This window comes from Nymphaea colorata, chromosome 6 (assembly GCF_008831285.2).
Source record: "Nymphaea colorata isolate Beijing-Zhang1983 chromosome 6, ASM883128v2, whole genome shotgun sequence".
In the NCBI taxonomy this organism is placed as follows: Eukaryota; Viridiplantae; Streptophyta; class Magnoliopsida; order Nymphaeales; family Nymphaeaceae; genus Nymphaea; species Nymphaea colorata.
The window spans coordinates 22705983-22778071 of record NC_045143.1 but is presented as its reverse complement, the minus strand read 5'-3'; the positions used below and the strand labels follow the sequence as shown (position 1 = coordinate 22778071).

Below are 72089 nucleotides of genomic sequence, written 5' to 3'. Positions count from 1 at the left end.
TTAGAAATGAGCCTCATTCTTTGAATGATCCTAGGGTTGCCTCGAATGAAACTCTAAAATGATGAAGATATCCACCCAAGAGATCTCACGTGCATGCTTGAAGAGTTTGAACTTGGAGAGGCCTGATCCTAAGGTTGGAGAAGAAGGAGAAGAGAAGAAGAGAGAAATAGAAAGAAAGAGCTAAGGAAAACTCTAGATTTTCAGGTGAGAAAACACTAGAGGTTCTCCAAGGTTAGCTCATGCCCAAAAGAGAAGATTGTGATGGTATATATAAAGAATTTTGGTGCCAAAACTCAAAATTTGATTTTTTTTGAATTTAAAAAGATTTTTCAGGCGAATTCCAAGTATTTTTGAATGATTTTAATTTTTTTAAAATAGGTTTTGGCCAAGTGGGATTGGCCATTAGCCCTGCAAATACCCTTTTTGGGTGTGGGCATGGCTAATGCCCACCCAACAGGGCCAAAACCACTCCCCAAGGGGCGGTTTTAAGCTGAAAATGGGGCCTGCACAGGTCGCAAGCCCATGTTCGGTGTAGTTGCATGCACGCGCAGCCATGGTTGGCCTAACGCATGCATAGCACGGTCACGCCTGTTGCATTAGCGTGCCGTGCGTACACGATCACACATGTTTGCGCGACGCGTGCTTTTCATTTAAAAGGGGTGCGAAATGCCACCTTATTGTTTGGACCAATCATGGGTGGATTTCAGCCCCTAGCCTCCAGGGGGTCTATTTATAAAAATAAAAAAACATAAAACCACTTTTTTAAATGTGTATAAAAATGGTTTTTGTTAGAAATGGGGGCTGACTCCATTTTGAATTATTCCAGACTTGTTTTAGATCCGGATTGGGTTCAATTGGTCGTCGACGGGTTCTACTGAGTGGTTTAAGCTCAAAAACACATTTTTGGCATGAGAACGAGACATAAAGCAAAGAGAAGGTTTGTGCACATGTGCGTGGTGCTCGACAACATCAAATTTTGTCATTTTGATCTCGGCTTTGGATTTTGAGTTTGAAATGCACGATTTGAATATAGACTTGCATTTTGGATCTAATTTGGACCCAACACATGGATTTTGGACTTGAATCTCATGTCTAAAGTTGGGTTTTGAATTAGAATTTTGTGTTTGGGTTCAAACATGGGTTTAGAGATTTATTTTGGATCGAATAGTCATGCATTTGTTTTGGGTTTAGGGTTTAAAAATTAAATCCAAATAACTGAGAATTTTTTTGGGTGAAAATAAAATATAAACTTTTGGAAAAATTTGGGGTGATAACATACATTACCAAGTTGAGAAGAGAATAGAGAGGATTGAGGACGTAGGTGGTTTCAGCATCGAACCTCGTTAAATTGTTTTCTTGTTCATTTTTTATTAAAGACAACCCAAACAAATGCATGAGAAGAAGGAGGCGGAAGATATTGCAGCAGTGGTGGAGGTGAAGGGCGACGGTGGCGCTGAGGTGAGTCGTCATGATCCCTCTTTCTCTCTTTTGTTTTCTTTTTATTTCTCACCCTCTATCACTGTCCTTCTCTCCCTCGCTGTTCTCTGTCGTCTCCCCCTTGTCTCGGCTCTTCTATGTTGAATCCCTTTCTCCCTCTTGTCTTCAGTCCCCCTCACCCTTGCTCTCCCTATTCCCCCAAATGTGTCGTCCCTCTCCCTCTAACCTGAGCTCTTTGTTTGTCTCCCATCTCTGTCTGCACTCTTTCTCCACTGCCAGCTTCTTTCACTCACAGCCTCTTCTCATTCTCACTGTCACTCTTGTTATTCCTCTGCATTCTCCCGTAAACGAGCACACTCTCTCTCACTGCACTCTCCTTCTCGCTTGTCTCTTTTTCCCTCGCTCAAACTCTCACCCTTTGCTTTCTTCATCGTCTCCCCATTGCTGTCTTTATGTCATGCGTATGTCTCCCCCAACGAACCACCACCTATCGCACAACTGAATGCCCTCTTCTAGTGACAGACCCTTCTTTCGATCTCTCTTTTGCTAAGTCTTTCTCTATTTAGTGTTGTGTGATCAGATTGCAGCTTGGGGATGCGTCTTTCCCCTCATAACAGATAATAGAAGGTGTTGGAGGCGACAACAACATATAATTTTAGCTGTTTGGAGATCAATCGATCATTTGAAGTGGTTGTCGGGAGCACTACAGTAGTTTGAACTCTAAGAGTGTGGTGAGCGAGGCCTAATTGAGCCAAAATTGTTTTACTATTTTCTACTAGTGCATGTATAATTATTATTTGAGCATGGTAGACTCTAGATTGGATGATTTAGAATGCATGTTACTGACGTTGCTATGTCAGGGAAGGTCTAAGAATATTTGGAGGGGCAATGATCTATGTCTATCATTATCTTTTTAGCAGGATGGGTTGATTATTGGAGCGGTTAGAAAGCATGATAAATATTTTGATGATGTTGAGAAAGTGTAGGGCCATTTTAGCGAACTCGTGACGTATGCCTTTGTTGATGTGCATATACGTTGTTTGTTGAGAAAGAGTGAGTATGTTGGGAAGACACCTCAACTAAGAAAGCAAGTGAGAAACATATTAGTGATTGGTTCAAAGGAAACCTCAGAGCTTAAATTGTTTGGTCACAACCTCAAAGAGTAGGGAAGAGACCTATTGGAGGGCTTTATGGGATGATACTACCTATCGGCACCCTCTTGAGGCGATGACCTATGCCTCAATCATTCCATTTCAAACTTGTATAGATTGTAAAGTGGAATGAGTAGAAATCTTATCGCTTGACTTTGTTTGCAAGTACACTGGGCACGTTATGTAGACCTTGAGCGACAAGAATCAAAGCTTGAGGCATTTTTGGTTTTTTAACAATCCGCGACAGGTATGGCAGCATTCCAAGCAAATCCCTACTAAGGACCAACTTTAGAATGTGTGCTCTTCAGGATCATTGGATCCTATACTTGTATTGTAATTGAATGAATGTATGCATGTGATTGAATGATGATGTGATTGATTTTGTTTTTAAAATTACTATGCAATTGCATGTGTATGCTAGCAATGATAACAATTTAGGACATGTGAGGTGAGGTATTGAGTTTATTATCTCCGCGACCTCGATTGTGCATTAGAAAGCATCCTAAAATGGTAATTGCGTAGAACAGTTATGAGCTAATCACGGATCGAGACTGCTCTCTATGGTTCAGCTAAGTTTAAAAGATGTAATTGATGTGTTTGATTGATGTGAATGTTGTAATAAGTTTCATATGCATTACCGTGGGCATAATGTAACGGAATGAATGTGAAGGGTAGTTGTACCCGTAAGGTTATGATGGCTAGCTAAAAATATTGACTATATGTGCAGCCTTCGTTTGGAGGCATTTGGAGGTATGGGTGCACTCGTGAAGTGAACCAACCTCATAAACTAGCCGGTCATTTTGTGAACGTGCTTTCATAATGATAAGTAAAAAAGAATAATAGATGTGAGGCGAGTGGGTTAGCAATGTGTTTAGGAGATGTCCCGCCTTCGCCATTGGTCTCGCCTGCTTGGAGCATAGGAGGTGCAAGACCTAGGATATCGTTGTGTGATGTGCTTGGAGCATTGGGCTCCCGCCTTCCCAACTTGGGTATCCTAAGGAAGGCTGAGCAACTCTCCTTGGAATTCACACATTCATGGACGAGTGCTAAACCATTGTAGCGTAAATGGATTCGTATTGTTTTGGGCCACCACGGGGGGGTTGTCTCCTGACTGTAGGTCACCCGTGGTGTGCACGTGTCTGTGTTTGTACCCACAGGAACTGTCAATTTACTAAAGTTAATGTGAATAAAGTGAATGTGAATGATGTGAATATGCATGAAGTGCATGTGATTATTGAATGTGTTAATTATGGCCATTGAGTGACTTTTACATGTCGTGGTATTTGTGAGGGGCTTCCATGACAAGTCATGCGACTGATGCCCTATCATGACATGATACTGATTTGCTTTCGTAATTGTTGTATTCCAGATTTGAGCCCTTACCTTAGAGGGTTAGGTATTTATCTAGTATGTTGTCATACTACAAAGACTAAGCCTTCTGTTGTTTACTTTTTCAGGTTGATTAGACGGCTCAACTCACATCCTATTGGAGAGGTTTTGGGTCTATTATAGTGCCGATATATCATGTTTAAGTCTCTTTGATGCCTTGTTGTGTTATGCATCAATGTTGCGGTTTTGAGGCATTTTTGTCATGTGTGTTATTGAGAAATGTAAAGTGATTTTATATTAACAGAATTTATTATATGATGAAAAGTTTGCCCCATTGTCCTTGATTTGCATAGATCTTTTCCTTTTGAATCGTTATGTCATCGCATTTCAATTTTTTTATATTTTAACAAAAAAAAAAGGTTATTTGAGGGTCAAAGTGTTGGGGTGTGACAATACCGGTTAAACTTTTGTGTAATACAGTTGTTAGAGTTAACACATTTATCTGCTAGTTAAATGTTGTCAAATATTCATGTCTTTATCTTGTTTTTGGAGCTAATTATGTAATGAGAATAGAGATATCATTTTTTAATCTCTATTTGTTTTCTGTTTAGATTGGTGTACTGTTCTTGGGAAGGATCTATTGCCTAGATAGTGCATAACGCTTTTGATGACATAGATCCAAGAACATGGCAGTCATAAACACATGGGAATGGGTACAATGTCCTTCAATTGCTAAAGTAGGACACCAGATTGACTGCTTTCTAAGTCATAGTTCATTGCTAGTACATTGTTTACCTACAAGAAGAAGGCACTCAAATACATTACATTGGTAAGCTCCACTTGCTTGTCAAGGAGGTGACAGAATTTCTAATAAAGGCGATCATAGAGCTACAAAAAATAAGGACTAAAGGAATTTCTAATAAAGACAATTACAAAGCTACAAAAAATAAAGTCCATTAAACTGGCATTTTTAGTCCAATTGCAAGTTATTTCTTGATTTTAACTCTCTTGAAGGCATATACGTATATACATGCTATATATGTATACATGCACATGACTATCTCTCTTTGTCTTTCTTTGATTCAATATATTCTTTTACGAATTTTCATATGCATACGAATGAATATATATACACGTATTTCATTTTCCCTCTCTAGAATCTTTTGTCTCTCATATATATATATATATATATACATACATACATACATACATACATTTATCTTTTCCTCTAAAACTTTTCTCTCTCTTTTTCTAAGTTATCTTCTTCTCCTTCCCCATTTGAGTTAATACTTTTTTTTCATAAGCTTATATATATATATATATATATATATATATATATATATATATATATATATATATACATATAAAGATATGTACCTCTTTCTCTTTTTAAATCTTTTATTTGGTGATCTTTACAATCTCTTTCTCCCTATTCCTCTCAAATTAAAGTATTTTCTTTTTTCTATTCTTTTAGATATTTTTCCCCCATGATCTAAGGCTAACTTTTCATTTGCCGCCTTTACCAAGACCAAAACTCAAATAATGACCCAATATTGGAATCATGCTTGATGTTTTACAATCCCATTCTATTTTCAAAACTTTTTATTTTCATAAAAATATTTACAACTATGTAAATAAAAGTGAAAAACTTAGATGTATGTGATAGTAGAAATGCTTTTGAGTGAATGTTCTTGTAAGAATGAATGATTTGCTTCTAATCATATGGGGTTAATGCATTCATACATCCACATTCATTTAAAATCACAAATGTTCACAAGCACCTCTTTAAAAGAACTTAACCTAGATGAAATGAAGCTTGAGATAGGTAGTAAAAAAATTAGAGCAAAGTCTCAAACTTATTTAATTTATTAAGAGAACACTAAATTGGCTTCGAAGGGTGATCTTCAAATGTTTTAAAACAATATTTATAAAAATTTTCTAATTCAAGATTTTTCAAATCAAAGCATTTTATACTCTTAAATGATTCTTCAAAAACTTTTTCAAAATTTTGAAACATCAAATCTTTAATATTTTCTCAAACATTACACTACATTTAGAATGAAAATATGTTTAAGCAAAAGAAAAATTGCATCAAGAATAAACATATCCCTCGGATTAGTTACCTCTGAAAAAGACATTAGGAACGGTCAATCCTTGTACCGATGGGTGAGTCCTTTCTTTCTCATTTCAAATAAAACTTTAGTTTTCTGGAGCATTCCAAAAACCAAATATTTTTAGGAATGCAAACAAATAGTAACCGTGGTGGGACCTGTCATCGTTTGGCTATGATTATCGTTGATGTATTTCCACTGACTTGAACATCACACATGTTACCGATGATGAAGCATGTCTCCCTCTTTTGGCCTTGACCCCATCAACATTTTATTACATTGTTTGGTGATTATATTTGTTTTCTTGCATATCAGACTAATTGTGGAGGATCAATCATGTTTATCTAGATCTAAGATCAAATACAACCCTTATCAATTTGACACTTGATTGAAAACAATGTTGGTTCCTCTACTCATTTTAATCATCATCTTATGAAACATTGAATTATAGACAACAAATTTTTCATGTTTGCTTATATTTCAAAAAACTTCTCATACCTATTTGTTTAAGTCATCACGTTGCCGGGCTTGGTCTTATGCGGTAGCACAAGACTAATCCTTACAACTGGACCATATCTTGGGCGAGAAAGCCCCCTCGTTAATACCATGAGTGGTAACTTATGGTATATTAACGGATAACCAAAGAAAAAATGAGAAACCTAACTTTTGGTTGCGTAGTGGAGGAGTCTATGCATATACTAATCCTCTTGGCTTAGGTTTATTGACATATTTTATATGGAATAATCATAATTGATCAAACCAAACTCAATTAGGGTCCTATGCTCCTTTTCTAAATATATGCATGATAAATGTGACTTTAGATAGTACTAAATGTCTATCATTGTATGATGAATGAATGTGTATCTTTCATACACTCTTTGATCAATTTAATAATTTTACATCTCATCTTACTCATTTAAATCAATGTCTTCTTTGATAATCTCTATGTAATCTTCAACATGACCATACCATAAATTCATGCTTTAACCCTACTACCTAAGTGACATTGATTTTTCAAATTCTATCATGCGATGAGTCCATTTTTTAGAATTGCTTCAAAGTCTATATTATCATACCTTGTCAATCCCTCATTTATTTGTTGGATCTCATATTCTTGAACATGATACTTACCTATTCGTTCAATTACCGACTTTGCTTAGCTTAGGTCATGCGTTCTTTTTATCCCCTTTATATTTAGCCAAATAGTTTTCTTGCTTCAATGGTGCGCCTTTCCTCTTATTTTACTACTTCCATGATTTTATTAGGTCATCAATTATTCCAAGTTGATTGTCAACATTTGCTTTACTTTAGTATATTTTGTTTTCAATCGTTGGACATGTGATTTCAACTTATTCATTCACCCATATTGAGTCTATATGAATCAAACATCATGTAGTTGTTCTACTTTGCTCAAGATTTAATCATTTCAAAATTAAGATTCTTCACAAATAACAGTTGGCTTATAATTTTCTTTGTTTTCCTATATTATGAACTTGATATCTCGTTATGAGAATTACTATCTATTGATCATATTCTTATAACAAATTTCTTTCCTACAAACTTTGTCCTAATTGTTTGTCAAATCAAAGATTTTTTATACCTAAGCTCATACACATGATATTACCTTGCACCCTTATTTTCCTATTATTGAAAAATATATCAATTTTATTTATATAATTTTGTCCACACCTTCTTTTTATTGGAGCATTTTCTATTATTTTCTTCGCCTTAATCCATGACATCAACCATCTATCTTTCCCCAGTACATTGGCAGATTTTGCTTTGAATGAGATCCTATTTCTTGTTAGTCAAGGAAATTGCTAACACAAGCATTTTTTTTTAATTATGAATATATTGAGGTATTTTCTAAATTGCTATTGCAAAATATATATTTTTTTCACAAAATCATCATTGTCCATCAAGAAAAAGGGTCATGTCCCAATCAAATCAACTCACTTGCAAAGCTAAAGATTTGATCAAGCATAATCAGGCCTCTAGGTTTGGAGCATTCTAAAGCTAGTTCAACCATGTCACTAGACAATGGAATCTTGTGGAGCAAGCAGAACTTGACTATTTGGCAAAGGGTTTTTCAAAGCAAGTTTGAAATCCAACATTCGGTGAAAATAAAAATTTCACCATAAGGCACTCAAGGTGATAGGAAGTCTTTTTGTCACAACCAAAGTAGAAGCAATAGGGTCTTATTCATAGCTTCAACAAAGACATTTGAGGTGATGAATGTTCTTTCTTGGCATTTCTACTTGTTATAAGCAACCCATTCAGAAAAGAGGTAAAACCTGAAGTTATGGACAAAAGAGCAACCCACGCAGGTAAGGGGTTCAAACCTGCAATGCAAGCCAAGGCAACCCATTCGAGGAAGTTAAACCTGAATTCAATTTCGGCAAATACTCATAGGTAAGAGCTTAAATTTACAACATAAGCTCAAACTACCCATTCAGGTAATGGGTTAAGCTTGAAATGCGCTTCCGACATTTCAATTATAGCCCAAATTTTCTTTGGTCAAAATTTGTGGTCCTTATTTTTGCCACTAAGTACGGATTACAATGGCTTAGCAGCAAAGAGGGGCATTTGTTATCAACCCACATTTTTCAGAAAAGACAGTATTCCATTTTCAACCAAACAAAATTCATTTTTCTTTTGGATCTAATTTTTAGACCTTAAACAAATGCACAACTATTTGATCCAAAACAAATATCTAGTCCAAGTCCAAACGTAAAATTCAAATTCAAAACCCAACTTTAGACTTGAGATTCAAATTCAAAATTCATCTCTCGGATCCAAATTGGATCCAAAACCCAAATTGAGAATTTCAAAATCAAAATCCAAAAATGAGATCAAAACAATAAAGTTTGATGTTGTAAGCACCATGCATGCATGCACAGACCTTTCTTTTATTATGTCTTGTTCTCGAGCAAAAAATAGTGTTTTTAAGCTTAAAACACTCACTAGAATGCGTTGGCAACCAATTGAACCCAATCTGAATTTAAAACAAGCTCTGAATCACTCAAGAATGGAGTTGGCCCCGTTTTTAACAAAAATCATTTTTATCCTTTTTAATACACATTTAAAAACGTGTCTTTTTATTTTTTATTATAATCACCCTCTTATTTTTGAGTGCACCGAGAACGTGAGAATGTGAAATAGGATTTCAGTTTAGGATTGAAGCATGCTTCTCTTTTCTCTTAAATGTTACTTTGTTTTGAGATATTATTCATGCATAGTGGTTCTATTTATATATGAATAAACGGTGAGAATGAGTGTTTGGGTTGGGATCTTTTCATTGTTATGTTGAGATTTGTTCAACCCGAAAAAAACCTTTCATAAATATGTAATGTTAAAATGCATATTCACATCATTATCCTGCTTAGTTTCTCTCTTAATCACTTGATTAAGAACATCAATGAGTGTTTTATTACGTTGCTTGATTTTCTTCCATACCTAATGGTGGAAGAAATATATTCTCTAGTAATAAACAAACTAATAATGTTTTATAATTACATATAAAAATACTTGGAATCATGTTTTTCAAAAGATTTTCTAAAGCAAGAATTCTCTTCAATGTCGTCTTGGAGACTTAGAGTAAGCTCTTGCATAAGCTTAAGTTCCTCCCTGGCCAACATAAAAAACTCGAAGTTGGATATTTTAAAGTTATTTCTTAATTTCAACTTTCACGAAGACATATATATATACATGTTATATACATATACATGCACATGACTATCTTTTTTTGCCTTTCTCTCTCTATGATTCAACATATTCTCTTACGAATTTTCATATGCGTATGAATGAAGATATATACTTGTGTTTGATTTTGCCTCTATAATCTTTTATCTCTCTCTTAAAGTTATATATATATATATATATATATATATATATATATATATATATATATATATATATTCAACTAATACTCTCTCTCTCTCTCTCTCATTTTCTAAGATCTTCTTTTTCTTTTCCATTTGAGTTAATACTTTCTTTTCATAAACTTTCATATACATACTTATACATATATGTATATATATATATATATAAATACGTATAAAGATATGTATCTCCATTCCTTTTTAAATCTTTTATTTGGTGATCTTTAAAATCTATTTCTCTTTCTCTATCTTTCTATTTCTCTCAGATTAAAGTATTTCCTCTTTTCCATTCTTTTGGATATTTTTCTCCCAAGATCAAAGGTTTTAACTTTTCAGTTATCAGCTTCAGCAAGACCAAAACTCAAGTAATGACCCAATATTAGAATCATGTTTGATGGTCTACAATCCAATTCTATTTTCAAAACTTTTCTCTTTTCATAAAAATATTTACGATTATATAAATAAAAATGATAAACTTAGATGTATATGATGGTATGAATGCTTTTAGATAAATATGAATGAATGATTTGTTTCTAATCATGTAAGGTCAATGTATTCATATATCCACATTCACTTAAAATCACAAATGATCACAAGCACATCTCTAAAAGAACTTATGCTAGATGAGATGAAGCTCTAGCTAGGTAGTAATCAAATTAGAGTGAAGTCTCAAACCTACTTGATTTCTTAAGAGAACACTAAAATGACTTTAAAAGATGATCTTCAAATATTTTCAAACAATATTCATAAAGATTTCTAAATTCAAGATTTTTTCAAATCAAAGCGTTTTATACTCTCAAATGGTTCTTTAAAAACTTTCTCAAAAATTTGAAACTTCAAATCTTCGATATTTTCTCAAACACCGCACCACATTTAGAATGAACAGATGTTTAAGCAAAAATATAATACATCAAGAATAAACATAACCATTGGATTGGTTATCCCTAGTAAAGGCACCGGGAATGGTCAATCTTCGTACTGATGGGCGAGTCCCTTTCTTTCTCATTTCAAAATAAAACCTCATTTTTCTATAGCACTCCAAAAACCAAATATTTTTGGGGATGCAAACAATGAAAAAGAGCTGCAAAACTATAGTTGATTTAGTAAACTTTGTTCTCATGCTACATCTTGCTAAAGTCTTTTAAGGCAATTTGTCCTTTACATCTCTTGCTTACACTCCTCGAATCCAACTCAACCTTCCGGGTGATGGGCTCCACGTAGTTCAAGAAATCATAATGCTTTTGCAAAATATATATTTTTTTCACAAAATCATCATTGTCCGTCAAGAAAAAGGGTCATGTCCCAATAAAATCAACTCACTTGCTAAGCTAAAGATTTGATCAAGCACAATCAAGCCTCTAGGTTCGGAGCATTCTAAAGCTAGCTCAACCATGTCACTAGACAAGGGAATCTTATGGAGCAAGCAGAACTTGACTATTTGGCAAAGGGTTTTTCAAAGCAAGCTCAACCCAAGCACTAGTTTGAGAAATTTTATTAAGCAAGTTCAAAATCCAGCATTCGGTGAAAATAAAAATTACATCATAAGGCACTCAAGGTGATAGGAAATCTTTTTGTCACAACCAATGTAGAAGCAATAGGGTCTTATTCATAGCTTCAACAAAGACATTCGAGGTGATGAATGTTCTTTCTTGGCATTTCCGCTTGTTATAAGCAACCCATTCAGAAAAGAGGTAAAACATGAAATTATGGACAAAAGAGCGGCCCACGCAGGTAAGGGGTTAAACCTACAACGCAAGCCAAGGCAACCCATTCAAGGAAGTTAAACCTGAATTCAATTTTGGCAAATACCCGTAGGTAAGGGCTTAAATCTACAACATAATCTCAAACCACCCATTCAAGTAATGGTTTAAGCTTGAAATGCGCTTCCGACATTTCAATTTTTAGCCAAATTTTCGTTGGTCAAAATTTGTGGTGCTTATCTTTGCCACTAAGTACGGATTACACTGGCTTAGCAGCAAAGAGGAGCATCTGTTATCAACCCAAATTTTTCAGAAAGGATGGTATTCCATTTTCACCCAAACAAAATTCATTTTTCTTTTGGATCTAATTTTTAGACCTTAAACAAATGCACAACTATTTGATCCAAAACAAATATCTAGTTCAAGTCCAAACGTAAAATTCAAATTCAAAACCCAACTTTAGACTTGAGATTCAAATTCAAAATCCATCTCTCAGATCCAAATTGGATCCAAAACCCAAATTGAGAATTTCAAATTCAAAATCCAAAAATGAGATCAAAACAACAAAGTTTGATGTTGTAAGCACCATGCACAGACCTTTCTTTTATTATGTCTTGTTCTCGAGCCAAAAATAGTGTTTTTGAGCTTAAAACACTCACTAGAATGTGTTGGCAACCAATTGAACCCAATCTGAATTTAAAACAAGCTCTGAATCACTCAAGAATGGAGTTGGCCCCGTTTTTAACAAAAATCATTTTTATCCTTTTTAATACACATTTAAAAATGTGTGTTTTTATTTTTTTACTATAATCACCCTCTTATTTTTTAGTGCACCGAGAACGTGAGAATGTGAAATAGGATTTCATTTTAGGATTGAAGCATGCTTCTCTTTTCTCTTAAATGTTACTTTGTTTTGAGATATTATTCATGGATAGTTGTTCTATTTATATATGAATAAACGGTGAGAATGAGTGTTTGGGTTGGAATCTTTTCATTGTTATGTTGGGATTTGTCAAACTCGAAAAAACCCTTCACAAATATGTATATGTTAAAATGCATATTCACATCATTATCCTGCTTAGTTTCTCTTTTAATCACTTGATTAAGAACATCAATGAGTGTTTTATTACGTTGCTTGATTTTCTTCCATACCTAATGGCGGAATAAATATATTCTCTAGTAACAAACAAACTAATAATGTTTTATTTTTACATATAAAAATACTTGGAATCATGTTTTTTAAAAGATTTTCTAAAGCAAGAATTCTCTTCAATGTCGTCTTGAAGACTTAGCGTAAGCCCTTGCATAAGCTTAAGTTCCTCCCTGGCCTACATAAAAAAATCGAGGTTGGATATTTTAAAGTTATTTCTTGATTTCAACTTTCACGAAGACATATGTATATACATGTTATATATATATACATGCAAATGACTATCTTTTTTTGTCTCTCTCTCTATGATTCAACATATTCTCTTACGAATTTTCATATGCATATGAATGAATATATATACTTGTGTTTCATTTTGCCTCTCTAGAATCTTTTCTCTCTCTCTTAAAGTTATATATATATCTTTTCAACTAAAACTCTCTCTCTCTCTCTCTCATTTTCTAAGATCTTTTTCTTTTCCATTTGAGTTAATACTTTCTTTTCATAAACTTTCATATACATACGTATACATATATGTATATATACATATATATATATATATATATATATATATATATATATATATATATATATATATATATATATATATATATATATATATATATATAAATACGTATAAAGATATGTACCTCCATCCTTTTTAAATCTTTTATTTGGTGATCTTTAAAATCATTTCTCTTTCTTTATCTTTTTATTCCTTTCATATTAAAGTATTTCCTCTTTTCCATTTTTTTGGATATTTTTCTCCCAAAATCAAAGGTTTTAATTTTTCAGTTGTCAGCTTCACCAAGACCAAAACTCAAGTAATGACCCAATATTAGAATCATGTTTGATGGTCTACAATCCAATTCTATTTTCAAAACTTTTTCTCTTTTCATAAAAATATTTACGATTATATAAATAAAAATGATAAACTTAGATGTATATGATGGTATGAATGCTTTTAGATAAATGTCATGGTATGAATGAATGATTTGTTTCTAATCATGTAAGGTCAATGTATTCATACATCCACATTCACTTAAAATCACAAATGATCACAAGCACATTTGTAAAAGAACTTATGCTAGATGAGATGAAGCTCTAGATAGGTAGTAATCAAATTAGAGTGAAGTTTTAAACCTACTTGATTTCTTAAGAAAACACTAAAATGACTTTAAAAGATGATCTTCAAATATTTTCAAACAATATTCGTAAAGATTTATAAATTCAAGATTTTTTCAAATCAAAGCGTTTTATACTCTCAAATGGTTCTTCAAAAGCTTTCTCAAAAATTTGAAACTTTGAAGTATGACAATTCCATTTAAATTTGAGAAAATTTTAAAAATTCTATCAAATTTAATTTGAAAAGGGTATTTTCATCCATACTTTGATTGAAAATAGATTTCAATTGAATCAAACTTTGTTTTGAAATATTGATTTTCAATTTAATATTTGGTTTGTGCATTTGACAAATTCAAATATATATTTACTTTTCATAGAATCCCAATTTGGGTTATCACACCAATTAATGCGCCCATATGAGTCGGATTGAGCCGAACACCCACTCCTCGTATTGAGTCACGGAGTCAATGCAGGACACATTCAGAAACAGGCCACATGAAGCTCAACTCGTTTTCTAAAACACCTGCGACTGCAGTGCTTCGCCTTAATTTTGATTTTTCTCCTCCCTTATTTCCCTTCCACCAAACTTTTGCATTATCCTCCTTTTTAATTTAATTTTGATTTTAATATATATATATATACCCTGTCGTCGCCCCTCTTGCCCACAATTTTGAGAAATGGTGTGACTACGCCCAGAGTGCTTACCCGTACTGCATCATAGCCACACCCATGTGACAGTCCATATTCCAATCTGCCCCCAAAAGGCCACAAATTCACAAGACCACCCATAAAACTCGTGTCGTTTTATAATCGTATTGGGTGTGTTGCTAGAGAGAGAGAGAGAGAGAACTGAAGGGATCGTACAGCACTAAAAACATACTAAAAGTCAGTTAAACTATATAAACCAACAGAAAATGTGACTTGAAAAGTAAATGAACAGGCAATAGAAAAGCAAAAGAAGGGCCAACCAAAAAAATTTCAGATTCTATTTAAACCAAAGGAATTGTAACCTGCAAATCTTTCATCCCTAACCATTAGCTTTTGGTGAAAGATCACCGTAATATATAATCTTACATCCACAAGCCCAACCCCACGAGAAGTATAACGTCCTCAACAAGATGCTGCAGCCATGATAAAACATTTGAAACTTCATCCATTGTGCACCTTTGCCCATTACCCTCTGCAACAGATCAACCGCGTCCACGTCCACCACCTATTTCAACAGAAGAGATGCATACGAATGGAATCATCGAGTCAGTAAAACTATTCAGTCTACTGAAAAGAATATCATGGGTGTTGCATGTCCTTAAACGGACCAACTAATAGGATGCCCATATTCAAACAAGATAATTTCATACAAGCACCAAAGTATTAGGTACTAAAAAACGCAACTGTGGCTATATTTTAAAAATGTTAAACCCAATGTTACAAATATAGATCTAAGGGTGGGCGTCGGGCAGGGTACCCATCGGGTACCCAATACCCGGCTCGGTCGGGCCCGGGCTTGGAAAACGAGCTGTCGGGCCGAGCCCGGTTGTGCGGCCTGGGTCGGCCCGGCCCGATCCAGCCCGTTAATAATTTATAAAAATTATTTTTTATTATTTTTTAAACTTAATAATGTGTATTTTATAATTAAAAATATATTTTATATTATTAAAAAATATTTTATAATTAAAATAATTTTTTATTATCAAACGGGCTGGGTCGGGCCCGGGCCGGCCGGCCCGAAATAGATCTCGAGTTTGTACACCCAAAGGCCAGTAGAGGTAAAGTACACCTTCACAGGAGTGCAGCGTTTACAAAATCAAGGGAAAAGGCTCACGCTAGTTAGCAGTTTGTTTTCGTTTAACATGAAAAAAGCTTACGTGGTTGACAATCACAAAAGTTGAGGTCGGCTTTTTCCAGTTGACCATTCATAAGACTTCTATTTATCAAGCACAAAAATGGAGTAACAGTACAGATTGGTACCTTTACTCCCAGTACCTTTGCCTCCAGATCCACCCCTACCACGACCACTGCCACCACCTTTACCAGATCCATCTTCTTGGCCCCGCCCAATGCTCTTTGCTGGTCGGCCACTGCTGTCATCTCTGCCTCTTCCCCTTCCACGCCCTACACCTGGAGGTTTTCTATCTGGACAGACAAAGCAGTAAATTAGCATCTGGGAGAACACCCGATGATGAAAAACCACAATTAGATTACATCAGGCAAAAAAAATAAATAAATAACTTTCTACACTAGGGTAGACCAATCTAGTAAACTGGCATCTCCTATGCCTCGTCATTTTTAGTTTCTACAACAATGGCAGGTGATTGCAATCAATCTATACAATAGCACATTTACAGAATATGCATTTGTTCAATTATTATAAAATGGCAATAACGGACCCCATGCACCAATAATTCCCATGCACGAAGCCGTTTGCGTGCAGGTGATGTCAAAACTAACCTTATGCTTTTGGACATAAACTCCAAAAGAACTATCAAATGTTGATCAAGTGGCGAACTGTGTAGAGGAGATGATCCAATCAGCAGGATGATAAATTGGTGGTTGATTACGACTATAGCAATCATGCATCAAATACTGTTTAGTGGCAGTCATTGTTACCATACTACAAAAGTCACGTTTTTAGCAAGGTCAAGACATGCTTCAAAAGATGCTTACTTGCAATGTTATTTGTATCTTACGATACGTATCGTATAGGTTTAGACTTTGTCACATAAGTACTACTGTAAAGGCAGCGTACCCGTACCGATCAGGTACGACACCGGTGCTGATATTGGTACTGTCCCGGGTACCTCTTGGGTACTGGTCAAACAGTACCGGATAGGATCAACGTACCCAGGACCATATCCGTCCGATTTAGGACTCGATCAAAGTTGACAGAGTCCTTTCCTATCCAAAATTTAGGATTTCAGATTTGTTATTTACACTCAGGAAACACACACTGAGCTGCGTTTTCATATTTTTTTCAATAGTTTCTTCTTTAGAAACTATAAAATTTGAATCATGAATGTGTTATTTTGTTTGAATTCTTATGTTATGTTCTATATCTATATATATATATATATATATATATATATATATATATATACAGCCGTACTCTCGTACCCAAGTTTTTTGAAAAAAATCCAAACCAGTACCCGTACCAGCATCCGTACCCGTACCTATGTGACATAGGGTTTAGAAAACCTATATAGTATGCTTACGATATACGATACGTGTGTGTATCATATGCGTATCGCCAGTATCGTACGAGTATCGTAAGCGTATCGCCTGTATCCTCCGTATCGTACGATACGAGAAAAAACACAAAATTCTTTATGTTTTAAAGTTTAAACACTCCTCCCTCTCTCTTCTTGTGTTTAAAGACTCCAAGAGACGTGAGAAAGAGAGAGATTTTGCCCATTTTCATAAAAAATAACAAAGGATTCATCGATTTGGGAGATATTATCGTTGAATCATAAAAGATGATAACTATATGTTTTGAACTTATGAAATTGTGATGTAATCTAAGTCCTAAGACTCTAGGTCCTAAATTTCTACAAAATTTTCAAGTTTAAAATTGTGATGGATGCTTATTATGTTATTTTGAATCTCTGATTTCTTATTTTTGAATGTGTTGTTGATACACATGAATGTTCCTCATGCATGATGATATTTTTTATATTTGAATACATTTTTCTTGATTTCTGATTTTTTGTTTATTTTATGGGACTTTTAATGATTTTTCTATATTTTTTTCTGATTTTTTAATATTTTTTAAATTAAAAATTTAATTTTACGATACGCTATGTTTGCGATACGTTACGATATGGCGTATAGGTCGGCCTGACCGATACGCGTTATGATACACCTTTTATAACATTGCTTATTTGGTAAATTTTCATACTATTGGTAAATTTTCATGCCCTGCTTTGCTATTCTTCGGGAAGAGCCATAGACGAAAAGACCAACAAAAAATTACAACACACCTGTTCGGCTTTTATTAGTTTCTTCTTGAACTTTGTCGATCACCTGAATGCAAAAAGAGAAAATCAATGTCTGCACACTGTTTTATAGAAAATAATAACCAATAGTAGATGATTGTATCTGAAAGACATGCAAAGAAAATGGCAAATATGCAAGTTTCGAAAGAACCACCAATATTTACATTCCAGAAATTGGAGGTGCTTATTTAATAAGGTTGTGTAAGGAAGGGTGTGATTACCAATGTCAAGTTCCATGAATTTGTGAACACAAGCTACCAGTGAGCAGCATTTATAAACAGTAGCAGAGGAAGAAAAGAAATGAACTCATTGGAAGTTTAACTAGAGATGAAGTTAGGAAGCTTACAATGTCTGGTAAGCTTTGCCCATTTTGAGGGAGGTTATGATAAACAAAATAAAAACAGTTGCGCCATAACATCACTATCAATCCAAAACCAAAGTAGAAATGCAAAATAATGTTGCCTTCAATTGGTGACACCCCGTTGCTTACATTATTGAGTAATTTTTTCCTATAAAATTAAAATAATAATAGTCAAGGGTGCTTTAGGAAAAGCATGAAGTCATGAACAAGGTGAAAGTGTAGACAAATGCACCTCATCCACTGTCATCTTTGAGAAACCAGGCAGAACATTTCAGGTACTGCACATTGCTAAATATAGTTTAACTTGGGACCTCAATCTGCAGAGTTGAAGTAGGTGCATATAACATCCTAGATATATGTAAATGTACTATTACCAAGCAGCTACAAATGAGAGAATGAAATGCAAGATGGCACTGAAGCAGGTGTGGATCTGGGAGCATGATGTCTATGCATCTGCAAGATACTCTGGGCAAATTCAAGGTTAATGTTTTGCATGCATGACACTTCAACCGTCAAGATACAATGACTGAATATGGATGAACAAACAATACTAAGACAACACACGTGCAGGAGGTGAGAGAATTTTTATATCAGACTTCATTAAGCAACTACAAGTTCAAGTTCAGCAGAAAATAGAGGAAAGGAGAGAGAACTGCAGAAAAGAGGGGACGAAAGCAATAATTCAGCCCTCACAATCCTAATTAATTAAGAAGGTATATATACACTTTACCTGGACAAACAATGTCCTCATGACATAACAATAACTACAAGAATGTATTTCAGCACATGCTCAATAAGGAGCAGAGGAAGTTGATGATGAAAATCCCATATACATCGAGATGTAGGAGGAGAATTTGAAGCAGACAATGGAAATGAAGATGAAAAGTGTTAAGACGTGTTTATATTCAGTATTAGGCTTGAGAGGACATTTGTGTAATAATGTTTGTTTTAATGACTTTCTTGTAACTTTTCCCTCTCCTCTAGTCTATATAAAGAGGAGTTAGGGTTTCTTTCGAGGTTAATCAAAGATTAGTTCTCTTGAAATTTATCATGGTATCAGAGCCACAGCCGTCTCCTCCTCAGCGAGTTGTCGCCGACTGAGCGGCGCCAGCCGCCGCCTGATCGGCGTCAGCTGCCGCCGCCCGACCCCGCCCTGCCCATTGCCGCCCGACCCATCCCTGCTGCCCCTCGTCGCCCTGCCCATCGCAGCCCTGCCCATTGCCGCCTGCCGCCGCCGTCCTGCCCATTGCCGCCTGCCGCCGCCGTCCTGCCCATCGCCGCCGTCCGATCGTTTGCTGCTGTCCGACCGTCGCCTCAGCCTGCCTGTCTGCTGTCCCTCAGCCCGCCAGCCGTCCCGCACCGTCGCCTCAGCCTGCGCTCGCCGCCGTCCCGCAAGCGTTGCCTCAACCTGCGCACTCTGCCTGCACCCGCCTGCGCCGCCGCTGAGTGTGCACTTTGCCGTTGCTCCGCTGTCTGTCGCTGCTCCGCCCAACAGACTGAACGCCTGCGCCCGTTGATGCTTCGCCTGTTCTGCCAGCGTCCTCTCTGGCCCCAGCCCTTCTGTTGTTTCTTTCGTTCAGTCTGCTCTCTTTTACACAACTGCCTTCTCGTCCAGGTCAACATGTCTCGTCTCATTGAGTATTGGTTGCTATCATCTTTATGATCTTTTCGTAGTTATATACATGTGATTGTATATTTCTGCGCTTCTTATTCCGTGGCTCGGTTTCCTCCTTTTTTTTTGAGTTAAAAGATGTCTGAAATTAGTAATGGAGCTAATACCTCTTCCTTTGTCTCGTCGGGAGAGATGAAGAGTTCCCCATTTTCCAGCATTATCACCAAAATGGATGGGGGTAATTACGAGATGTGGGCCATGCAAGTAAAAAGAACCTTGATCGCTCATGACAAGGAATATCTCATATTGGAGCCCGAGCCCGTACAGAAGGTTGGAAAATATACTACTTGGTTCAAAGATAATTCGTTGGTTATGGTCTGGATTGTTGGTACTCTCTCTCAAGAAATTGCAAATGAAGTCTTGCACAAGGAAAGTGCAAAGGATATGTGGGATTCCCTTGCTGCCACGTATTCACAGGCAAGAAATGAAACGCGCATTATGCAGCTTCATCATGATATTCATCAGATGCGACAAGATGGCCGACCTCTTCACACTTATTATTCTAGTCTCAAGTCCATGTTTGAGAGACTGAATAGCTACTTTCCCGCATGCAAGTGTGAACAACAAAGGCATACAGAGATATGCTTATGGTAGGGGTATTTCTTTCTGGTTTAGACTCTGTTTATGAATCAGCAAAGAACCAAATGCTTACTAGTCCCTCGATTCCTCCTATTGATGAGGCTTACAGTAGGCTAAGCAGAATTCCGATCTTTGCATCGACTGTTCCTGATACCACTTCTGCTATGCTTGCTACTCGTGGCAGAGGTGGACCCTTTTTTGCCAGAGGACTAGGGGGTCGTGGCCGTGGCAATACCCCTTCGCGCCCTGTATGTCAGTTTTGTCACCGCATTGGTCATACTGTGGATAAGTGTTGGCAGAAACATGGCCGTCTAGCTTTTGCAAATCAGACTGTATCTACTGATTCTCCCGAGCAGCCTAAGCCTCAGCACACTGCCTCCTCCAGTGAGCTGCATGTAGATGACATTCTCTCTCAGTTGAGGAACTTGATTGGCGAAAGAGCCCATCAAGCCCCTGGTCCGACCACTTCTACTGTTCCTACCGCTGCGAGTGCTTCTTCATTTGGTATGTATTCTGCCTGTACAGTCTGCTCTGCTACTAACACTACAGATTGGCTTATTGATTCTGGTGCATCGACACATCTCTGTGGGGATAAGGCGCAATTCACCTCTTACGTCCCTACTCCACCGGGTCGTTTGGTTATTCTAGCAGATGGAAAATATTCACCAGTTGTTGGACATGGAGAGGTCCAACTTCATCATTACCGCTGCAGCACGTTCTTCATGCACCAGAATTCCCCCATAGCCTACTTTCTATCAGTCAGATTACCAGAGAATTAAATTGTCGTGCTATATTTGACTCTTCCTCTCTTGTGTTTCAGGATATACTGACGGGCAGGGTGATTGGCAGTGGCCGTGAACAGGGGGGTCTCTACAGGCTAGTGCATTCCTTTCCCTTTGCTGGATCTACCTCGTCGGGGTCGTCCTCATCCTCGGCTTATACTTGGCATTTACGTTTTGGACATCTCCCGTTTCAGAAACTGCTGCATGTTCTCCCTCAGCTGTCTCATAAGTCTTCTTTTCAATGTGAGTCTTGTCAGTTAGGCAAACACCATCGGTCATCCTTTCCTCCGCGGTCCAGTAGAAGTAGCCACTCTGTGTTTGAGTTACTTCATTTTGATGTTTGGGGCCCGAGTCGTACTCCTGACCTTCAGGGTCATCGGTATTATCTTGTTGTTGTTGATGATTACAGTCGTGTTAGTTGGGTTTTTCTTATGAAACACAAATCTGAAGCGGGTCATGTAATCAAAAATTTTATCAATGAAATTCTGACTCAGTTTGATACTTGTGTCAAGATTGTGCGCTCTGACAATGCTCTTGAATTTTGTGCTTCCTCTTTAGAACAATTTTTCAGGGATAAGGGTATCATTCACCAAACGTCTTGTGCCTATACCTCTCAACAAAATGGGGTTGCTGAAAGAAAACACCGACATATTCTTGATGTCGCCAGAACCATTATCATACACAGCCATGTTCCCCATTCTTACTGGGGAGATGCTGTTCTTACAGCATGCTATCTTATTAATCGCATGCCGTCATCTGTGTTGGGAGCTCTTATTCCTTTCTCTGTCCTTTTTCCTGACAGAGAATTGTTTTTTGTTGCCCCTCGTATTTTTGGATGTGTTGCCTTTGTTCAGTTGCTTGGTACTGGGAGAGATAAGTTATCCCCTCGGGCTATCAAAACGATCTTTGTTGGTTATTCCCGCACTCAAAAGGGATATCGCTGTTATGATCCTTCTACTCGTCGATATTATGTGAGTGCTGATGTTACATTTTTTGAGTCAACCTCTTATTTCTCTCCAAATGGAACTCAATTAAGGGTGCCTGAATTTAGTGATGAAGTCCACCTTCCTTTACCTCTCATGAGTTGTCCACAACCAGTTGCTTCGCATTTTGGGGCTATCTACCACCGTCGCACTAAACTTGTTGAACCTACCCACTGTGCTCCTGTGCCTTCACCCAGCACGCCCACGGTAATTCCTGAACACAAATTCTGCTGACAATTCTTTATGTGATGATGACACAGGGGACTCTCCAGAGCATGCTCCTGGTCCTCATATTGATGAACTTGATATGCCCATTGCTCAAAGGAAAGGCAAACGCAGTTGCACTTTGCATCCTCTATCTGGTCATTTATCCATGGATAGACTCACTCCTACTTACCGACAGTTTGTCAAGGGACTGTCGGCTGTAGCTCTTCCACAGACTCCCATGGACGCTCTTTCTGATCCCAAATGGGCCGCAGCAATGCAAGAAGAGATGGATGCTCTTCAGTCTAGAGGCACCTGGACACTAGTTACTCCTTCATCTAATGCAGCTATTGTTGGTTGCAGATGGGTATTTACTGTTAAATACAGAGCAGATGGCAGCATTGAGAGATATAAGGCTCGCCTGGTTGCTAAAGGCTATACTCAGACTTATGGGGTAGATTATTATGATACCTTCTCTCCTGTGGCACGACATGCTTCTTTACGGGTTCTTCTCGCTGTTGCAGTCAGCAAGAATTGGTCTCTATCACAGCTTGATGTCAAAAATGCCTTTCTGTATGGTGACCTACATGAAGAAGTGTATATGCAGCAACCACCAGGGTTTGTTGCTGAGGGGGAGTGTCAGAAAGTGTGCAGATTGAGAAAGGCAATTTATGGTCTAAAACAAAGTCCTCGAGCTTGGTTCCAAAAATAGCCCAGCTTGGTTCCTTGAGAATGAGGGCTTCTGACGTTCTTCGGCCGATCATTCCCTTTTTGTCAAGAAAACTTCTACAGGTACAGTGATAGTTCTTGTCTATGTTGATGATATCATTGTTACAGGGGATGATATTCAGGGGATTTCCAACATCAAGGATGTCCTTGGACGACACTTTGTCACCAAGGATCTTGGTGAGCTACGCTATTTCCTAGGTATTGAGTTTGCCAGAAATCAGAAGGGTCTTATCATGTGTCAAAGGAAATACGTTACTGATGTTTTGCAAGAGACAAGTATGCTAGGATGTCGACCTGCCTCTACACCCATGGACATCAATACTCGCTTGTATGATGATGATACTGAAGATGTTGATGCTAGACAATATAGAGGAATTGTTGGGAAGCTCCTATATATCACTGTTACTCGACCTGATATTGCCTATGCTGTCAGCAGAGTGAGTCAATTTATGGATAAGCCCAAGAAAGTCCATTGGGATGCTGCTATGATGATTCTCAGGTATCTAAAAAATTCACCAGGAACGGGACTCTTCTTTCAAAATGGTACATCTCTCACCATATCTGTGTATGTTGATGATGATTATGCGGGATGTCACCTTGACAGAAAATCCACTACTGGATTTTGTGTGTTTATTGAATCCAACTTGGTCACATGGAAGAGTAAGAAGCAGACAGTGGTTGCCAGATCAAGTGCAGAATCTGAGTATAGAGCTATGGCTCAGGCTACTGCTGAAGTTATGTGGGTTAGATCTCTGATGTTGGATCTTACTGTGGAAGTGCCTCTTCCTATGCAATTGTTAGGTGACAACAAAGTTGCTCTGTTTATTGCTAATAATCCTGCTTTCCATGAGAGAACCAAGCATGTTGAAGTAGATTGTCACTATACTAGAGACATGATTCAAAAGGGGTTTGTAAGTACCTCCCATATTTCAACTACAGGGCAAACGGCTGATATTTTTACTAAAGCTCTTGCAAGAGGACCATTCCAAAGTTGTTGTTCCAAGTTGAGCTTGTTTGACATATACGCTCCAACTTGAGGGAGAGTGTTAAGACGTGTTTATATTCAGTATTAGGCTTGAGAGGACATTTGTGTAATAATGTTTGTTTTAATGACTTTCTTGTAACTTTTCCCTCTCCTCTAGTCTATATAAAGAGGAGTTAGGGTTTCTTTCGAGGTTAATCAAAGATTAGTTCTCTTGAAATTTATCAAAAAGGAAGATTAATCATATTTTTATTTGCCATTTTTGTACTGAATAAGTTCATTTTATGATACATAAGAATTTAAGTTTATTTCCAGATGATGCCTAGGGCTGCACCTAACTATGCCCCCTTGGTGCGTTCAAGCCAGGCCAACCTAGTTGTGTGGAGCCCACTTGCACGGTTTAGAGATAAAAATAGATCAAGTCCGGTTCACGCTGATGAAAGAAGCGGACCCGTATGGGCTTCTCTACAAGTACCAGACTAGTGAGTTTAACATACAGCAAGTGTGCAAATCAAGGTAGGAGAGTTGGCGGCAAAATAGAGCATGTTTCATAATGATATTTTTGCAAATCAAGGCGAAGTTTATTTTTAAAAGCTTATCATGTCACATGAAACCTCTGTTAAGCACATGAGAATAGTGGACATGAAGAAAAGAAGTCAAAAGCAACTCGCCACTGCATGTCATCCAAGGAGCGGAATGGACTCATGCCATGCATGATGCATGGCTATGGAGCTTATATGAGAACACTACTTCATATGGCAAAAAAAGGCCAAAAAGTCAAAATAGTGGGCTGCTGAAAAATCCACTATGGTGGGCTTGGGTGAAAAGATTTTCAAGCCCCTGTGATTTTGAGGAAAAGAAAATCGTGCCTAACTTCCTAACACAAGAGATTGGAGTCCAAATTTGTGACTGGCACTGCAATGGCTGAAAAAGAAGGTGGTGGCAGGATATGAAAATCTAGAGTATCCTTGTCATATTCAAAAGCAAAGTCTGAAAGGAATCGAAAGTGCTTAGTGGGAGAAATAAAGAAGACAACAAACATGAAAAGACAAAATGCAATGATGAGGGACACAATTTCAAAATGTTGCCATGTGAAGGCCTTAAAGTTATGAACAAACCAGCAACCAGAATTTCTTATCGAGATTTACAGTTAAAAACACTAAAGATGCAGTTAAAGCATCACAATTGGGAGAAGACCATTGCATTTTCACCTTAATGAGCAAAGGATCTCGGGATTGTTACTCCTGAAGCAAAATTTTAGGCTTAGGCACATGCCCCATTTGAAAAGTAGCAAGCAAGTTTTCAGTTTTCATTTGAATAGCTTATTTAAACTTTGTAGCCTATGAGGTAAGCACAAAAGTATTGAATAAAGAAATCCTTGAAATGACCGAGTCTTCATCCTCCTTCCTACTGTCCCTGTGTTTCCAATTTCAAAAGGTCTAAAGGTCGGTCCAGCTAAAGACCTCTTGTCGTTGGTGGCCTGTGCTTTCACGTGGAACTGCATCAAGCTCTCCCTACTCTTCATCCACCGGGCACTTTGAGGAGTCTACAAAATCCTTAGTGCAACCAGTGAGGATCATCTTGTTGAACCGGGGCATCTTCACTTCTTTCTAGAGAAAAGCTCTCCTCCGTGTTCAATTAGTTGGTCACCCAAAGCATTTTCTGGCAATTCGTTTTCTCAAATAAGCGACCATGAATCTTCTGCAAGGCTGCTAGAACTCGTATCTTCGGATGTTCCTCTTTGTCGCTAAAGCTCCTTCCAAGTGAAAGCATGACCCTTCTTCAAGGGTCGGCAATCTTGGCAGACGAGAACAAGCTAGGCTCGCACCACCTCATGAGTTATGACTTTATGTAAAGTATCAATGTAAATGCACGTTACAACCCTTTTTATGGAAAACATATTTTTCTTGATTTTTTCAGATTTTTTTAAGTTTTTCTTATTTTTTCCTTTTTCTTCTTTTTGATTTTTAAAATTAAAAAAAGAAATTTATGAATTTTTATGTTATGTTACATATCTAACTATTGGCTCCATGAATACAAATTATGTTATGCACTTTACAACATTGCCAAAACCTTCAAAATTCAGCCTACCAAGTTCGTTTTCAACGTCACACACAAGTGGAAACTAATTTCTCCATGACGATACATACCTCATCAGGAACTCTAAGATATTTGATGGTATTTCCACGAATATAACACTCTGGCATTCGCCAAAAACGATCTCCATCCTACGACAAAGAGTAGAATGGGTCGGAAATAAAAAAAAATAGCAAACAAATGCATAAAAAATACAAAAGGACATAAACAAAGAAGAAAATGTCTTCACGTTTCATCTAGAAGAAAGAAAACTACCTTAGATGTACAAATGACTTCACGTAAATGAATATTCATCCAGCTATCACAATTTACCAAGTGACCATTGTATGTCTCTCCATTCTTAAGCTCCACCAACTGTAAGGCCATGATTCAATGCAGATAACAAATTATGCACTTTCTTGCATTAAAATAGAAACAGCTAGGAAAACCCCCACATGCACAATGAAAATTTATACTTATCAAAAAGTTGTGACATTTTATTGAAGAGAAAGCAAACATGAGAAGAAAATTAAAGGGAGATATTTATATCATAGTCCAAATATTGCTTTCGAGCTATGTCACATAGGTACGGGTACGGGTGCTAGTGCGGGTACTGACCATTTTCAAAAAACTTGGGTGCGGGGGTACGGCCGTATATATATATAAACAATAAGAAATACTTAGAAAATACATATCAAAATAAAGAATATACATCAACATAAACAAATAAATAACATAGAAAATATATATCAGCGGCTCTTGCAACAGTGTGTTTTAGAAACCTATGAAAAACTTTAAACATATGGACAACCAAACAGCCCTTTGGTCAAATATAAACATCAATCGAATTTTCACATCCAAAGAATAGAATAAAAAGTAAGATGAAAAAAATTAAATCAAAGTAAAATTAAGCAGTTTTGATCTATAGGTACCCAAGTGTCAAAGTACCCATTTTGGGTATGGGTGCGGCAACACGGGTGTGTGGACCTTACTAAAGTACCCATGTGACTTAGCTTCCGAGTTTTAAATGGTGAAGTTTGTATTCGGTATAATACGGAGAGCTTGAAAAAATGGAAAAAAAATGGTAAATTTTTTAAAATTTTCAAAAAACTTAAAAATTAGGGAAAAGTAAAATAAATGAGAAACTAATAAGGCAACATCTAAAAGTAAGTAGATAAGCAACAAATAAAAATTAGAAATAGAATCAAGCAGTTTGGCGTTAAAAAAATGTTTAAAAAAAACCTAAAATAAAAAAATGTCTAAAAAGAAAAAAAAACATGAAAAAACGTGTTTTTTCATTTTTGGCATTTGTTTGTAGCTATAATTTATAGATCCTTGACATCAATCGAGCAACTATGTTGCATGGACACTTCAAAAAACATGAAGTGTTGGTGTCGGGCCATATCCAACACTGATACCAACACACCTTGACATGCCTTGGACACTTCCTTTTTAGAGCATGAAGTGTCGAACATGCATGTCAACTCTTTATTCTCCTTCCCTGCTCTTATCTCCCTCTTTTCTTGTCCTTGCTCTCGCCATCTTTTTCTGTCTCTCTCCCTCTTTTTTCTTTTTTTCCTCTCCCTTCCCTCCATCTTTTCCTTCTCATCTCTCTCTTTCTTTTTCCAACCAGAGTCACGCATGACTCTGCCTATCTACCTCGGTTTTGGGGATCACTTAAAGAGGGAGGAAAGAACAACTCCCTTTTTAAAGGACAACAAGGATTGTCCTTTTAAATGAAAAGGGTCTTTCGACTCTTTTGAAAGGACAACCTTGGTCCTCCTAAAAAGGGAAACACCCTGATCACCACTTAAAAAAGATGACCAGGGTGTCCTCCCTTCTAACTCTGACATTTTTTTAAAAGAAAAAGTTAAAGAACAGTTGATTAATTAATGATATAAAATTATAATGGTGTCCACGTGTCTAATGCTTTAGATAGTGGTGTCCAAGTGTCAACACTTTAGGGCTTGCTATGTCCGACACTCATGCCCCAGTCCAACGCTGATACTATGTTCGTATCCATGCAATATAGACTAGAAGAGTAAACCACTGGTTGTTCAGCTGCTTTCCGGGGCCACAGTTGAGATGCAAACAAGAAATAGGATAGGATTTAACGAACAAATTTTCATTACATAAGTTCAATACATCTCATCTCAGCTATCATCACCATTATTGTCACTCAAATCCTTGCTTACCGATAGCCAAATAAACAACAGTAGTTGATCTAGGTCCTCATTGAATCCTCATACCTATCTCCCAAACAGAATATCAAGTGAGCCACAGAACTTCATGTCAGTTTCCAGTCTGTAATAATGACATTTATTCTCTGTCGCAATTACAAAGCAATATAATTACATCGATAATTGTATCATTACATAAAATTTTACTACAGAAACATTTCAATTGCATCATTTGTATCCTTAAAGTGGCCCTTATGCCCAGAAAAAGAAAAAAATTAATTAGTTATGCATGAAAGCCCAAAGCTTTGCAGACATTCATGCTCCAAACAGCACCTAAGCAGTTCATTGTAAAAGCAAATGTTTGGAATCTTACCATGGGATGTCCCTGTGCCGTCTTCAGCAGGGACAAGGGAAGCTGAAAACATGCAAAGAAATGAAACCAAGTCAAGGCCCTTCAACCTGGTTAATCTGAAAACAGACCTCCCAACTGGACGTATTGCCAGAAACATAAACCACAAAATATTTAAAGCAAGACCTACTTCTTGTATACCCCCTTACACAAAAGTCTTGGATAATTTAAAATGTAGAATCTAGTTCCACAATAAAATAACCTTATTATCCTACTTCCTTGGACAAGTAAGGCTGCAACCGGATTCTTCCCTATGCACAAGTTTCACAAAAGGAGGAAACTACATACCATCTTGACAGAAAGATCACACCCAACACGAAGAAGCTGCTCACTAGTGCACCAAGAAAACCCTTGCTTTCACTCTAAGGAACTGCAGAATGTGATCAAATTAAGATAGTCCAGCATGTTTTAAATGCAAAGTTAAAAAAGGTTGAGTGTGCAGGTGTGAGGAATCTGTGGATCAACATATACATGTACATACACACAAAACTATCATATTCTTAAAGAACAAACGTAGAGATACCCGTGAGAATGTAGAATACACAGAATTCATTGATTAACTAAGATTGCAATTATCAACTTATCCATAAGTCGAGCTGCTTAGTCAAACAAGAATTGATTGAGATTGAACCAATTAGTTTGCTTGATGTGGGTCATGTGTTGCTTCAAGTTTCATCTACAAGAACCCACTAATTTTCATTACATTCCTTGGTCTGATATAGGCATATCATGCATATTATACAATTAAATGTTCATTCTCATTTTTCCACAGTTCCTGAACTTTTTTTGAAAAACAAAAAAAAAATGACACCTATTTATTAATGACTATGTCACCTAGGTGCGGTGGTGCGGCGATGGTAGTTTATTATAATTATACATATAACAGAATAAGAATGTATATATTATTTTTACAATTTAGTTATTAATGTATATAAGATACTTGCATAATGTATTGCATAGAAAATATCAGAACAACATATATTACATATAATATATTATATATAGTAATTTAGTAATATGACATACTAACAGTCTAACATAAAGCATAAAAAATTGATAGAATCATAGAAGTAGAAATTGAAAATTTGAAATTAAAACTTCAAAAGAACAACACTAACCACAGCTGGTCGGCTGCATAATGCATATATAAAAAAGCTTATATTATATATTATAAGTTTATAACATGACAATATATCACTATATCAGTTGCAAAGTATATATGCACGGCTGCATATGTACAAGACTGACAATATATATTTGTTAGTTGAACTTTGAAACTTTTATAGTAGATTCAAGAACAACTAAACAAGCATCTAAAATAAAATGCTAAAACGTATACAACAATAATACCAACAAATGGGACACATTTAGACCGAACGCGGTCAAGGGTTGACCGCACCTGACTCGAGGAGTTTGACGCGAGTCGGGTGCGTGTCAGAAATGGACAAACATAGTCTGGTGCGGGTGACCGCATCCAACTTGTGTTGACTGCGCTCGGGTGCGTGTCGGAGCCGCACCCATGTCCGGTGTGCACCCGACTCGACACAACTCGGGTGCGGCAGTAAAATAGAAGAGTTTGTGTGACTTAGATTAATGAATAGTGTGTCAGAGAAACCTTATAAAGTGGTCACATTGTTGTCAACCACTGCAGCCAGCTTATCTTTGTTAGTGTGAAATGTGCGTTTTTGTTTGTTTGTGTGTGAATTTGCATGTGATTCCAAGCTAGTGTCACAGGGGGAGATTCATTCTCAAACAATACAAGCAAGTCATGAAAGAACACTGGCAATTTCATTCTCAATGCAATTAAACTTCCTTAGAAAGAATAGCAAAAATTAGAACTTATGTGCTATTCATTCAATATTTACCATGTTAAAGGACAAACTATCAAATTCATCTTATGTTCTAACCCATCCATTTGGAACACAACAAAATGATTATCATTAGGCCCTAGGCATGAACTTAGCCGTCAAAATTAGACTAGTCAATCAACTTGTCCAAGTAGTCAGTGAATTCGTGACTGATCGACTTTCATTCCACTCCAGGCTAGTCAATTAGTCAGCCAATATTCTTGACCTCCAAATCTATTTGCAAAAAAATGAAACATGCATTTACTTTATGGTAAGTACTATTGGAACTGAATATCTCATTTTTTATGAAAAGAAAATCATATATACACCAACATTTATCCGTTAATTATTTTCAGCAAGTATATTGCATACATTTCCCAAATACTTGCACTAGACACATAGACACACACACAGAGAGAGAGAGAGAGAGAGATAGAGAGAGTAAAAGTGACAAAAAAATTGACATTAATGACGGCTGATGCTCACTTTTTAGTTGAAAAATTCTTATGCAGCATTCAGCATTCATATTAAGGATAGCTAGCCCATGCATATATGGCTCCTGCTACACCTTTGCATGCAGAAAGATAAGAAGAATACATGAACTCTTCAAAATGATTGAATGGGATACAAGTTCTCATCATCTAAGGGGTGTTTACAAAAACTGATGCAAATCATAGCACCATCCATTACAAAATCCTTGTTATATTACATTTATTGCTAAGAAAATCATTGTAGAACACTAGAAAAAAAATCAAAAGAAATTTTTCCATAATGGATAATCAACACAAGACAAACCCCTTTCCATTGTTTATCATATTCAGACAAGACATGCAAAAAAACAAGCTATAAAAAGCAATAAAACACCACTTAAACTAAATTGTATATAAAATTTACAAAATAAAGAAGTGCAAGAGGGAGAATTTCAAACAGAGAAAAAGAAAGGGGGAGAGAGAGAGAGAGATGCTGATGTTGATGGTTGCAACAGTTTATCTTGCTAAACACATATGCCGTTGATCAAGGATCTCCACTTGGGACGAGAAAGAGAGGGAGACAAGCAACGGGTTGCCAGTTGCTTTTTCCATTATTGTGTTCCATATAACATCCTTCATCAACACACTAACAAAGCCTTTAATATCAGATCATTAACTATCATCTCCATCGAATCAGATCACGATCTTCAAAGAGGTTGGTAAAGACAAACTTCACCAAAACCTGTAACTAAAGTCTGTGATAAGTTTCTGCAATTTTCGGGTGTCATTCTTCTGACACAAATTCCGCATAGGTACCTCACAATCACCGATTGAAATAAATTGGACCCCCAAGGTACAACTTATTTCATCTACACCACAGCAACTCACTCTGTTAAATTTGTCTGCGTTGAGTATGTAATATGCTTGATGGCATAGTAGGTGAACATACCCATCAAACACAAACTTAGCCTTTCCTCAATAAATGTTGTTAGAAGTACATTACAAATAACAAATAGAACACATAAGCCTGGGCGTCGGGCCGGGCCACCGCCGGGCCGGCCCGGCGGCGGCCCGGCCCAGCCCGACTCCCGCCCTCCGTCTCCCTCACTCCCTCTCCGCTCCCGCTCTCCCTCGCCCTTCTCGTCTCCCTCTCTGCTCCCGCACCCCCTCTCCCTCTCCCCCTCTCCCTCTCCCTCTCCCTCTCTGCTCCCGCACCCCCTCACTCTCCCCCTCTCTGCTCCCGCAACCCCTCTCCCCCTCTCCCTCTCCCTCTCTGCTTCCCCTCTCCCTCTCCCTCTCTGTTCCCCCTCTCCCTCTCCGCTTCCCCTCTTCCTCTCCCTCTCTGCTCCCGTTTCCCCTCTCCCTCCTCCTCCGTCTCCCTCGCCGCTCCCCCTCCCCCTCCTCCTCCATCGGAGGGCAACGGGAGGGCGGGGGGAAAGGGGGTCGGGAGGGCGGGTCGGGACGGGCCAGCCCGGCCCAATGCCCAGGCCTAAGAACACATAAAGTGTCTTGCAAATAGCAATCTGCAATGCAAATTGCAAATAACAATCATTGATATGAAGATAACACTTGCACACGAGACACTTGATTTAACACCACGGTAAGAGTCTAAAAAACGGAAATGAACATCGAGGAGAGAAAGAGAAAGAAAAGGAGAAAGGGAGAGTGAGGAGGAGGACTGCCGGCCAACAATTGGTGACGAGCAGCCTTCAAACGAGAGAGAGAGAGAGAGTCGACGGCTATCGGGCCTCGATTGAGAGAGAGAGAGAGAGAGAGAGAAAGAGAGATCAAACTTTAGGGAGGGGGAGAGAGAGAGGGGGGGACATGAGTGATCATCGCGGTCAATCTCCGGCATCGCCAAGATGGATCTCCAGTGGGGAAGGGCAAAATCAGAAGCCCAGAGGGAGATTGCAGTGCAAGAGAGGGTTACACGGGCTAAAGGCTTCGAAAAGAGGGGAAATGATTCATTTTTTATTTTTAGATTTAATTATAACATGTTGTACCATGATTCGTGGTAAGGCTTCCCACTTGCGCCTCTCAATTATGCCTGGAGGCGTTTTTAACAGAAAAACACTCGTAGGTGTACGCTTCGATAAGTGAGGGCCTTCTAACAACATCATTCTCTACTGGTTGGTCTTCAATTTGGTCTTCCCAAGGGTGGATCAATAACTTGATAGCCTTTGGAATAAATGGTATGTTCTTATTGGCAGGGTCCTTGTGAGCATTTGGAATGAGTGCTATGTTCTCGCTCCCAGGGTTCACTCTCGAGAAAGGGAATCAAAGGCTCATATTCCCACCTTCCTGTCGTTGCAGCGAGGCCGTCAAACATGAAGTTCAGGAGATGAAAGGTGGGATCCCTCAATTCCTCTCCTTTGTTCATGAAAGAATGGTCATGGCAAAATATTTCTATTAGTTAAGTAGAGCGTCAACTAATCGAATAGTGGGAGATGGAGAGTGGTGCCTGCTGCCAAAAGGAGGCAACGATAGACCAGGCTGATGAGGTGTTCTTTCCTACACCTTGAAGTCAAGGAGGTGTAGGGGCAACTCGCAATTGTGAAGGCCATAAATAGGAAAAGCAGTTGCTTGCTCATGGTTACAGAGGTGGGGCATCATGGGCTTCCTATGTTGCTGGCAGTTGTGGTTGAGGAGATGCACGTTGCAAGTGTGATTGTGTTGGAGCGACAGCAGTGGAACGACGCCCTTGATCCACTCTGTGTTTGTCTGCGCAACAGGTTCACTAAACGACGTCTCCAGTTTGCTCATGAAGAGGCAGCAGCAACACCGACTGAAAGAAAGGAGCAAAAGAAAGAAAAGGAAGAAAAGAAACAGAAGCAGAGATAAGTTATTCCCGGGTTTGCTTTTGGGAAACGCAGGCTAGGGTAATCGTTCGATTAAACCCTAAGTTTGAGTTTAGTTGGGCATTTATAGATCACCTCGATTTCTCGAAGCCCAGCAGTGGTTAGGGTCATAGAGATGTTTAGAGGTAAAGTAAATCATTTTAATTTTCTTTTGTAAATCTCTTGCTTTTATTCGATAAAATCTTCATTTGTAAAACAGTTTAGCAAGATTATCTCATAACTGCAAGTGGGCCCACTCGTAGTTACGAAATTTGGGATAGGGCTCAGGGCCACTATCCAACAAAATGCATGTTGAAGTCTCTCCAATAGTTAGTGAGAGGGTGCTTCATGGGCACCTCGAAGGATATTGTAACTGTTCCTCAACTTATTGATGGTTTAACAAGAACCTGGTTGGGAAAAAATTCTCATGCATACATCTTGTTAGATCGTGGAGATTTTCTTTTGTGCATGGTACTAGTGAAGAGGAAGTTGAACATGGTTATGAGGAAAAGAACCTCGATTGTGGCTGGTTGGTAAGAGGCTCGATGCATTTTGATGGCACAAGAGCCTACCTTTGAGGTTGGACCCACTAATTCCAACTCCTCTCTAGATTCTTCTACTGGGTTTTATCGCCAGAGCTTTGGCAAGGTTGTGGTTGTAACTCTTAAAGGGGATTTGTTGGAACGGGATACCCCTTCAAGTAGCATGACAGAAGTCGGTCTTACCAAATGCTGATGGATACTCCGTTAAAAGCTAAACTCCCTCCACAAGTGACGATTGCTCCAGGGCAGAACTGTCCAACCTCTCAACTAGTTGTTCATGAGGACCGACCACAATTTTGTCGAATGTGTGGGGTCAACTCGCAACCCTCAGAGACATGCCCCTAGCAAACCACTCTTGGTGTAAAAGCGAATAGTGGGCCGAGTGTGCTTCCCATAAGATAAATGGCTTGGTAACTACCCAGACAACTAAGAATGTTTCCCTCTCGAAAGACAAAGTCGGCAAAATCTCTCCAACATATTTTTTGTTCTCTCTCAAGTGCAGTGTGGGGAAATTACCCCAGTTGATCCTCGAAGCTAGAGATACCGTTAACACATGTTATGACAAATAGAAATTTATGAAGCAATCTAATTCTTGTGATAGTCCACTTTCTGCCCGTCATATATGTTTGAAAGTGGCAAAATGACTCATCAAGAGAAGCTTTATGAGGAGTAGAAACTGTTGTTTAGGAAGTTTTAGGGGTGGACTGGGAAAGAGTAGAAACTGGAATGGTATGCCATTTGCTGATCCAACATGACATTTCGACCAATTGTGGAAGCAGATGGAGCAACCAGAAAGAACTTCTAGAAAGTACACGTTTCAGCAAAAATGCATCAACACTGCATTAACTCTTCGAGCTGCACCATTGGAAGTTTCGTAAAATAGCCCATCTCACAACATAAATAGCAATGCACCCACCTATCAAACACTAGTATAAGATGGAAGTGATGAACATAAACATCTGCACTGTCTGCTCATTAGAATATTAAGCTAATCCAAAGTTCAGAATAAAAAATATGGCACTTAACACTCGAATCTCATCACTAAGCATTCTTTCACAGTCTCCTCTACCCTCGTTGAAGTAGCCCTGCGGAGGATCCCATGTTATCAACACACCAAACCTATCACAACTGAATGATGTGATGTCACATAAAGTGACAAGAGCCTAGTGCAGCAGTTATATTCTGGCCCAAGTATTGGCATGTGACGCAGATATGTAAAAAGCAGTAAAAATTAAAAATCTGTTGCAAATAATCCCAAAGGAAAACGAGAGATTAACAGCAAATTCTCAGTTCTTTCAGTAAACCTTCTACAATACTTTGTAGACCTGCAGAAATTTGAAAGGCTGATTGCGTGTAATGCACAATAAGCTTTCAGAATCACAATCAGGAAAGGGCATATGCAAAATAAGCCTTCAGAATCACAATAACAAAAGGACAGACTTATATTTAAGACCCCCAAAGGCTGACCGAACCTACTCATGACCCTCCTTGAAAGCAAAAGAGACATGTTTTATCCTAAGCATGCTGGAAATAACTTTTTTTTTTCTCCAACCATGCCTCATTCGGTATCCCCTTTCAAACAAATCTACATCCCTCTTCAAAGAAAACCCTTGAACCACAGAGGACAAAGAGGACGCCAAAGAGGAAAGGAAAAGAGGGAGAACATGCAACGCTTGTAGGAGATGCTGCGTCGGTTCACGAAGAAGAAGAACACCATAAAACCCCTCTGCCGCAGCTGGAAATGCGTGCTGAAAATGGGCCGAGGGAGAGACAGACGGCGGAAAAAACGAGCAGACAGAGAGAGAGGGAGATTGAGTTTACCTAACTCCACCGCAGCCACCGCCCAAGAGCCGCTGGAAGACGCCCTGAGGAGCTGCTCGAGGACGCCCGCTGATGAGCTGCAAGCGATGCTGCAAGAGGAAACGAATAGAATCCGTGTAGACGACGGAGGAGAAGAAGAGACAGGGGAGAGAAACAGAAAGGCTCGGGCGACGGAGAAGAAGAAGAGACGGGGGCGGAGACGGGTGTCGGGGGCTGGAGTTGGGGGCGGGAGAGAGTTCCGTTGTTCCGATGGTGTTTAGACAGAACACTCGTATTTGTTTCGTGCCATCAAACGACAAGGCATGGTATGGTTCGTCTTACCGTCTATTTGGTTGGAGGGAATTGGATGGAGGGAAAGCAGGGATTCCTCTGTGTTTGGTTGGGGAAAGAAAAGAAAAGGAAAGAAAATGGAGAAAGTCAGTTTGGATAAGAGAGGAGGAAAAAAAAAAAAAAAGAAGGGATTGGTTAGTATAAATCCAATCCCTCTCAAATCAATTGAATTGAAAAGGAAAAGAAAGATTATGAGCTATAGCCTGCCCACAATAGGGTATTTGATACCTTTTGATGAAAACCCATGCCTTGTTGAAAAAGAAACGGAAAAAGAACAAAAAAAAACAAAGAAGAAGAAACGGAAGAAAAAGGCAAAGGCAAAAGGCCTCAAGCAAGAAAGGCTTCGCATCCTGCTGCAAAGCAAGGTGCGTTTTCGTTTTTCTTCCATCGCCCTCTGCATCTCTCTCTCTTCTTCTTCTTTTCCTTCTTTTGTTTCGTCTTCTTCTTCTTCTTTGTTTGTTTTTGTTAACATCTGTATAACTTTCATTGACCTAGTTCTGAAGATTGGTGTAAAGGTAGAGTGGGTAGTTTCTGATCAACTGAATTGAGTACAGTTGCAATATTGTTGCCTCCTTCCCCTCCAGGAGAAACAGGGCAACGCCGCTGCGACACCTTGTTCCAATGTCTGTCTGAAACAAGGTGAGTTTTTCGCTACCTTTTTCTATTTTCAGTTGCTGTGTTTTTTCTGATTTTGGTTGCTGCTCTGTCGAATTTCAGTTTTCTGTAACTTTCTCGAATCAAATTCACGTGGTTCATACCATAAACAAGGGAAAAAATTAATTAAAAGCAAGTAGTCTGTACTAACCATATGGAAGACAACTGGACGATGTATAAACATGGGTCTGTAGCATCACAAATTTGAGATAGACAATCACAACTATCTAGAACAGCAATAATGCTTCCAACTAATGGCTGGATCATAGCATTTCTCAATTTTTTTGGTTGTAATAGGCAATAAATTTAGCATAAATTTTCTTTAAAATTCAAACCACCTCTTGACAAGAGAGAACAAACCCTCACTCTGACTTGCACCCATTCCCCTGGACAAGGGAAACTTGGAACCTGCATGTGAAAATTGCCCTTCAAAAATACTGAAACTATGTAAATAGCCACCACTCTCCCACCCTTTCAAGCAGAAACGTGCATACATGGATGTACATGTCAATCATGTTCCCCCATTGGAAAATCTAGTAGTGCCTGGGGCTCAAGTACTATTAACCTTTGTAGAATTATAAGACAAACATATTGAACATTGTTTTGCATTTCCTAACATACTAAAAAGAACTTGGAAAATGCCAAGTGAAAAAATGCACCGGTGCTCCTTTCTTAGCATGGTAATTGGCATTATAAGACAACCAAATTATGAAAACTAACGTTATATTTGCATAGAACATGCTAATAATTTGATGTGCAAGACTAAAAAGGTTGCCAAATCTCTCGATAGAATATTTTCTTAGTGCAAAAATAGGACATGATAGTGTTTGTTCTTGCCCAAGACAAGACATAACTACTCACTGCAAGGAATCTGGTAACATTGATTTGGGACAGTTAAATATCAGCAATTAAACGTTCCAATGATGAAATTAAATGAAGTATGCCTCAAGGATATCAGGAATGTGGGTGCCAGGAATGAGCGTTCTGGCAGACCTGCAAGGATATTTGGATGGGTCAGAAGTGGAGTGCAGCTGATACAAGAAACCTGTTATGCTTGGAGGTGACATGCATCATTGGGGGGATTGGCACTGGGATAAGAATAATCCCATTAGCATCCATATTTCCGCAAGTATAATTATACAAAGGAAAGGCGTGGCAGTGGCAGGAGTAGTCAAAACGAAAGCAGGCAGCTACTTCTATGGAATGGTGCAGTGGGGGGATGCTGGGCAGGACATTGAGTATTTAGTCCTCAAGGCGTGTTTGCAGGAGCTGAATACCCATGGAAATGGAATGGACACGAAGCTGGAACCAAACATCGAGGGATTCAAACTACAGGTGTTAGGAATGCATTTAGGAGTAGTTGAACATAGTTATCAAACATCCTACATTAGGTGGGATAAGAATAAACTGTTCTTGTCTTGCTAACTGTAGTACGCTTGCATGTTAGAGAGAGAGAGAGAGAGAGCTTTACATAGTAAACTAATTGCATGCAGTCATAGAGTGAAAACTAATTGCATGCAGTCATAGAGTGAATAACTAATTGCAATTTTTTTTTTTTTTTGAAAAAAATGTGCGTGACATTTCCTTCAGTAACAACACTTCAGATTATAATTGTCAAACAAAGGTTGAGGATATATCTATCACTGGTTAACTGTTAAACAGTTTCAGCAATGACATGCTTACTGTAATCAGCTAAGAAGCTTGACGATCTACTCTTCAGTACTAGTGCTTGACGATCGACAATGCTTCCCAATATAATCGCTAGTTAGATATTTAGCTTGCAGCTTGTCACATATGAGCATCATCTTCATAAAAAAGTTGCCTTTGGCTTTGCAGCTTGTCACATATTAAAGACATGAGACGACGCCAACAACAACAAGTCATTCTATCTTTATGTTATATGTTTTATTGTTTCATACGTCGTAGACAACGTGGACAACAACTTGTGCATCAATCAATTGGACTATCTTATGAAGAAAGATAAAAAATTAGAGATCAAATTATATATAAATTAGATGATGATGTACAATGCCGCAATTTAACACACATGGGAACATCAACTTTTAAAGAGTTATGTGATATTCTTCGACATGAGGGTGGACTATGCAGTACAAGACATTGTAAAGTAGAAGAGCAAGTTTCTCTTTTTCTCATGATGTTGTCGCACACGTATAAACAACACTCAGTTCAGTTTTGGTTCTATCGTTCAACGAAGACAATATCTCGATATTTTCACATAGTACTGAGTTCAATTATTCTATTAGAAGACAAATTCATTCAACAATCTGACAGATCAACTGTGCCAAATGAAATCTTATACAATAATAGATTTTATCCATACTTTCAGGTAATAAATCAATTAATTTAGTTTTTATGCTTCATAATATGTCAATATTGCATTAACACTGAATTCAGAGGATGCACCGAGGTACCATGGTAGAAAAGACTGGCCAACTCAAAATGTGTTGGTTGCATGTTCTTTTGATATGAAATTTATATATTTATTAGTAGGTTGGGAAGGAACTGGTTCTGATTCGAGAATCATAAAAAATGCATTAACAAGAAAAGACAAACTAAAAATTCCTGAATGTAATTGTAATTAAAAGCATGTATAATTTAATACTTTTTTGAAATATGAACTTAACATGTGATTGTGTTTATTTTTTAGGTAAATACTATCTTGTCGTTGTTGGTTTTCCATTAAAAGGTGGACTTATCACACCATTTAGGGGTGTGAGATATCACTTAAAAGAATACTCCAAGCGAGGCCCGCAGAATGAAAAAGAGTTATTTAATCTTCGACATGCTTCTTTGCGAAATGTCATTGGAAGATCATTTGGTATCTTGAAAAAAAGATTCCCAATTATAGCTAATTGAACAGAACCAGTCTATTTGTGCAATACACAATCAGAGATCATTTTAGCATGTTGTATATTGCATAACTTTCTCATGGGTGTCGATCTAAATGCTAGCATTATTGAAGATGTTGATGCAGAACTTCCGAATCAACCCAGTGAAAATTATTCTATTCAAGTTGATGAAGATGAAGAGTATAGGCTTGGAAAATTCACACGACAAATCATTTCTTTGTCCATGTGGCAGAACTGTCAACTTCAAACTTCAATAAATTGATCATTTGGTGTATATGAGACATGTTGACTTTTTTTTCTTATGTTATTTGTCATTGTAGACGTTCATTGAATTTAATTACTTGATCTTTTATTATTACACGTGATTTTTTCTTTTCATTATGAATGTCTTTCCTAAATTTGTTTTACTTTGCATTTAGCTAATAACAATGAAGAAGAATCAAATATATACAGACAGAGGAAAGGCTGATAAGATACAATGGAGTCAATCTATGGATGATGCGCTTATTGATGCGTTACTGCTTCAACAAATAATAGGTAATCAAGTGAATGACACCTTTACTACAACTGCACATGATAATGTTGTGACAGAGCTGAACAGTAAGTTGGGTAAAATGCTCACCAAGGATCACATAAAAAATCAAATGAAAACGTTGAAGTCTAATTTCAGTAGTTGTTATGACATCTTTAAAAGCGGTTTGAGTGGATTTTGCATTGATTCAAGGAGAAATATGTGGACTGCTGAACCCAAAGTATGGAAGCCACTAATAGAGGTACCTAATTTTCTTTTTAGCAATTTAATATTATTTTGTTTTAATTTACTTTTTATATTAAATATGAGTTGCTTTGATGTTGTTGTCTTCTTTTTTGTGATTTTTATAGGCAAATCCAATGCCAAAAAAGTGGATGATGACACCTGTTCCAAACTATGAGAAGTTAGTAAATTTATTTGGTAATGATAGAGCAACAGGGGAAGGATCGATGACAGCGAAAGGAAAGCACAACTGAATGACTTCAGCGTATGAGAGTGCTGGCGAGACAATCCAGCTTATTGATGAAATGGCTTCTTAAAATCAAACAGTATTAGAACCATTTATCAACATAGGAGACAAGTGTAAAGTCCAAGTTGAGCCCAACACAGGTTCATCGTTAAAGCGTAAAAGGGGAAGAAGTGCAAATGAAGATGATTTAAAGGAGATTGAAATAATGAAAGATGCATTTGAGAAAGTTGCTAATGCAATTGAAACAAGTAATGTCATATCCGAGCTGAGACAGCCAAATAAATATTCCAAAGAAGACATATTTCCAGCATTTGAAGTTATTGGTATTGAAGAAGAGTTACAAACTGATGCATATCATTATCTTACTGATGATAAAGATAGGATGGAAACATTTTTTGCTTGTCCTTCTTCTAAGCGAAAGAATGTTTTACTTAGGATGCTTAGCAGAGCTCGAATTATGTAAGACATGAATGCTATTTTTTATTTTTCTATGTCATTTTTTTGTCTTTAGACAACTATTTTGTTTACCAACATTGTTTGATTGATCTAGAGTTATTACTTAAGAGGATATTTCCCTATTGTTCTGATGTTTTCACTCTCTTTTTATGTAAGTTTTTGATGGCTATTGGTGACTATCTCATGCTAAAACCTCTCTCTCAAGTGTGTATATATATATATATATATATATATATATATATATATATATAGAGAGAGAGAGAGAGAGAGAGAGAGAGAGAATCCAAAGACCTCTCTCCCTCTCTCTCTCTCTATACCAGGGCTTTCATTTTGGGACAATAGAGGATCCAAGCATCATTGGGGTGGGAAACACACAAGCAAGGTGGGGTGGGCATTATGGTTTTGTTTTTTCGATTGTGTCTTTTCTGAAACCTCTTATTTTTTTAAACATTTTGGCTATTAGGGGTATTATTGTAAAGTATTATAAATTCTATCCTTTCATTTCCTTTATGTAGTACAAACAAACATGATTTTAGTCTTTCCTTTCATATCCTTTCCTTTATATCCAAACAGATTTTTTAATAACCTCTTTCTTTTCCTTTCCATTCCACTCCATTCCTTTACCTTCCCTTTCTCTTCCCTTCCCTTTCCCTGCAACCAAACAGGGCGTTAGGTTGAGAAAGCATGGAGTTGATGGGAGTAAGCAACTCTAAGTGCCAAGATTGGTATTGTTGCATGATGGCTTAGCCTTGCCCCTGCCCACTGCCAAGTACGTAACTTGCATAGCATGACATTGGTCAGGGTTAGCATAACACCTGTCGTTCAGTGCACTTCCAAGCATCAATTGCAGAGCACAAAAAAGTAGATTTTTGCATCATAGTTGCATATAAAAGATTATTCTTTATCATTATCTCCTAGTTGGAAGCAGACCATTTTTTTTTATGTTGTCATTGGTTCCATACTCATGCCCAATAACATGGCAAACAACATTCTTGTTGGAAATTTGGCTTCCATAATTTGCTTTCCTTTTATGAGATTTATTACCAAAGCTGCCTCCACTCGCTTTGTATTGGACTTTGCACCCTAACTTTGAGTATTGTGTTTCAGAGTCAAATTCGCCATTTGGACTTCCAACTTCTATATTTTTAGATTCCTGCATCTGCCCCTTATGGACCAGCAAGGACCCAAGAAGATCTTGATGGCAAATGGGATCAACTCGAGTGTCCAAAGCAGTTTTTGAGTAGCCTTACAATTATTCTGAGTTGGCACATCAGTAATCTCCCTGGGTCTTCTCCTGTTTACTAGGAACCTTTCTCTCAATGGCTGTGAGGACCTCCTCTCTAAGCTTCACAAAAAATTGCCAGGTGGAAAGCTTGTCTGCTTTCCCACTCAGGTTGACTATGCTTAATTAAACACGTTCTTACTTGTCTTATCAAGTACTGGTTAGTTGTCTTTAAGCTACCATCGGCAAGGGTGTCAATGGATCAAATTTGAATCAGATATACCTGTTACCATATCTGATTTTTTGGATATTCATATATTCGGATTCGGATTAGGATTCAAATTCGGATGAAAAAAATTTATACCATATCCAAATCTGACTTTAAAATCTACATCGGAATCCTATCTGAATCTGATTTTTAAGTTATACCTGAATCCGATCTGAATCTGAATTTTAAGTTATATCTGAATCCGATCCAAATCCAACTTTTAAGTTATATCCAAATCCGATCCGAATCGGACTTTTAAGTTATATTCGAATCCATCCAAATCTGATTTATGACTTTTAAGCCATATGTAAATATGATTTCCTTGAAATTGTGTGTGATGTCTGATTTCCTTGAAATTTGTTTCTTAGTTTGATGGATTGGAAACAAGTTTCTCAGTTTCTTATGTGTGTGAATGTGTCTACATTTTCACTCACTTTAAAGAGGACTGAATTTTTACTCGCTTCAAAGAGGACTGAAATTGATTAACCTATCATAAAATGTCGGATAACTTGCACGAATCAGGTCAATTTCAGGTCCCATTAGAATATAGTTTCACAATGAAAACCTATCAAAAGGTGTTTTTACGATCCACCGTTTGACATTTTGACAGAAGATTGGTGGGTGTAATAGAACTCTCTGTTCCAAAACAGAGTGCTCTGTTTCACAAGTTCCATGGATGCGGCTGGAACACTTGGAACATACAAAAAAAAAATTCCTCAAGAACCAAAAAATAAGAAAAAAATAATAACTCCAACATCTGGCCTTTGACGGAGCAAAAAGGTTCCTTGCCACTTAAATTCTATCGATTGAGCATTTTGGATGATACAATACTCTTTCTCTTCGTTCAACCTCTTCACCTTCCGAATCACGTAAAGGTGCCAATCTGCGTGTTATGGCTCATGTTCAACCTCGCAACGTTCATCCCCCTCAAGGCCAGCTTCTCTAGCGCATCAAATGAGCAAGAAGCCGGGCCGATTGTGCAGACGAGCTTGGTCCTCCTCACCCCGAGCACACCCTTCTCCTTCATCTCCCTCTCCACCACCACGTCCAATTCTAGGCCCGAACCCGCATCGGCAGACTTCACCTCCCTCTCCACCACCACGTCCAATTCCAGGCCCAAACTCACATCAGCGGACTTTACTACAGTCTCTGCCCTTATCCTAATCCCTATTCCAGCTTTCGCAACCAAATCCGATCGAGAAAAAGCACAAAAAACTTCAGATCTCCCAATAATTCTCTTGGGTAAGAACATGAATTCGCGGTATCCAGGCAGGTTTCTGGAGGAAGATCTGAGGACATTGACACACTACAGCCATCCCTGCTGCTGGTTTTCAGACCAGAGTTCTCTTGAAAGAAGACGACAAACGGAAGAGATGGCGTCCCCTCTTTCCCCCTCTTTCTTCCTCTCACACGAGAAGGAAAATGGTAGTTGCAGAAGACAGAAGAGATGGGGTCCCTTCTTCCCCCCTCTTTCTTCCTCTCGCACACCAGAATCTACAATTGGTAGCAAGAAAAGGAAGAAAAGGACGACGTCGCATAGAAAAACCTAACCATGAGATAAGAAATAGCACCGCCCATACGAATTCCGCAAAGCAAGCAAGAAAGAGCAAAAGTCGTCCATGTTCAAAAAGAAGAAACTGCAGTCAAAGAACACAACATACGTAGAGAGATAGAGAAAGAGGAAGTGTGGGAGTAGAGGTACAATAGCAGCCCCAATTTGAAGTTCACCAGGCAAACATTAAAGAAGAACAACAAAGGTACCCTCGATGTGAACGTGATCTTGAAAACAACGGTCATTGCATTGTATTCCATATGGTGGATGTACCACCATCATATAACTTACTCTTGGGACGACCTTGGATCTACCAAGTACGAGGGATCCCATCCACTCTTCATCAATGCCTCAAATGAAATTTTGGCCCATCAGTCATCATCATACGTGTTGAGGATCCGGCCAAAAGGTTAGTGCAACCAATGCTTCCTAGGCCAATTGATTCAGTGGATGTACCCAACATAAGAACAACATAGGACAGACCTTTGGAAGAATGGATGCAGAAAATGAAGATAGGCGAATCATCGAGGAGCGCCCATACTATTTCAAGCAATCATGCAAGTTACCAAAAACACCCATTGTATGTTTATTTCATGAAAAACCCTAAGGGATTTCAGTTGCTTCTGAAAGGTGGCTATCATCCATTAACTGGCCTCAAGAAGAATAAAGATGGCATCTTGCAGCCGATTGGTATCCCTTTTTAGATGAATACCAGGGGACTGGGATATCATGAAGAAATTTGAAGAAGATCTTGTGGGCTGGTAGTGTTCACCTTTGTTTTTAATCCTCCCATGAATTTTGTAATCTTAAACATCTTTTTGTCTAGTTTCATGAGAGGATCCCCTTCTATGAACTCAGAACTTTTTTCTGATATGCAATGCAAGTAATCTTTTGTTGTCAATTTTAATTTCGTCTAATTCTTTCCTTTACCCTCTTCTTTACAGGATGTCAGAACTCAACATGTGTCGGTTTCTCCTTTTCTCTCAGAAGTCCCCTTAGAAAGCATTTGTCAAACAAACAGTTGGTGAATTGGAATCTATGAAAATACCTGAGTCAGAATTACTAGAATTCACTCAGATTTAGAAACAAGAACATCTCTTGTCTTTGGTTAATGATCCAATTGAAGAAATTAATATTGGAACCAACGAGAATCTTAAAATCCTTCAAACTGGTACCTATGAAGATATGCCAGGATTAGACCCCCAATTGGTTGAACATTGTTTGTCCTTAAATCATAGTTGCAAACCAGTTAAGCAAAAGTTAAGCGACTAGAAGGGCCTATAAAAGAAGGATTAGAGGACCTACTAAGGGGAAAATCCATTTGTTCCATCGATTACCCTGAGTGGTTGGTCAATATCGTGGTTCTCCCCAAGAAAAATGGTAAAGTCAGATTATGCATCGACTTTCGAAACTTGAACAAAGCCATGCCGAAGGATGATTATCCACTTTCAAATATTGATTTGTTGGTAGACAGTACTACAGGTCATGCCATGTTTTCCTTCATGGATGGATATTCTGGATATAACCAAATCAAATTAGCAGTCAAGGATCAACCTAAGACCATTTTTACTACACCCTGGGGCACTTTCTGTTACAGGTGATGTCGTTTGGGTTGAAGAATGCTAAAGCGACTTATCAAAGAGCCATGACCGCAATCTTCCATGACCAGACACACAAAATCATGGATGCATATATCGATGACATATTGATCAAATTTAAGACAAAAGAAGACTACATTGAGACCCTCGCCCAGGTGCTCGAGAGACTTTTACAGTACAATATTCGTTTGAATCCTCAAAAATCATGTTTGTGGTTGAATCAGGCAAACTTTTAGGTTTTATGGTCAGTAAAAGGGGGATTGAAATGAATCTTACCAAAGCTAAAGCTATCATCGATATGCCACCACCTACCAATATCAAGGAACTGTGAAGTTTGCAAGGGTGAATCCAGTCTATTAGACTATTCATTTCCAATCTAACCATGAGATGCAAACCATTCAACCAGTTGAGGAAAAACATCAAGCTTGATTGGGGTTTTGAATGCCAATAGTCGTTTGAAAAAAATCAAGAAATACCTTCTAAATCCACCAAGTCTAAAACCCCTGGTGTTCGGTAGACCATTGCTACTTTACATCACAGTGAATGAGTCAGCATGTGGCTGCTTTTTGGCACAATATGAAGAAGGAATTCACATCCAACATGCAATTTATTATATTAGCAAAACTTTTGTCCAGTATAAGAAGAAATACTCTCCAATAGAAAAAACTTGTCTAGTATTGGTTTGGATGTATCATAAGCTGAGGCATTATTTGTTAGCTTGTGAGGTCAAGATACTCTCCAAGCTAAATCCTTTTAAATACATCTTGGAATAGTCATTCCTTAATGGACGCATCGCCAAATGGCAAGTTCTGTTGATGCAATATGATCTTAAATATGTGTCTTAGAAGTCAATCAAAGGACAAACAATTGCGGATCAGTTAGTAGACTTCCCCAGTACTAAGATTGGAAACAGTTCTGATATGGAACATGTACTTTGATGGATTCAGGAATGTGATGGGAGTAGACATAGGTATCCTACTTATCACTCCAGAAGATGAAATGATCCCATATTCTTTGAAACTCGACTTTCGTGTACCCATAACATGGCTGAATATGAAGCCCTCATACAAGGACTTCGTTCTTTATTGAGTTTTCAAGTGAAAAAGGTGCATGCCTTTGGTGACTCTCAGCTTATTATAAACCAAGTGAATAAAGAATGGCAAGTCAAAGACGAAAAGTTGGTACCATATCAAAAGATCGTTACCTCCTTAATCTGTCAATTTCAAGAAATACAACTAGCTCACAAAAAGAGAGAAGGTAACCCTATTGCAGATGGCCTCGCGAGCCTAGGATCCACCATCACTTTTCAAACCAATGAAGCAATCCGTTCTTTTGAGATTGGAAGATTGGAACACCCTGCTTTTGAAAAAATGATGCATGTTCATCATATCCAAGAGGGGAATACGCCTTAGTACCATGACATCAAAAGGTACATTGAAAGTGGAGAATTCTCGACTGGAATGTCAAAAAATGAACAGAAAGCAATTCAGCGTATGTCAATAAGATACTTTATTCTCGTAGGAGTGCTATAAAGACATGGATTTAGTACTGAATACTCTCGGTGCCTTGATGAAGATGAGGCAAAGGAAGTCATCGTAGAATCACATCAAGGAGACTGTGGGGGCCATGTTTGTTACCAAACCCTCACCAAACAGATAATTCAGGCAGAATATTATTCACCTACTATGCAAAAAGATTGACACTAATTCGTCAAAAGATGCAAAGAATGTCAACTGCATGCTTTAGTGATCCATGCCCCAGCCTCTCACTTGCATTTTATGACATCTCCTTGGCCATTTTCAATGTGGGCATTTGACGTAGTTCGACCAATATCCCCTACAGCTTCTAATGGCTATAAGTATTTTTTTGCTGCAATAGACTATTTTACCAAATGGGTAGAAGTCGTCACACTCAGAACAATGGAAGGACATCATGTAGTATCATTCATTCACAAATTTTTCTTTGTAGATTCGGGGTCCCTCATGATATCTGACAATGAGACTTATTTCAAGAATGAAAAGAAGAGGCAATTGTGCAGCAAGTACCGTATCATGCATCATTTTTCAGCTCCTTATTACCCCCAAGGCAATGGGTAAGCGGAGGCCACCAACAAGATCCTAATCCGCATCTTGGAACAGACAGTAGAAACTGTGAAAGACTGACATGAAAAGATGTGTAATGCTCTATGGGCATATCGCACCATTATAAGAACTCCAACAAATGCAACTCTATCAGAGTTAGTCTATGGAACGGAAGTGGTTCTACCATTATATGTGTTGAAACCCGCTTTGAAGTTCGCTTCTCTCATAGAGCTTCCTCTAACTCAATATCAGCAGAAAAGGCTAATGCAGCTCGATTTGCTAGACGAAAAATGCTAAAAGCGGCTAAGCACGCTGAAGCTTATCATTGAAGAGTGGCTAGACAGTTTGCCAAGTCAGTTATCGAAAGACAGTTCAAGGTGAATGACTTAATCCTATGATCTGCAGTGTACCTCAGAGGATGGCCACGTGTTAAGTGGTCACCAAACTAGGAAGGCCCATATGTAATTAAGGAAGCCTTGCCCCGAAATTCTTATCAACTGATTAATGGCCTTCACCTCAAGAAATTCTATGCCTAGTCCTCTTGTACTCATTTTCTAAACAATGTCAAATATTTATGTTTTTACATTCAATTTACCATTCCATCTGGCTTCTTCCCAGTCGTAAAACATGACAATTACACTGGGGTATTTTTTTTATGAATCGCTTTTGTGACACGTGTCTTTCTTTCACAATCATCATTATCCATCAAGAAGAGGGTCATATCCCAATCAAATCAACTTAATGATTAAGTTAAAAGATTTGATCAAGTGCAATCTGGCCGCTAGGTTCAGAGCTTTTTAAAGCTAGCTCAACCATGTCATTAGACAAGGGAATCTTATGGAGCAAGCGCAACTTGGACATTTGGCCAAGGGCTTTTTGGAGCAACCCATGCAGATAAAGGGTAAAACCTGCAATATGAGGGCAACACACGTAGGTAAGGGGTCAAACCTACAATGTTAGCCAAGGCAACTCATTTCAGGGGGGTTAAACTTGAACTCAATATTGGCAAACCCATACATCTAAAGGGTTAAACCCGCAATTTAAGCTCAAACAACCATTGAAGTGAGGGGATAAGCCTGAAACATCACTTTGCACATATTTTGTTTGAAAAAAATTGTGGTGCTTATCTTTGTCACTAAGCACGGTTAGCACCGGCCTAGTAACAAGGAGGGGCATATGTAATCACCCAAATTTTTTCAAAATTTTTGAAGATCCAAATTAGATACAAAACCCAAGTTTAGATCCAAATCGAGCATTTCAGATCCAAAATTTGAATCGCGTTCGAAACGACAAAATTTAAGCATCGCGCGTGCACAGACCTTTCCATTGTTTTAAAAACTCATTTCTCACACTAAAACGTGTTTTTAAACCCAAGTTGCATGCTCGAACGAGTCGACAACTAATTAAACCAAAATCAGATTTGGAGAGAGTTCGAAGCCGCTCAAAATGAAGTCGACCGCCCATTTTTTAACAAAGAACTTTTCTTCTACATATTTTAAATAAAAAAGTGAATGTTTAAACAATATTTTATATTTATTTTATTAGATTCTATTAAATTTTATTTGATTTAAAAGAAAAACCATCACCCATTGCGCGACGCGCAATCGCGTGAGACACACGATCGCGCGACACACGCGATTGCGCGGCACACGCGATCGCGCGTCCCGTGCGCGAGCACGCTCGCAACCTCATGCATATCGCATGCGTTTTAAAGATTGCAAAATGCGATCGCTGCAGTGCATGGCAGCGCCTTGCGCGGCGGGCGCTGTTGTGTGATGCAATAGTGCCGGAGTGGGGGCCTGCCCCTTCTTCTTTCAAAATCGGCTCTTGTGGGTCAGTTTTTAATTTTTTTAGGTGGGTATTAGCCATGACCACACCCCAAAAGGGTATTTGTAGGGCTAATGGAAAATCCCACTTAGTCAAAACCTTTTTTTTTGGAAAAAAATTGAAAATAATTCAAAATTATGTGAAATTCAAAAAAAATAAATTTTGAGTTTTGACTCCAAAACTCTCTATAAATACCCTCACAACCCCCCCCTCTTGGGCATGAGCTAGTCATTGAAGAAACTCTAGAGTATTCTCACTTGAAGACTTAGAGTTTTTCTTCAGCTCTTTCTCTTCCTCTCTCTTCTTCTTTCTCTAATCTTCTCCAACTTGGAGCGAGCTACAACCCTCTTGAAGCTTTACTCAAAGGGGATCTAGGATTATTCCAAGCTAAGGTGTTCATTTTTCCAAAAGTCATTTTCATTAGAGGTATGTAATCATCATCCCTCCCCTTTCTTTCCCTTGTTTCTTCCCTTTTTCATCTCCCCATGGCTATACAAGATAGCATTCAAATCTCTATTTTAGAGTCAAGAAGTTATTCTTAGGTGCACCGAGAGCATGAGAATGTGAAGTAATCTTTCATTTTATGATTAAATAATGTTCTTTCTTGAATATAGCTTGTTCTTGTTACTTTCTTGCCTCTTTTCTTCATCTTCTCTTGACCATATGAGATGACTCTCACTCTCTATTTTAGAGACAAGAGGTTATGCTCGAGTACACCGGGAGCATGAGAAGATTAGATGATATTTTATTTTATGATTAAATCATGTTCTTTCTTTTCTTGAATATATATCTTGTTGTTGTCTTTCTCTTCATGAATATATTCTTGTTTTTGTTGTTATTTCTTTTCTTGAATATAGTCTTATTGTTGTTGTCTTATTTTCTCCCTTCTTCATCTCCCCATGGCCATACGAGATAGCTCTAAAACCTCTATTTTAGAGTCAAGAGGCTATTCTTAAGTGCAATGGGAGCATGAGAATGTGAAGTGATATTTCATTTTATGTTTGAATCATGTTGTCTCATTTCTTAAATATAATTTGTTTAGCTTCTCCTATTCTATCTCTTTCTCATTTGCTCATGGCGATATGAGATAGCTCTCAATCTTTATTTAGGGATTTAGGGTTCTAGTGTTTAAAGTTTGGGGTTTAGGGTTTTATGGTTTTAGGATTTAGGGTTTTGAAGAAAAATTGACATCCAAAAAGGTAGCTGGAGTAATGCACCAAAACATAATAGTGACTATGAAATTCAAAACATTGACCCCTTTGATATGAACTGCCTTACTGCCTAGTTGTTAACACCCATGTAGGGTTGATTTACATCAAGGGGGTCATAGAGGGGCAGTTGCACACCTTCATTTTAAATGTCTCGGGTCCCCATATCTGTTAGTTGTCGTAGCTTACCTTGATGCATCCATACTATTTATACAGTAAAACTAAGTATGGAAGGTTGGTGGGCATATATTTTGAAATAGAGCGAAGGATTGTTCAAATCATGCATGCATTATCGGCCTTCTTATCCATTTGATTATAATGGTTTTAAGTTGGCTAGAGGAGTGGAAACAAAGCTAGAATATATAATTCATTGGTTCCTTCGAATTTCTGACAAGCATTAGTGGAAACCTGAGTGGATGTTTGTTCTTCTCTTCTTGCTAGTCCAAGATGAACCTATCATTGATGCTCGTCAGACCAAACCATGAAAGAAACCCCTCCAACCACCCCACCCCTTCCGATTTCCATTTTGACCATAAGGAGGGGGGGGGGGGGTTAGGGTTTAGGCTTAAGGGTACAGGGTTTAGGCTTTTAGCGGCTTTGGGTTTAGGGTTTAGGATTTAGGGTTTTTGGTTTAGGGTTTTGGGATTTTAGGGTTTTGGGTTTTGGGTTTAGGGGTTTGGGTTTAGGGTTTATAAGGGGGCTGTTTGGGTTGGCTATTTGAGGTTTCTGATCTACTAGTAGTCGAACTAACTTCCTAACGGATAATGACTATTAATTGGATTTAGGTTCAAATTAACCAAATTTCATCAGCACACGAAATTTATGGTAACGAGGTAGGATTTATATTGGATCTCAATGGGATATCAGACTTGGGCTTAGTTGGGGTGGGGCCTTGCTTAGAAGGATTTAGGTGAATAAGAGGGTCTTGATTGTTCTTGATGATGTTGTTAGTGTAGAGCAAGTTCAAGCACTGGTTGGAGAACGAACATGGTTCCATCCATGCAGCAGAGTTGTTATCACTACATGGGATGTGCAAGTGCTTGCTTTTCATGGTTGGGAACAACATGAGATCTATAGGCTAACAGCGTTAAAAGAAAATGAATCTCTCTATCTTTTTAGTAGGCATGCTGTTGGAGAGTGCTCTCCGGTTGATGGATACGAGGAATTATCTCTGTAAGTAGTTAGGGCACATCAGGTTTGCCATTAGCTATCAAAACCCTTGCATCAACTTTGTATAATAACAGAGACCCAAAGGATTGGGATGCAATAGTGAAGACCTTGAGCGGACTTCGTGATGAGTGGATTTACAAGACACTCAAAATTAGCTACAACCAACTAAGTGATAGTGATCAGAGATTCATTTTCCTTGATCTTGCATGCTTCTTTAGTGGAATTGATAAAGAAGCTGCAATTTGTATATGGGATGCTTGCGTGTTTCCTCAAGGGTTTCAATTAAAGCTCTACTTAACAAATCTCTCATGAAAATCATTAATGGCAAATTGGAGATGCACGACATGCTGCACGAAATGGGCAGGCCTATTGTTGAAGAAGAACCTGGAGCAGGGCCCAAAACACATAGTAGGCTGTGGATCAAAGAAAAACTAATGGATGAAGAAATAATGGATGTGTTGAAGCAACAAAAGGTAACATTACTACCTCCTTAGTTTTCTTTCATTTCAATTTCTCCCATAACTACTTAATAGAAGTAGGAGAGCAAGTTAAATGGTAGCTTATCAGAGATACTTCCAATTGACAGGGAAACAAAGTAGTAAAACTGAGGAACATTGAGAAATAAGGAAAGGAAATTAACGTTTAGGCTTTTGGGAATAAAAAATGTGATGAAATCATGAAACAAAATTTGTGGAAACCAAAACTCATAAGCTCAGGTTGAATCAAACACGACAGACACAAACAAGCATGTAAGCACACAAATAGACCAATAATGAACTTGCCAACTGTTATCCGCTTAATGGGGATGTGGAAGCACCCACCCCTGCTGTGGGTCTTTTCTGATTCTTGGCAGAGAGAATCGAGCTGCTCCCTCAGTTGGTGAGAGCCACAGCTGAAGGAAACAACACGGTAAGAACTTTGGGGGGCACGCAAAGGCAGCATTCATGGCAACCAGCATCCTTTTTCTTCTTCTTTTTTGTCTTATTTATCTTCTATCGTCGTTTCCGATGGCCAGGTTTGCTATGTGAAGAGTTAGCTAGTAAGAGAAGCCATGAAAGAACTAACAGAGTGTCATAGTCGACAGTTGATTTGACAATGTCCAATATAATACAAATTGGCATCAAACGTGACCAATAGAACTCAATCTTTGTTCCTTCTCTATATTTTAACAACAAACAAGAGTGATAAATTAAACTTTCTATAAATTGTTCAATGTTTTCAAAGACATGCGGTTTTCTATAAATAATTTCAGTTTCCTGAGCGATTCAGCTTTTTAGGGTTTAGAGTTTCAAGCTTTAGGGTTTAGGGTATATGGTTTAGGGTTCAGGGTTTTAGGGTTTTGGGTTTTTGGGTTTAGGGTTTTAGGGTCTTGGGTATTAGGGTTTAGGGTTTAGGGTTTAGGGTTCAGTGTTTAGGGTTTTAGGGTTTAAGGTTTAGGTTTTAGGGTTTAAGGGTATAAGGGTTTGGGGTTTAGGGTTTAGGCTTTTAGGGTTTAGGGTTTTAGGGTTTAGAGTATGGGGTTTAGGGTTTATGGTTTTACGGTTTAGGGTTTAGGATTTAGGGTTTAGGGGTTTAGGGTTTATGTCTTAGGGTTTGGGGTCTTAGGATATAGGGTTTTAAGGGTTTTAGGGTTTAAGGTTTTAGGGGTTTAGGGGTTTAGAGTTTAGGTTTTAGGGATTAGGGTTTTAGGGCTTAGGGTTTTAGGGTGTAGGTTTTTAGGGGTTTAGGGTTTTAGGTTTTAGGGGTTTAGGGTTTTAGGTTTTTAGGGTTTAGGGTTTGACGTTTTGGGTTTAGGATTTAGGGTTTTGGGTTTTAGGGTTTGGGTTTTAGGGTTCAGGGTTTTAAGGTTCAGGGTTTTAGGGGTTTTAGGTTTAGCATTTATGGTTTAGCGTTTTAGGGTTTTGGGGTTTAGGTTTTTAGGGTTTTAGGGTTTTATGGTTTAGGGTTTTAGGGGTTTAGTGTTTAGGGTTTGGGGTTTAGGGTTTTATGGTTTTAGGGTTTAGGGTTTCGAAGAAAAATTGTCATCCAAAAAGGTAGCTGGAGTAATCCACCAAAAAATAATAGTGACTATGAAATTCAAAACATTAACCCCTTTGATATGAACTGCCTTACTGCCTAGTTGCTGGCACCCATGTAGGGTTGATTTACATCAAGGGGGTCATAGAGGGGCAGTTGGACACCTTCATTTTAAATGTCTCGGGTCCCCATATCTCTTAGTTGTTGTCGATTATCTTGATGCATCCATACTATTTATACAGTAGAACTAAGTATGGAAGGTTGGTGGGCATACGTATTGAAATAGTGCGAAGGATTGTTCAAATCATGCATGCCTTATCAGCCTACTTATCCATTTGATTATAATGGTTTTAAGTTGGCTAGAGGAGTGGAAACAAAGCTGGAATATATAATTCATAGGTTCTTTCGGCTTTCTGATGGCCATTAGGGGAAACCTGAGTGGAGGTTTGTAGTGCTCTTCTTGCTAGTCCAGGATGAACCTATCATTGATGCTCGTTGGACCAAAGCGTGAAAGAAACTCCTCCAGCCACCCCACCCCCTCTAATTTCCATTTTGATTATAAGGAGGGGGTGGGTTTAGGGTTTATAGTTTTAGGGTTTAGGGTTAAGGGTATAGGATTTAGGGTTTTAGGGTTTTAGGGTTTAGGGTTTAGGTTTTTAGGGTCTTTCTACGATCTCACTTTATCGAGGTCCAGGAATCATCATTATTTAAGTGTACTTCCTCGGTTTGCAGAACTATTTTAAAATGCATTGTTTTGAAGACGTTCAACTTATAAAGTCTTTCTAAAATGAAAAATATATGATTCTCTTGAAGATTAAGTTCTTCATGTAACAAACAAACTCACACATATGAATCTCAATTACATTTCATTATTCATGTTACACACACACTATAACAACCCGACCAACTCCTAGGCTCGGGCCCCTCATTCGGTGGTTCCCAACCCACTCCCTACCAGTTTTGGCTCCAACTTTAAAAAGGATAGGAACCATGACAATCATCTCTTTGATGACCTCTTTTATAAGCCCTTGAAGATCTCTCACAATCTTCAATGCAAGACTAAATTTCTGGAGTGTTACAATCCACCCCATTAAGGCACAAGCGTCCGCGTGTGTGGGACCCTAGGTATCTCGCAATCTTCTATATGGGACTAAATTTCTAGGGTGTTACGCATACTAACTCTTGTTACAAAATCAAAAATTCTACCTACCGACTCTTTCTAAAATTGCAAGGAAAAATTTCAAAACACACTCGAAGTACTAACATCAATGAGCACATATGTAACTTTTCATATTTCTAAAATCCCACTTAATTTTTATTTTTTTTATGGTTAATTAGCAATATTCATTTGACATTGTTAAATCAAGAAGTAGACCATTAATTGAAAAATCATATTCATTTTAAATGTAATTAAAAAATAAATTATTCAGATAGAATTAATCACGAGTTAATAATATCAGATATAGTTAGGAAAGTTGACACAAACTAATGAACTTGCAATTTATCTTCATTAAGGGTAGTATTTTACTATTTTTATCATCTTGACCCATCTTAAGTTGATAGCCTAATTAGGTTAATGGACAAATGGTTGTTTTGAGTAATGGTGCAAAATTTAAGTATCTTTCAACAATAGGTATGGTTTTTATTGTCATGAATTTTTTTAATGTATGTGTTTGGGCATTTTCCGATATTTATGATCAAACAGTACTAGCCCCACTTTAATTTTTTATAGAATATAATATGTAATGGTCCCCCTACGTAAATTTAATTTCGACTTGTGCCAATGTACATATATTTAATGTTGTCTTCTTGTTGACAGAAAATTCTTGACTACCAGTGAAAAGTAAACTATTTTCTTTTTTTTTTAAGAAAAATAATAGCCGCTTATTTTTGTATAATGAGGAAACTTTTGATGGGGAAAAACTTCAGGTGAGTACGGACATAAAAAAAGATCGGGCTAGAATGGTAGAGATCAGACTTAAAAGGTCATCCGGCAACCCTCTCTTGCCACTTGCTCACCACATGCTCATGCTCCAAATGACTATTCAGAAGATGGAGAGCTATGTGCTTGTGCAGCATACTGAATTTGTAGTGGAACCTTATATAGTGTCATTGAATGCTACTGCAAAAGAACAACTAGAGATTTAATAGAGATAGCTATTGAAGACATAATCAGCCATAACTGCAACCTTTCCTTAAATACCTTTAACTTGTTTAAGGTTAGATACATTGATTCATTATTAGGTGAACCATAAGAACAATATACACAAAGTAATGAGATTTATTCATATTTTTGTATTGTACATGCTCTCACAATGTGATGAACTGGATACATTGCTTTGTACTTGTAAAAGTCAAAGGAAATAAGCTGGCCTATTGCTTTTGAGCTGGACAAGCAAAGGCTCTCACGAGAATGTGTCTAAACATTAAGGTCACTAATATATACACGGAACGTAGGCCCTTTCACAGGATGGTTGCTGCTTCAATGGGGGTAAGATAAGTCTAGCTTAATCCTTTTCCAAGGATGCATTGTCAAACTACAACTTTGTTAGTCAATGCCCCTGTTCGCTAGTCTTGTTGATTATTCAACATGTCAGGAAAATTCTCTAATGCTGCTTGTTCATCTAATTCTCTTGTTGTGGTTCTTTGGTTTCTTGTTTGCTTACTTGCTGGGAAATGAAACCTGGCAACTAGAGGACGTGGTGCCCGCATCTTCAAGCCAAATCCTCTGACGCAGACAAAACCTGCAGCATGAACATGCAATTTGACTTAGAAAGACAAGAAATACATAAGAACAACCTCTTTCATTTGAATATCCAGCATTAGGTCTTGATTTGAAAAACCAATATGAACTTTGTCATTCCCCCTCCCCTTTCTATAACTTGCTTTATGATAGAAAATTGTGCCTCTATCCTCTGAACATCCAGTATTAAGTCTTTATTGGAAAACCAAGACGATCTTTTTCATTAACCGCCTTTCTGTCATCTACTTTTTAGTTTTTAATAGGAAATTGTTCATGTAGACAATGGTTCGTCTACCCTTGATTCAAACTATTTTTTGTTTGATTAGCATGCTATTTTGCGTCCCGTGTCTTCTAAAGTGTCTATTGGACATTTATATACTCATAAAAGTGACAGTCGACTAGATTGGGTGGTTGTCTGGTGCCTGGATTACACCTGCAATTCCGTCGGTGGTTGTCAATTGTGATATCTAGTAATTTATCGTCCATAAGATAATAGTATCTTTGTCTTTTAGAATGTATAAGAAGATATCTTTTTTGCAATCATTCTCCTCTATTAAAGTTAAATTTTATTTTGGTGCCATTAAGTGGTAACGTGAATGCTCTTAGCTATGCTTTAGCTGATGCTGAGCAAGAAGACATCGTACCTCTCTAGAAGCAGTACTGAATTCCTTCGGTTGTCATACCTTATCAATATATTAGGTGTTAGAGTCTTAACATGCAAAACAATAATGTGATACTCATATTTAATGTGCAAGTTTGTTTGAACACTTTTTTACCTCTAAAAATGGTTGTTACCGATGTTCCAAAATAGACAGTCCTCCTTCCCAGATTCCAAATCGGTGCTCTTGGTACAACAATGGGGTTTAAGCTAGACTCATGATCTGCAAATACCTGCATAGGGTGAATTGCTGCTGTCAGGACTATTAAATGGTTTCAAAATACACGGTATTTCTAGCAAAAAAAAATGACATTTCAAGAAAACAGCAGCTGCATGCATATAATGATGCACACATGCTCAGCCCTCTAGACATAAGAGAATGTTGCTATTTTGAATGTATTGTCACTAGAATATGGTATCTCCACTTTCGAACGTATTGTGACTACAATACTATATCTCAAGACCCATTCAAGAACAATATCTGCATCAACTTGTCTTCTTGTAATGCCATTATTACTAAATCCTAACGTTGTTATTGTCACGGGCCGAGTTTCTCCAGCCCGCGCGGCGCCGAAGGCGTTCCCCAAAGCCTTCGGCCAGCCGTCTCTCTCTTAAGCTAGCGGAAGCATTCATCTTTTCTTCGGGACTGTGGACTAGATGAGGAGTGCTAAGCACTCGGCACACCATCACCCAGGTTTATCCCATTGTCGGCCATCGGCAAGCCGTGGCCATGAGGCCCTGTCAGAACTTCGCCATTCCTCCAAGTGCCTATCTACATCCAAACGAAATCTGGGTGGGGGTAGACTTCCCTTGGGAGGAAGTCCCCAACCGAAGCCAGTTGACGACTATATGTCATTAAGTAAGGCGGCCGACCATCGCCCTACTCAACGATGAGCATTCACTTGCTCACCCCCGCGTGACTCTACGCGGTTGTGGAACGCAGCGTATGCACCCACTGGGGGAATTTCCCCTAACCCACGCGCACCCCTTGTGTATCCAAACACTACGCGTGGGGAACCCACTGGATTCCCCAACGACGGACTTGCACTTCCAAAGGGACCGCTCATCTTGATGCATTGAAACGCCTTGTCGTCGCACCACCGCGCTGCACATTCCACGTGCATTGCTTTCTGCTAGACTCGGCGCGTGATTGAATCCCACATGCCTTCCAACTATGCCTAAGCTGGCCAAGCAGCATCACCTTTTACTGGCTTGGCCGGGCCAGACATAGTCGACCGGCAACACTCTCCCACCGCCAAAATCGTCACTGACCTACCTCAGTGACTTTGCCCCGAGCGAGAGAAGTTCAGCAACCATTCCCTTGATTTCTCTTAAACTCAGCCTTCATCCGTTCGTCTGGTTGACACACCCGTCACGTTGCGGCTAGCTGCCTTATCGGGTGTTTTGCCTCTAGTCCATTCCTTAGCATCATCCCACTTTTCTATCACTATTTGCACTTTTCCTTAGTAAAGTCTGGAACATCTCCGACAATCACTAAGTCTCAAATTTCTAAGCTGTGTTGCCAACACGTCCACATGCTCTTTCCTCGAGACATGTCAACACTAAGGGCACTTGCCCTCCTGAACAATCCTTTTCCACGTCGGGTCTCACCCTATCTGTCTCAGCGAGCGGCTCTCTTGGCCCTTCTGCTCCTGACGCCCAGACACCATCTTGGGAACGTGTGATCTCCATCTGGGCAACACCAACGCGGTCACCTGAACCAGTGTCCGACGAACATGCCCGAACCCTTAGGGCACCAAACAAGCCAACATTTTTCTTTGACCCACTTGTTTGTTATCATCGCAGCGTTCTCATCTTTCAAGTTCCCTTCGAGAAGTCGTCTGCTCTGATACCACTTGTCACGGGCCGAGACTATGGACTAGACGAGGAGTGCTAAGCACTCGGCGCACCATCACCCAGGTTTATCCCATTGTCGGCCATCGGCAAGCCGTGGCCATGAGGCCCTGTCAGAACTTCGCCATTCCTCCAAGTGCCTATCTACATCCAAACGAAATCTGGGTGGGGGTAGACTTCCCTTGGGAGGAAGTCCCCAACCGAAGCCAGTTGACGACTATATGTCATTAAGTAAGGCGGCCGACCATCGCCCTACTCAACGATGAGCATTCACTTGCTCACCCCCGCGTGACTCTACGCGGTTGTGGAACGCAGCGTATGCGCCCACTGGGGGAATTTCCCCTAACCCACGCGCACCCCTTGTGTATCCAAACACTACGCGTGGGGAACCCACTGGATTCCCCAACGATGGACTTGCACTTCCAAAGGGACCGCTGATCTTGATGCATTGAAACGCCTTGTCGTCGCACCACCGCGCTGCACATTCCACGTGCATTGCTTTCTGCTAGACTCGGCGCGCGATTGAATCCCACATGCCTTCCAACTATGCCTAAGCTGGCCAAGCAGCATCACCTTTTACTGGCTTGGCAGGGCCATACATAGTCGACTGGCAACAGTTATAGTGTCATGTTTTAAAACAAAATTTTGCTTTTAACTGTATCATTTACATGTGCTCCTTTTTCATATCTATTTTAATTTTATGTAACGATAAATTTCTAAAATTTGTGAGGGATCATATGTTTGAAAATGTCTCAAGATCCCTCCTGATATCCTCTTTTATCATGTAAGATGGTATTGAAGAACCGAATCTACACAAGACTTCAAATATCTGTAGGAGAAATGGTGCCGCTCCAATATTGCTGCAATTACATAAGATAAAGCGGATGCATATCGGTGTTGCATGTCACATAGTTATTAAAATCGGAGTTAATCTAGCTTATATTCATCAGTTGATACTTTCCTAATAAGACATTCTCAATACAAGCTTATAAGTTTGTTTATTTTGAAGTTAATTTAAATAATTTGGACAAACTTTAAATTTTTGTGAGAAAAAAAATGAGTCAACCTCCTTAATTAGTTCATTTGAGTGAGTAGGAGAATATTTTATCCCACTATGTGGTCGAAAGCCAAAGCCTCTCACCCTTTCAGCTTTTTGCTATATACCAGAGCCTGCTAAATTTCGGAGTCTTGATCAGGTCATGCCCCTATATGACACTACCACCTACCAGCTCCTTCTCTCTCTGTTGTGTAAACCCTCCTGAAGAAAGCAACTTGACCTTTCATTGGCTGAACCCACGCTGGGCACGGTGAATGGTCTTAACCTCGTGAGCTTGGCTGATCTTGCTTGATTGGAGAGAGAGAGAGAAATTGGTAAAAACCAGACCCATTGATTTTTTGTAAAAAACCATTTTAATAAAATATAAACATCTTAATATGTTTATAAAGACTATTTTGATATAAAACATGCTTTGATTCATGTCGTTTTAATGAAAAATGTTGTTTTTCTATTATCATGCAATGGAGGCTGTTAATATTTTCTTTTTATAAAAACATCAATAAAATCTAATAAATGATCAATTTAGTATATGTTTTGTATCAATCTATTCTTAAGATCATATCCACAAAATTTGATTGAAAAAATATTTTAAAAATAAAAATAAAGGGTCTGGTTTTTTTCTTTGTCCTAAACATCTGGTTTCTACGTTCCGTAGGAGAGAAATTAAAAAATTAAGCAAGCTGGGAGCCATGTCTACCACATTTTGGATGTGGATATAGACACGGCCACCTTCAGTATCCCTAAAAAGTAAAAACTGGCATTTGCTATCAAATGAACAATAAATGAGATAAAAAAATAATAAAAAAAGATTAATCATGAGTTCATTTTCAAGGCAAAAATGTCCATGGTCTCAATCTGGTCCCGTCACCGACTCACCATGTGGGATGTCGACTTTGCGCGATGGATGTCAATTCTAATTGAATGGGATGTACTCTTAACTATATCTATTTTTTTTTTTATGTTCATATGGTTGGATTTAAATTTGAAATATGAAAGAAAAAAAGTCTATATTTAGTATACTATATATATCAGATCCTTAGTTGGTGGACAAGGCCCACAGGGAGAGGAACATCATGGATAGCCCAAGTGCAACTCTCGACAACGACGTTCCTGAGAAGGAATTCTGATGATGATGCTGCTCCGCAAACTGCTGGTCTTTGCTTGGTCTGCTTTCGAGAGGTCTGATCTGTACGGGAAGGGCGGCGAAGGTGACAAAGTGGGGACACATCCGTATCTGCGGGGGTGTCAGGCAAGGACAGAAGAATGGCATAGGAACGGCCCTCGAGGGCAGCCCTCCTCCTTCTTCTACCTCCTCCCCTGCCTGACACCCCACGGTCGAGACGTCTTCTCTCTCTCTCTCCATCTCTCCGGTTAACTCTGGAGTTTGAAAGCCCCCATTCTTACTTTCTTAGGAATGGGACAAAATTTCATGGAGAAAACGGAAATAAAAGGTAATAATGGTGCCGATAAGACTCTTCTTTGGATATGTGTCGCAGCTTTCCCAACTCTGCCAACAATATCTATGTATAAAAAATTTTGGTTTTATTATATTTTATGTTATATATAAATATGTACATATTCATTACTTGAGCCAGGCATTGATGGTTGAGACCCAGTATCTGAACTGGCCCAAGCTTGACTTTGAATCGGGTAGTCCATCACAATATCTAACCCTATCAAGGATCTCTTTCTACATGAGACAACAAAAAATCAGATTTGTTGTTCGTGCTTTTTTTCATTTTATTTTTATCCTCACTTATTGTAATACAAAAAAGGCTCTTAGTTAATTTGCTTACTTCTTGTTTATTTGCAATCTTCTTCTTACCCTTCTTCCTTTCTTCTAATTTGTCTCCCCCTTTTATTTTTTCCCATACTCTATCACATGGAGTGTGGCTGCTGTTGAGAGAAACATAGCTTCTTCGGTAGTTTGTTGCAATTGCATTAAAAATTTAATATTTCGTGATATGCTATAATAAGGAGGACTTTTGTATAATTTTCACTAATCTCTAATTAAATATGATTAGGGTTAGTAAAAGATAGATTGTTCTGCTTTTCCTCCCATTGTATTGCACATGGAATCAGAACTTCTTGACCCTAAGGCTGTCTGATGCCATTCTTCAAAAAAATCTATCCCCTTGACCTTGGATTGGCCAACTGTTCGCACCCCACTCCTTTTTCAAGGAGGTCGAAATGCGAGTCAGCAAAATTCTTTTAAAATTGGGGCTTTGAGAAAATTTTCAAGAGAAAGGGATCCACTCGTCAGTACGAGGTCCAACCGTTCCTGCCGCCTTTAACAGGGGTAATTAGACCAAGGACTAAGGATCATTTGGATCATATACGAGTTATTGATGTAAGTCCTATATGCTTATGCATTGAGGTTTTGGATTCAAGAACCGAAATTCATTTTTTTGAATAAATGAATTTGAATATTGGGGGTTTTCAAGTTGGTTTAAAAACCTTTGTTTTGGTGTTATTTGAAACACATAATTCTTGAGGATTTTTGAAGATTTGGAATTGAGTTCTTTGTTGTGAACTCTAGATGATGATGATCATCTTATGATAAAAATTGATTTTGAACTCTTCTTTTGTCAAATCATGTGATTTGTAGAATTCATTCTTTTGAAAGAACATAGGTTTCAAATTGTTAGAAAACATGTTGTTTTTCAAATGCACTTTGGCCAAAAGATTATGAATGCATTGCTTGTGTTTTCTTTTGATGTTAAGTGAGGTTTACAAATTCTCATTGCAATATGACTTGGTCACTTTTTGAAACTTAAATTTGAATCACTTAATTTCTTGAGAATGTGCATGTGGTGCTATTGATTTTGAGTGAAAGTGAATGCATGAAACGAGAAGAGAAAGTATATGCAACATTCCTTCTTCTCTCTCTCATAATCCCTCAAGATTCATTCATATGAAACATACATTCTTCACTCCCTCATAATCTTTCAAAGTCTGTATTGCATGTCATACAATCTATGCATGAAGATTGATTAAAATGTAGGACTTTCTCTATATGTGCTCATTATATGATTAAGCACATGAATTAGAGATATAGTCCATAAGCTTGAGGCTTGACATAAAATTATCAAAATTGTGAAAATATATAAATGATGTCAAGTTAAATCTTTGAAATGGATGGGAGACGTGGAGGACATCCACTTTTGTCTCAAAATAGCTAAAAATCAGACATTGTGTTGATTTAAATAGCTGAAAATTGTCGACATTGATTCCAATAAATATCTTGTTTCTTAGATGGAAATGACAAGTCTTTCAAATAGATTCAAATTCCAGATTTGATAGTAATGAGATCGTCAACTCTTTTGGATGATTCTAGGATAGTTGGTATTTCAAATATGTAAACTTTGACATTCTTAAACCAATTCCTATGAAACATGATCTGATTTCAACAACATACATACATCTTACGTATGGATTTGCTGAAATTAAGTAAAAATGAAATGAAAATGATTCATAGTCTTGCACTAGGAAAATCAATAAAAATGGCCAATTTCCTTAAAAACCGGTTTGAAAACATGTTCCAACCTGATTTTAAGGGAGGAATGTAATTTTTGACAAGAAATCGGATACATATATGTACATATATAACAACGTATACATATACGTACCTTACTTTTCAAAATGAAATTTTATCAAGGGACCGCATGACTCATGAATCATGATGATTCATGGTTGGGTTCTTTTATGTAGGAAGATTGAAAACTTGTTTCAAATCTTCCCCACTACCCTTGATTAATTAAATTGAAAGACATGAATCAAAATGACTGTGAATAAGAACGAAAATAAAACAAGACTCAAGCTTATTCGTTCATCATTTCGCCATGCAAGGGTGGATCACATTCATAAAAACGTATGCATCCCTTATAGGCATTTTCATCATACGTGATGTAGCAAAATCACTCTCTCACCGTGGGATTCTCTCATAGTAGGGAGTTCAAAATGGTATTAAGTTGATTCCTTTGAAAGGAACGTGGCCTTGGGGCCCATTTCAAAATTTGACACTTGGGTTCATATTTAAGAAAAACCGACATATGCATGCATTATGCATTAACATGTACATTGAAGCGTAGGTTTCCCTTAGCTGGACATCATTCCCAGCCGTAAGCAAATGAAAATAAACCCTCCCACGAATTGCTGGAATTAAAATAAATCAACAATAAGCTAAAGTAGAAGAGAAGTGAGTTAAGATCACCTACCTTGCGGTCGGTCGGTCTTGATGTTTGTCCTTCGTCTTCACTTGTTTTCTAACTCAAGCAATCCTAAGCAAGAATCCAACCGTGGATTCAAGCTTAGCAAAACTAGAATAAGAAATAGCTTGCTTGCTGGAATTTGGAGTGGTAAAGAGGGCTTCTCACCACGAAAATCCTAAGTACGGGTTCACTTAAGCACCCTAACTTAGCAAAATCAATGAGGAAAATAGAAGAAAGTGAAGAAGAGAATGAGAGAAAATGGGGAAGGGGGCTTGGACGAACCTCTTCTCTCTTCCTTGGCTTCTCACTCCTAGCTCCTTGGCTGCAGCAATTTGATAGAATGCTCCAAAATTTCGTCCTCCCCCTTGGTGGCCAAGGGGAGGTTTATATAGAGGAGGAGGTGGGTTCAACCACCTTCTTAACTCACATTGGGAACTTGCTTAAGACCTTGGGGACTTGTAAAACGAGTTAAATAGACTTTAAAGGCTCTAATTGACCATTTCTCAGCCCATTTCCACGATGTAGGTGGGCTGGGCTAGGTTTGGTCAACATGGGTTCCGACCTAGGTGACCATTTTGACCAAAATTTTGGATGAAAATGCCATTGCACAGGGTTTTGCCCTTATTTTGTACTTTTTATTTATTTTTTGTTTGAAATCGAACTTATAAGGTTAAAACCTAGTTACTAAGCTCCAAATGCCATTGAATTATGATAATTCAATTTAAATTTTAATAAAATTTAAAAAATTATCAAATTTGGTTCGAAAAGGGTATTTTCGTCTAAAACTTGATTGAAAATGGATTTCAACTGAATCAAACTTTCACTTGAGAAATTCAATTTAAATTTGGTATTTGATTCATGCATTTGACAAATTCAAATATTTATTTGTCTTTCATAAACCATTTTAGGCTTTTTAATCTTAAGTTGACCGCAGAAGGGCAAAATTGTCCAAATTGATCAATTTCGATCAATTGACCAAAGTCAAAGCTCATTTGCAAGTAGTTTGACTTAATTTGATGTAATTTGATAAATTTGGGTCAAGAAAGGTCTTAATTGAGCTAAATTGTACTTTGACTGAGTTTAGTCAAAGTGGGTTTGGTTCGGTCAAAGTCTATTTTCGTCCATTAATTGGATCATGAGACAGACTTACGTTTTGACTGTGTTGAGCCCGTGGTGACCGAACCTAGCTGGAATTGGCACCACATTTGAGTGCACCCGGGTCAAACCTACTTGGATTAAGTAGGTTAAGTGAGTTTGACCAGTCTAGTAATTACTTCCTTGAAAATGATTTTTTTCTTTAAGGACTTGGTTAAAGAAGAGAGAGAGACACAAATGTCTCTCTTTTCCTAGGTTTCTCCTTTATTTCTTCTTGAAAATGACTTTTCTTCAATTAATTTGAGAGAAAATATTTATTTATTATTTTTTTTGACATGGAGGGGGCATGGCCCCTGGGGGGCTCTTAACCACACGGGCTAGGTGGGGCCCACACGTGGGTCCCACGTAGCATTTTAGATTGAATTAGATCCAATTCTTGGATCTAAGTCAAAATTTGCATTTTGCAATTGGATTTGGACTCGTAGTCCTGCATTGGGATTCGTGTCTTGGGTTAAATTCATGATTTGAATCTAATTGTTCTTTAGATTCAAAATTGGCTTTGAAATTGTAAATTTTCACAATTGCTTCAATTTTGATGTAGAAAAATTTGGGGTGTTAACAGATGCCCCTCTTTGCTGTTAAGCAAATTGAATAATTTGCTTAATAGCAAAGATTCACGCACCAAATTTTTGCAAATCGTTTGGAAAATCCATTTTTCAAATGATCTTGAACCATCCTCGCTCGAGGGGAAACGCTAGGCATAGACCTGAAATAAGAAGATTTTTCTCCATCTCATTGGAGACTTTGTAGATGAATTAATGTTGGTTGAAAAATTTTGTAATTGTGAAAGTTTTTGCATTTGATGCTTGGAGAAATTTGCCCTCGATGCCTTCTAAACCATTGGCAAGTGCTTTTTCTCTCCTTTTACTTAGTTTTTCACATACTCGCTTTTGCTTTTGAATTTTGATTTTCTTTTTGAGCCACCCTTCACTCTTGGGAGAAATTCCTCACCACCCCAAAAGCTACTACGGAGTTCCACCGCTTTGGCGGTTTTGTGTAGTTTGCTTTGTGTAATATCAAGTATATCGGGCTTTCTTCTGAACCCTTGTAACAAGCTTTGGGCCGGTAACTCCTAGACCAGTTGGCCTCAGGGTACCAAATGTAAAACACTCCCCGGACTTACTTGCTCGAATTCAGAAGGCTTTAGGAGACTTAATATAAACAAAATGTTCATGGATTGCTTTTTAGCTTCACAGCGTAAGCATAGGTCATATGCCCATCCGCGCCTGCTGAGCTTTGAACCAGAGGAACAACTACACTCACCCCGAGCTCATTGCTCAACTCATTTCGCTTGATAGCTTTTTCTAGCATCTTGCCAAGGTCTTTTAGGTGACAAGACTTTTTCGTATGGCATCTCATGCTAGACTTTACAAATGCCGATTGTCGGGACCAACATTAATTGTTATACATTAGTCCCTCAATGTCTGTGAAATTTCTTGCATATTTCAAGACGATGCCCTTGCAATTGTCCTCAAGACATGGGTTGAGTTTGAAAATTTTGATGCATTTTTTAAACTTTTTCCTAAGGGATACCATGCCCCTTAGTTGGTTCGAAAATTGTTACAAACGTGCTTATCAAAGCACAACTATTTTGAATTTTTTTTGAATTGCAAATTCAAGTATAGAATTTTTTGAGATGCAAAGCATTAATTGGATCAGGGATTTCAACCCCATCGGCATCAATCAGTCGATAAGAATTGTGAGGTAGAACCTCTTTGACAACATATGGTTCTTCCTAGTTCGGCGCCCATTTTCCTTTGGGTCTACTCCTGAGTGGAACTATGGATCTTAAAACAAGATCATTTACCTGAAATTTTCTTTCAATGACTGATTTGGCATAATGTCGGGCGACTCTCTTACGATAGACTTCGGCATGCTCTGCCGCTTGTAGTCTTTTCTCGTCTAAGAGGTCTAATTGAGCAAGTCTCTTTTTTTGATATTTGCTAATTGGGAGTTCAATGAGAGCAGCAAATTTCATTGCTGGTTTTTGGACATGTAATGGAAGGACAATTTCCGTTCCATATACTAATTCTGCTGGTGTAGTATTGGTGGGTGTCCGAATTGTGGTTCGATACGCCCAAAGTGCATTGTGCATTTTCTCGTGCCAATCTCGGCCTGTTTCAACAGTCCTTTCTAAGACACGAATCAAAATCTTGTTGGTTGCTCTGCCTGACCATTACCTTGAGGGTAATATGGGGCAGAAAAGTGATGTTGTATTTTGTGTTTGTAGCAGAGATTGTGCATTTTCTCATTTTTGAAATGAGTACCGTTATCAGAAACGATATCATGCGGGATGCCAAATCTACACAAAAGATTTTTGTGAATGAAGGACACTACGTGTTGTCCTTCGACTGTTTTTAAAGTGATCGCTTCCACCCATTTGGTGAAGTAATCTGTAGCTGCAAGAAAATACCTGTGTCCATTTGAGGCAGGTGGATTGATTGGACCGACTACGTCGAAGGCCCACATGGAGAATGGCCATGGTGAGCTGACCGAATGAAGGTACGCTGCTGGAGCATGAATTGATGGTGCATGCAACTAACATTTGATGCATTTCTTGACAAATTGTTGACAGTCTCTTTGCATTGTGGGCCAATAGTACCCTGCTTTGACTATCTGCTTGACGAGAGTCTGATACCCTACATGTCCCCCACAAATTCCTTCATGGGCTTCTTGAATGACTTCTAGTGCCTCATTTGCATCGAGACATCTAGCATATTCTGTGCTGAATCCTCTTCTGTATAGGATGTCGGCTAGAATGAAATATCTTGAAGACATGTGTCTCAAAACTCTTTGCTCTTTTCGAGACATTTCTGGTGAAAGTGTTCCAGTTTGGAGAAAATCCTTGATGTTTTGATACCATGGTGTTTCTCTACTTTCTGCTTGCAACACCTGTTCTGATATGACAAAAGATGGTTGTTCGAGTCTTCCAACTTCAAAAGATCTGATAGATTCTCTAGGTTTGAAGGCAATGGTAGAGCCTAAACTGGCTAAACCGTCTGCTATTGGGTTAAATTCTCTTTTGACATGTAAGAGTTGACATTCCTCGAACTGTCTTAAGAGGAAGCTGCTAACTCTTGATATGGGATCAATTTTTGATCTTTGACTTGCCAATCTCCATTGACCTGACTGACAGCTAAGAGAGAATCTCCAAAAATGCGAACTCTCTGCACTTTAAATTTGAGCAACATTTTGAGTCCTTGGATTAGGGCCTTGTACTCTGCCATATTATGCGTGCAGGAAAAATTCAATTGAGAGAGTAATGAATCATTTCCCTTTCTGGTGTAATGAAAAGTATCCCAATGCCTGCCCCAGCTGTGCTCTTAGATCCATCAAAGTACATCTCCCAAATCGGCTCTGGTTCAGTCGTCAGGATTTGCTCATCTGGAAAATCATCATTTGTTCTAATTTCTTCATATAGAGGAAAATCTGCCAATTGATCTGCAATGGCTTGCCCCTTGATTGATTTTTGTGACACATATTCCAAATCATATTGCATCAGCAAAACCTGCCACTTTGCTATCCTTCCATTCAGAGATGGCTGTTCGAGGATATATTTGAGTGGATTAAGTTTGGATAAAATTTTAACTTCACAAGCCAACAGATAATGCCTTAATTTTTGACACATCCACACCAAGGATAAGCAAGTTTTTTCCATGTGCGAGTAGTTCTTTTCATACTGCACAAATGTCTTACTGATGTAATAAATGACATGTTCTATTCGACATCCTTCTTCATATTGAGTCAGAAATCCACCACAGGCTGAATCGTTAACTGTGATGTAAAGGAGTAGAGGTTCCCCTAAAATTGGAGGTTTTAAAATTGGTGGGCAAAGAAGATACTTCTTGGTCTTTTCGAATGAGGCTTGACATTCATGCCCCCATTCAAATTTGACTCCTTTCTGTAGTAAATGGTTGAAGGGTTCGCACCTCATGGCAAGATTAGATATAAACCTTCTGATTGACTGAATTCTGCCTTGCAAGCTGTGTAGCTCCTTAAGATTTGTTGGGGGTGACATTTCGATGTTCGCCTTTGCTTTGGAAGGATCCATCTTGATTCCCTTTTTGCTGACCATAAATCCCAAAAGCTTACCGGATTCCACACCAAATACACTTTTTTGTGGATTCAATCTAAGTTTGTATTGTAAGAGTCTATCAAAAACTTAAGAAAGAATGTTGATGTGATTCTCCCTTGTTTTTTACTTAATTAGTAGATCATCTACATATGCATCCATGATTTGATGCATTTGGTCATGAAAAATAGCTGTCATAGCCCTTTGATATGTTGCCCCAGCGTTCTTCAAACCAAATGGCATTACTGTATAGCAGAAGGTACCCCATGGTGTTGTAAATGATGTTTTGGCTTGATCTTGAGCTGCCAACTTAATTTGGTTATAACCAGAATATCCATCCATAAAGAAGAACATAGCGTGACCTGCGGTACTGTCTACCAACAAATCAATGTTTGGAAGTGGGTAGTCATCTTTGGTGTAGCCTTATTCAAATCTCTGAAATCGATGCAGAGCCGAATTTTGTCATTTTTCTTTGGGACTACCACAATGTTTGCTAACCATTCAGGATAGTCGATTGTTCGGATGAATCCTGCCTTTAGTAGGTCTTCCAGGCCTTCCTTAACTTGCCCCTCAAGACGAGGGTCTAGTTTCCTCAACTTTTGTTTGATTGGCTTGCATTCTGGTTTCAATGGTAGTCGATGCTCGACTAATTTTGTATCAAGTCCTGACATGTCCTCATAAGTCCACGCAAAGGCTTCTTGATGATTTTTGAGGAAGTCTATCAACTCTTTTCTTTCTTCTGCTGAGAGACTTGTTCCAATTTGCAAAATCTTTGGACTCTCTTCCGTGCCAATGTTAATTTCCTCAATCGGATCATTAATCAGAGGTGACAGTTGATCTTGCTTTCTCATTTGGATGAACTCTGGACATTCGGCCTCAGTGAGTTCTGGATTTATCTCCTTAAAGGCTTTTGATGTTTGATCCTCAGATGCCATCCTAAAGATTGTAAAGAAGTTAGATGAAATTTGAGACATTGTATATGGAAGTAATTTGCATTTGTCATTGTATTTTTGAAGGTATTACAAAATGAAGACACTTGGTCTATTTGAGTACAATGACGACAAAATGATTGCGGATTTGTTGATTCAAATTGATGGTGAACATCCGCCTATGGTATTGCTCTTGACGAAAGGTACTGGCTTGAAATCCTCTACATCCACTTTTTCATAGCTTTGGCATCCCAAGGCTTGAGTGCCTCGTTGTCCTGTCAAGGTAACTGGTTCCAAGATTTCATTTTCATGTTTGCCAATGCCAGTAAATGGCTGGTAGCCATGGCGTATGAGTACATCCAATCCTTTCTCATTCTGGTAGAATTTCTTGAACAACGGATGACTTTTGTAACTTGTTTCAGGTTTGGTACCCTTTTTCACCCATACCTGTTTCTTTGGTTTCTGAATGGCCAATCTGCTAAGACTTTGAGATATTTCTTCCTCTTTGTAGACTCGAATACTGGGTACCTCAATTGTATATGTTGGTACCGGAATCATTGGGTGTACAAGCCGACTTTCTCTATCCTCTAATAGATGGTTATAGAATTCCCGTTGTGATCCATTTGACACACTGATGTAGAGTGGAGGAACTACATTGGTAGCATGGATCCATGGCTGCCAAGCAACAAGTTGAAGGAGGGTTCTATATCCACCACATGAAATAAAACTCGATGATACGTCTCAGAAATATTCAAATCTAGACATATGCATCCTAGGCATGGTTGTCCTGTCCCGTCATATCCATGGATGAAA

At 38.3% G+C, this 72089-nt stretch overlaps 1 protein-coding gene across 3 annotated transcripts; it reads right to left on the bottom strand.

Moving 5' to 3' along the window:
* Positions 1-14758: 14758 nt before the first annotated feature.
* Positions 14759-36876, bottom strand: LOC116256113 (probable U6 snRNA-associated Sm-like protein LSm4). Of its 3 annotated transcripts, none has more exons than XM_031632324.2 (8): positions 36345-36872; positions 29116-29197; positions 28792-28833; positions 26515-26613; positions 26313-26390; positions 17856-17898; positions 15865-16014; positions 14759-15094 (listed from the first exon to the last, which is right to left on the bottom strand). In XM_031632324.2, the coding sequence occupies exons 2-8, from the start codon at positions 29116-29118 to the stop codon at positions 15072-15074; spliced, it is 438 nt and encodes a 145-aa protein (XP_031488184.1). In that variant the 5' UTR covers positions 29119-29197; positions 36345-36872; the 3' UTR covers positions 14759-15071. The 3 variants fall into 3 exon arrangements, with proteins under 3 accessions (XP_031488184.1, XP_031488183.1, XP_031488185.1); XM_031632323.2 differs by having other exon boundaries at positions 15850-16014; positions 36345-36865; XM_031632325.2 differs by lacking the exon at positions 26313-26390 and having other exon boundaries at positions 15850-16014; positions 36345-36876.
* Positions 36877-72089: the final 35213 nt, after the last annotated feature.

What these genes read in the sequence shown, in the direction of transcription:
- LOC116256113 (XM_031632323.2), bottom strand. An exon ending in CGGCACAGGGACATCCCATG is followed by an intron (nt 26,614 to 28,791) that starts GTAAGATTCCAA and finishes ATGGCCTTACAG; the next exon opens with TTGGTGGAGCTTAAGAATGG. An exon ending in ATCTTAGAGTTCCTGATGAG is followed by an intron (nt 17,899 to 26,312) that starts GTATGTATCGTC and finishes TTTTGCATTCAG; the next exon opens with GTGATCGACAAAGTTCAAGA.